Source organism: Cyrtonyx montezumae, unplaced genomic scaffold (assembly GCF_038088225.1).
Source record: "Cyrtonyx montezumae isolate F1298 unplaced genomic scaffold, pur_monq_1.0 scaffold_51, whole genome shotgun sequence".
NCBI lineage: Eukaryota > Metazoa > Chordata > Aves > Galliformes > Odontophoridae > Cyrtonyx > Cyrtonyx montezumae.
The window spans coordinates 584,520-652,607 of NW_027072058.1; the positions used below are offsets into that span (position 1 = coordinate 584,520).

The 68,088-nt window shown below is 47.6% G+C and overlaps 6 protein-coding genes across 7 annotated transcripts in view; 4 read left to right on the forward strand and 2 right to left on the reverse strand.

Moving 5' to 3' along the window:
* Window positions 1-5,380: 5,380 nt before the first annotated feature.
* Window positions 5,381-9,158, reverse strand: DDX49 (DEAD-box helicase 49). Its single transcript, XM_065748770.1, has 11 exons — window positions 9,044-9,158; window positions 8,835-8,958; window positions 8,680-8,765; window positions 8,392-8,513; window positions 8,099-8,286; window positions 7,823-7,963; window positions 7,226-7,301; window positions 7,030-7,106; window positions 6,440-6,537; window positions 6,001-6,075; window positions 5,381-5,487 (listed from the first exon to the last, which is right to left on the reverse strand). Exons 1-11 carry the CDS (start codon window positions 9,156-9,158, stop codon window positions 5,381-5,383), a joined length of 1,209 nt encoding a protein of 402 aa, XP_065604842.1.
* Window positions 9,159-9,392: 234 nt separating this feature from the next.
* Window positions 9,393-13,905, forward strand: COPE (COPI coat complex subunit epsilon). Its single transcript, XM_065748752.1, has 10 exons — window positions 9,393-9,515; window positions 9,728-9,790; window positions 9,921-10,021; window positions 10,198-10,350; window positions 10,818-10,871; window positions 11,157-11,238; window positions 12,048-12,203; window positions 12,457-12,525; window positions 12,964-13,038; window positions 13,560-13,905. The coding sequence occupies exons 1-10, from the start codon at window positions 9,393-9,395 to the stop codon at window positions 13,605-13,607; spliced, it is 924 nt and encodes a 307-aa protein (XP_065604824.1). The 3' UTR covers window positions 13,608-13,905.
* A 1,744-nt stretch (window positions 13,906-15,649) lies between these two features.
* On the forward strand, window positions 15,650-26,274 carry CERS1 (ceramide synthase 1). The gene is made up of 7 exons (XM_065748746.1): window positions 15,650-15,939; window positions 22,156-22,315; window positions 22,887-23,067; window positions 23,429-23,590; window positions 24,502-24,649; window positions 25,087-25,235; window positions 25,711-26,274. The coding sequence occupies exons 1-7, from the start codon at window positions 15,718-15,720 to the stop codon at window positions 25,751-25,753; spliced, it is 1,065 nt and encodes a 354-aa protein (XP_065604818.1). The 5' UTR covers window positions 15,650-15,717; the 3' UTR covers window positions 25,754-26,274.
* A 480-nt stretch (window positions 26,275-26,754) lies between these two features.
* Window positions 26,755-29,419, forward strand: GDF1 (growth differentiation factor 1). Its single transcript, XM_065748743.1, has 2 exons — window positions 26,755-27,853; window positions 28,397-29,419. Exons 1-2 carry the CDS (start codon window positions 27,568-27,570, stop codon window positions 29,227-29,229), a joined length of 1,119 nt encoding a protein of 372 aa, XP_065604815.1. The 5' UTR covers window positions 26,755-27,567; the 3' UTR covers window positions 29,230-29,419.
* Window positions 29,420-32,604: 3,185 nt separating this feature from the next.
* Window positions 32,605-49,416, reverse strand: UPF1 (UPF1 RNA helicase and ATPase). Of its 2 annotated transcripts, none has more exons than XM_065748722.1 (24): window positions 48,888-49,416; window positions 44,099-44,241; window positions 43,571-43,660; window positions 42,869-43,036; window positions 42,295-42,475; window positions 41,626-41,787; window positions 40,926-41,010; window positions 40,662-40,760; window positions 40,363-40,480; window positions 39,652-39,811; window positions 39,406-39,524; window positions 39,080-39,244; window positions 38,796-38,910; window positions 38,464-38,607; window positions 38,125-38,338; window positions 37,802-37,919; window positions 36,657-36,813; window positions 35,650-35,792; window positions 34,827-35,001; window positions 34,088-34,169; window positions 33,599-33,760; window positions 33,149-33,366; window positions 32,902-33,024; window positions 32,605-32,782 (listed from the first exon to the last, which is right to left on the reverse strand). In XM_065748722.1, the coding sequence occupies exons 1-23, from the start codon at window positions 49,110-49,112 to the stop codon at window positions 32,905-32,907; spliced, it is 3,363 nt and encodes a 1,120-aa protein (XP_065604794.1). In that variant the 5' UTR covers window positions 49,113-49,416; the 3' UTR covers window positions 32,605-32,782; window positions 32,902-32,904. The 2 variants fall into 2 exon arrangements, with proteins under 2 accessions (XP_065604794.1, XP_065604795.1); XM_065748723.1 differs by having other exon boundaries at window positions 40,363-40,471; window positions 48,888-49,415.
* Window positions 49,417-66,677: 17,261 nt separating this feature from the next.
* COMP (cartilage oligomeric matrix protein) overlaps window positions 66,678-68,088 on the forward strand; it is a 15,414-nt gene continuing 14,003 nt past the window's right edge. Inside the window, exon 1 of the mRNA XM_065748724.1 lies at window positions 66,678-67,457. Within this exon, the coding sequence (XP_065604796.1) occupies window positions 67,382-67,457 (76 nt within the window). The 5' untranslated portion in view covers window positions 66,678-67,381. The remainder of the gene's footprint in view (window positions 67,458-68,088) is intronic.

Sequence of the window (68,088 nt, forward strand, 5' to 3'; positions counted from 1 at the left end):
GAGATCTGTCCTGTGCCCAGCATTTGTTAGAAGTCTTTTATTGAGGCATTGCAGGGCAGCGTGATGGATGGATCTGGGAGGCACTTTCCTTTGCAGTCTTCCCTCTCCTGAACTAATGAAAACCCATTCATCACCAGCTATTTCCACAAATGCCCTAAATCTGCAGTTAGCAATGAGGCAGATCTACTGGAGATAATATAACAGCAGAGTACTAATTCCATCTTCCCCATCCTAATGAGCATTTAAAAAGGACTTCTGTAGTGTTTCAGAACAACAGGTCCCCAACACGTCCCCACCATGCCCTTTCTAGCCCTCACCCCTTCCCTGTTTATGCTTCTCTTGCTATGAAAGAAGAGGATCTTGTGTTACAAAAGCCATTGTTCAATTGCAAGACTGCAGTTTGCTTGCTTCTGTCTCACAATAACAGTCACTGTCAGGAACTAAGTAACAGTTGCTTCCTTGCTGGAGGAAAAATGCCACTGATTGCAGGTACCTTGAGAGACCTAATTCTTTTGGCAAATGAGGTTCTAAATTATTTATAGAAAACCTAGGCAGAACATTAATAAAGAGAGCATGGGAAAATGATTCGCACGGGAGATGAAGATGCAAACAAAAAGTCGTGCAGCCTTACTCCTGGCACGAGGTTCTGAGGGGCAGTAGCAATGAGTCTGATCTGCTCTGAATGTGGACCTGAGGCAAGGCACTTCTGGCCAGCTCAGCAAGAGGAAAGGAAGCTTTGCTATTACTGGATGTGCCAGTAATAGAGCCTCAGAAGGAGGATGTGTTTAATGCAAACTCCATCTGACAGATGCCACTCCAGGCCTCGCAGACAGTTGCATTCAATCCCTGAATGAGAACGTGCCACAGACGAGGAGTTTAGTTGGTATGGGCTGGCATAAAAGAGCTGCAGCAGGAAATGTGGAATTTCAATGAAGAAACTGCAGGGGCTGAGCACCCTGGAATGGAGAGGAAGCCAAAGCTGAGATGAAGTGTTGCAGGGATACAGGATCAGACCTGCCCTGCAAGTAGAGGGAGAATGCCAAGGATTGATGCAGTGACCTGGGAGGATCGTGCTAGCAGCACCACGCAGCTGGGGCCTGCCTGCCCCATGAAGAAGGCTCAGGCACAGGACAGCCCTGTTCCCTCACTGTCAAGATGTTTCTTAAACTAAATCTTTAATATCCAGCTGCCCAGCCAAGAGGCCCTGAGCTGTGTTTCTCTCTGAACGAGGGCCAGCAGCAAGCAAGCATGTACAGAGCACAGAAACTGCCATCTACTGGCTAACCTGTCAGGGCTCCCCCGGGAGAAGGGCTGTTTCTGGTAGGAAAGCTTAAGCAGCTTTTTTTTAGTCTTCCAAAACAGCTGAGCTTGTGCTCACAAAGAACATCCAAAGGTAAAGCAGCAGCTGACAGCATGAACCAGCGAGATGTCAGGAGAGCTTGGAGCACCCGTGTGAAAGTACAGCTGGAGTAAGTGCTCCTGGAGATGGTGCACCAAGTGCAGCCCCTACCAAGGCACGAGATGGCTCCTGCCTGCTGGAGAGCCAGCAGTGCTGAGCAGACCATCAGGCTGATGCTGCCTCTGGGTGGCATCTACCTTCGATCAGAAACACGGCAGGTTTCTGGCCAGAGGGAAGTGCTGCACCTGCAGCAGCAGAGCTGAAACGTAAGCTCCAGTGCAGCTCTGCTGTGTCAGCAGAGATAAATCTGAAGCCCAGCCCAAAGTGTCTAATTACAGCAGTCTTTCCTTTGCCACGGAAGTCCAGAGCTTTCCTGCGTGATGTAGTAGCTATACATGAAGGGATTGCCAGCTCCTGAAGGTGACTGCTGCAATGCTGTTTAAAGGAGATGGCATTTTCCATCTTCCTGCAGAACTTTTGAGAAGCACTCCTCAGATACCTCCTCCCCAGGAGAGGCAGATACTCCAGAACAGGCAAATACTTCCTGAAGCACACACAAAGCTAAAGACACATCAGCATAAAGGCCACACACAACTGCCAGAACAAGGTGGGAGCTGGATATGTACGTGCTAGCTGTGACCCTCAGTGCAGCAGCACTGAGCAGAAGCTTTACACCTGGATGAGACAGGAGGATGAGGCAGAGGAGCAGGACTGCCCACTGCCCACGCCTGGAGCAGCCCACAGCCCAGTGCCACGTTCAGCAGCCATACATGGTCTGGGTGAGAGAGAAGGCAGCATCTGAGATGCTGAATTGAGGAGAGTTTCCATAGCAACTCAGCCAGGGAAAGCCTCCCAGAGCTGGAGAGCTTGTACACTGCAGCTGGGCTGAGATACAGCCCTTCTCAGTCCGCTTCTCCCACAGCGCTTAACAGGGAAGTATGCAAGTGCCTGCTGGGGGACAGGCAAGGGGCTCTGACAGAGAAGGGAAGATTTACATCCAAGAAACAATCTAGCCTGTTAAGCAGGTTGCTGTACTCTTGGGGGAGGCTTATGATGATGAACAAAATATCCTTGGAGGGCAGCGATGACAGAGCATACAGGAATGTCACCCAGTGTCCTTTAGCTCTGGGCAGGTGTAAATGTCTAATCTGGGAATTTAAGGCTTCTTTCTGCATCCCAGTCAACATAGCAGTCTCTTTTTCTACTTGGGCCACTCCCAAGACTGACTAAAGCAAGAACATCTAGGCAGGATTACAGAGAGCTCTTACTGCCAGCACATCTTACCTTCACAGAAAAGGCTGCTCAAGAAAGACAAGAGATATATTAAAAGGAATTTTGAATAAAGCTTTAAGACAAGAGCCTTGATCAAGCCCCACATGTCACACTGTGCTGGAAGGAGATGAACAGAGAAACCCCCCAGCAGGCTGAAGTAAAGAGACTTCAGATAGGTTAAGAAGCCTCTGCAGGAGGAGGGGGGGAACGACTGACACTCAAAAGCAGTATCAGCACCCTCTCCAGGAAGGCAAGAGCAGCCTGTCCCAGAGAGGATGTCTCTTTAATCTGCAGCTAACAGGCTTGCTCCACAAATCAGCATGCACAAGGTTGTAGAAGCATTTAGTATTCAAAAAGCATCAGTCTGATACAAACCTATTTGCTGCTGCTACTGCAGCAGCTGCCAGAAGTGACAGCGAGCTGTGATACAAGGCAGACAATCGAGTGCTTTCTCCTTCCTGGAGGGTGCCCAAGGGGACAAAGTGAGTAATGCAGTTCAGGCATCTCCCAACTCGAGTACCACACCCATTTCATCCCACTCCTGCCACAGTGCACAGATGGACACGAGCCTCCCCAGTCCCTGCCAGTGCTGTGCTCCTGCATGGTGTGAATGCACCACAAGTGCACGGCTGTGGGAGTTTTGAAATACCAGATTCCTCTGCAAGGCCTCACTGTGCATAGAACACACTCAAGTCAGGCAAAAGCACCCTAGGGGGCTGCATGATCCCAGAAAAGGAGCTGGGAGCAGGTTGCACAAGGGGTCTGAGGACTTCAACAGCTACAAGAAGCTCAGTACTCATCTAGCCTATTGAAATAAGACTGATTTATCTCCAAACCATTTATCCATAAATGATACTGCTCCCCTCCTCTAAGCTCCCATAAAAACACTCAAATGCATTGAAGAAAGTCAACCATCCAGTCACTTCTTGCAGAACTATTTATTTGGGTGCTGACTAGAGAAATTAGTTTTGTAAGCAGGAGGATAGAAATAGCAGTTCTTCAGTCTCAAATTAGAGGAAGTTCTGAACATTAAACAAGGCACTGAAGTGAAACCTGAACAGAGTTTTGAACTAATCATCTGCAGAAACACGAGTCCCCACCAGCCCAGGTCACTGAGCAGACTGCAACTCTGCTATCCCCCTGGATAAGCTGGGCTGGAGCTGAGGCAGACAGTCAGAGGCAAACTTAAACATACAAAGCAGAATTATTCCAAGGTTGCCCCAGGACCATCCACACAATGCAGTCTCTCCATGTGTTCTAGGAATTTTCCTCTCAGGAAAACCTGCGCTATGGTACACACACACAGGCTGAGCTCATCTTATCACATTATTTTTAGACTTTGGCTCAGGGGAGAATCTGTTTATAACAACAACTGTGAGTGGCAAGCACCAGCCCTTGAAAGGGAAATTAGAATGACTGAATGAAGGGGAAGAGAGAGAGAGGATTTATATTTCCCTTTCCATCACCAAGAATTCTAGTCTGGACTTTCCTTTTCCAGAAGAAGGAAACACACTCTTGAAAAATACATTCTTCCAGGAGACTGATTGAGCCTGTCAGGAAAGGCCCAAGCCAGCAGCACTGCACAGAAAGGAAAAGTAATGGGGACAGTTTTATCAAGTGTTCCTTCTCCCCTCACCCACCTTCCCCATACTCTCCAACAGTGGTTTCAGGTCAAAGTGCCCACATAAAAACTCTTGGATCCCAGTATTCCCAAAGCAGCAGCAACTTCAGGGCAGTCTGAGCCAACCAGCAGAGCTCCCACACTCCCTCCATAAATGGGAGGCCAAATGTCACTGCTCTTCCTTAGCACGCAGTTTCTTCCGACGCTCCATTTTCTTCTGTATTTTCCTCTTCATCTGCAGTTGCTTTTTTTCCTGCAGTGTCTGCTGGACCTTCTCACGGAATTTATTGTTTTTCTTCTTGATCTTGGCCAGCTCTGCCTTCCTTTTTTCCTCCAGGTCTGGATCCTGCAACGACAAATGCCAGGACAGCAGTGATATGCACAGGGACAGTGCCAGTTCCTCACCTTTGCTAGATGCCCACTCTGCTTTCAAACCCATGGCTGAGGGGGCTGCTGAAGACACTTATTTCAACACACTCTTCAATATCAGTTGTCCTTTAAGATAAACTTCACTGCCCCAAAGAGAAGGGGAGAAGCACACGCATCACAGCAGTGAGGCAGGAACTGTCGTTTCTTTTCCATGTCATGAACACCATACCAGCTACTGATCAAAATAGTTTATATAGCAGCAACTCTCACCTTTCCTTCAAGGATCATTTGTTTCCGCTTGTTTATTTCTTTCTTCTCATCAAAATCCATGTACTCCAGTTCCTGACAAAGTAAAAATACAGCAGAGCAGTCAGTAGCCAAGCACTGAGTTGACACAGAGGAAAGCAGTCCTGCTCCAGTCAGCAGAATCTCAGCAGTGTGCACACATTTGGAGGCTTGCAGTCCTCCCCCCAGCGACCAGCCCCAGCACTGAGCAGCACAAAATGCTGCAGAAATGTGCACTAACAGAGCTAACTGAGGGACGACCACTCAAATGAAACCCCCACCACCATGGCAAATATTTAAGTGCTTCCACTACAAGGAGGAGCAAAATTCTGAGCTATGTGCTCAAAAGAAAACCTGCATATCCAGAACCTAATATTAGACAACAGCTAATCTCCTGGCTGCCTAAGGTTTCCTGTCCTCTGAAGAAAGGAGCTTCATGTTTGTGCACTTACTATTTCACACTCCCTCCTTGTGACATTCACGTGGGTAAGGATGTCAAGCACCGATTTCTCTTCCACAGAAAACTCCTGCAGCTTCAGTTCTAAATCAGGATGAGACATTTAAATATCACAGTTGGTTATGAAAGCCAGAGGCACTTTCTCAACTGGTAAATAACCTATGTAGTTCCACTGACTAGGAGCAGAAATGTTGTCATCAGTTATGACTGTTGTCACTTCTGTCGGCCCACAATAAAGGACCACATCCTCCCTTTTGCAATTCCCATAGTATGAGATGTTGCATTTATTGGGTCTGTTTCCTTTAAAAAAAAAAAAAGGATGAAGTCTATGCCTTTTTGTTCACCTCAGCATATACAGTAGTGAGGAAGTAAGGAAGAAGCTGTCTGCTTTAATAAAAGGCTACAAAATATGTTCCTCCATTAGAAACAGCAAGTACAAAACTGATGGAGGTTCAAATGCTCCCTGCAGGAAAGGGAAACCTTATGCTGCTGTTCTGAACCATACATCCTGGTTGATAAAATCCAGGCTGCAAGCACCACAGACACAAAAAACATGCAGGATTCCCCATTTTAGCAGTATTAATGCTCCCCACTTACTGATCTCCTCCTCAATAGCGTGTACAAGATGGATGTCATACTGTGTCACCATTGTAATGGAGATTCCATTTCGACCTGCGTGATGAAAACAGTGCCACATGAATCCTGACAAGCAGAGGGAAAGGAGGCCTAACCCATGCCAAATTCCATCCATCTCCACGAGTCAACCTAGCACGTTATGGTGACAGGATGCTCCAAAGGGTCTTTATTTGCTCTGAAAAAGCAGTTCAGCTGGTGCAGATTGGACACAAAATAAGCTATCCTTGCAATCTTAAGGCACAACGCTGAGCCAGCAGAGTGGACTTGGCACTGACTGAAAAGACTGTACTGCAGCTGCTGGGAAGGTTTCCCTCACTCAGTCAGGGCACAGCCCCAGCACTGAGATCCCAGTTCTGTCAGCTGCAGCACTTCTGCAAGCAGTGCAGTTTGACCTGCTCACCTGCACGGGCTGTCCGGCCAACGCGGTGAATGTAGATTTTTGGCAGGCCTGGAGTGTTGTGATTGATGACAACTTGTACAGTAGGAATGTCCAAACCTCTGCAATGCAGGGAGAGAGAACAGAAGCTGATAAACTTAATTTCAATACCTAAAATCTAAGCTCCTGATCTTTGCTTTCTTCAAGGACCCAACATTCTCATGAACAGAGTGTTTATTAATAAGCTTAAGCTATTCTAGGATAAATTTTCATCTCATGCAACTCTTAATAGTCACAAAAGGGAGTGACCTGCCACAAGTCACCTGATAATCTCCCCTGGACCGAGATAACAAACTAAGCTGTATAGAAATCATTCTCCTGCTAGAATGCACACACCTGAGGCAGCAAAACAAGCCAGGATCAAAACTACATCGTGTACAAATGGGCTCCAAAACACAGCTTAGAGATATTCTGTAATGGTAACAATCTAGTCCTACCTCTGAGGGCAGAATTTTAAGCTCTTTTGTTAAGCTGACCCTAATCTCTACAGTGATTCTGATACTTTATAAGTAGGGTTAAGGCCTTTGGCAACAGAGACTGCAGTTTGCTCTTACCTGGCAGCAACATCTGTGGCAATAAGAATCTTAAAGATGCTGGACTTAAACTTTGCTAAAGCTGCAAATCGTTGCCGCTGGAAAAGGAGAAGCCAGGATGAGGGACACTGTGATCCACAGGAGCTGACCCAGAGAGCTGTTTGGCTCAGGGGTACAGCTAGGAGCATCCACCTCCCACACTCATCCCATTACTCACCTGTTTCATCATGGAATGCAGAGCTACAGAAGGAAAACTGAACTTTCTAAGCATCATATTCAAGATTTGACATTCCCTTAAAAGAAAAAAAAAAAGAATACCTCAGGCAAACATAAAGCTGACTGATCAGGACAGGGCTAGGATACCTCTAGAAGCCCTCACAGTACAATTACCACAATGTGTTTAGTTCCTGAAGCATTATGACAGAGTTGGGAACAGGACACCCTGAGAGGGTGAATGGATTCCCACCCGCACTCAGGGGAACGCCATCAGCACCACATCTCAGTCCCCAGCAAGGTGAGTGACCTGAAGGAATGAACAGCACAGGAGAGCAGCCCTACTCCACCCTTTCCAGTACCCACCAGGAAAAGGAAATGTGGCTGCAGGGAAGTAAAAGCAGCTTGACCTTCCCGAGTGCTACATTTCTGAGTGGCCCTTCAGCCCCAGGTTGCTCAAAACAAAAAGGTGCTCTTCTACCACATTTCAGTACAGACTGAGAAAGCAAACACCAGCATAGCTTAACAGCAGTACAACAGGAACTTGGAATCTGAACTAGAAGCACAAAAACATCTCTACAGTAGGAAAAATTCCACTTACTTGCAGGTTTTGGTAAAGATAATAATAGACCAATCTTCATGCTCATCCTGGAAGGTCTGGATTAAATGGACAAGGTATGCATCCTTGACTGCTTCAGGTACAAGCAAGTAACGCTGGTCCAGTTCCTCTACTGTCCGCACCCTGTTGGGAAAGGACAGTAAAGCACTGAAATCCCACAGCTCTGGCAAGAGAAGATAGAACACAAGGGATCTAAGAGACAGTAAGGAGATAACAGAGAAGAAGATTCCAGGTGTGGCAGAGCAGAGGCACACGTACTCAGATGTGGCCTCCCAGAAGAAAGGTCTGTTCATGGCCAGGCTCTTCAGCTCATTCAGAGTATCAGTCAGTGTGGCACTGAACAGCAGTGTCTGCCTGCGTGCTGGAACAGCCTCCAGAATCACCTCCAGGTCGGCAGTGAAGTCAGCACAGCCCTGCTCCAACAGCCGGTCAGCTTCATCCAAAACCTAGGCACAGCCACAAGGAAATGAGATTGTCTCCATGCGTTCCTACAGAATTAAAAGCCTTAAAAAGTGGGGAAAATAGAACAAAAAGTGAAAAAGCTGCCCTACCAAAAACTTGATCTTTTTAAGGCTGAAAGTGTTGGAGCTGCGGAGGTGATCTGCCAGCCTGCCAGGCGTCGCAATGACAACGTGGGGTTTGCGGGAGAGCTCCAGGGCCTGTGCCACCATGTCTGCAGCGAGAATTTACCCCGTAAACACAGTGTGTGTGGCTGGAAAACACTGCTGTGACTTCCAGCCTCCGTGACAGAGGACACGGGCACCTCCAGCACGAAGAACGCATGCTGGCCGCTCTGCTCGTGCCCGGCCTGCCCACACTAATGTCTCAGCACCACTCACCCAGGCCGCCCACCACCACGCAGTCCTTCAGGCCCAGCGGCTTCCCCAGCACACGGAACTGCTCGGCGATCTGGTAGGCCAGCTCCCTGCGGGGAGGACAGGGCTAAGCGGGCACACCGCGCGTCAGGCGGGGGCCTCCCGGGGCTCCTCCATACCTGGTGGGTGTAAGCACCAGGCAGAAAATGCCGTAGGGATCCTCGGACAGCACCTGAAGCACCGGCAACACGAAAGCCGCCGTCTTTCCGCTACCCGTCTTAGCGCAGCCGAGACAATCACGGCCTGAGCGGGAGAGCGGGGGAAAACGGTGTGGAATACAATGGGGGAGGAAACGAGGAGGGACGGGAGATAAAGGGACCGCGCTCACCCTGAAGTATCGGCGGGATGCAGGCGGCCTGCACGGCGGTAGGGCGGCTCAGCCCCATCTGCCGCGCCTGCTCCGCCAACCACGTCGCCAGCCCCAGCTCCCGGAACGCGGCCATGCCTCCGCTGACTGCCACCGGTGCCGGTGACTTCCGCCCGCCTCCGCGCTCTCATTGGCTGCTCCCTGCTGGCCCCGCCCATCCCGCCTCGAGCACCCGCTGCTTTCCGGCGCTTTCGTGACGTCACGGCCACCTCGCGCGCCTATTGGCTGCGGCGGAGGTTTCCATGGAGACGGCGGCTCCCGGCGGCCCTCGGGGCTCAGCTGCTTCCGGGGACGTGTCTGCGGAGCGGCGATGGCGGCGGCGGCGGCGGCGGGAGCCGGGCATGGCGGCGAGGCGGACGAGCTCTTTGACGTGAAGAACAGCTTCTACATTGGGGCCTACCAGGCTGCCATCAACGAGGCGCAGCGGGTCAAGGTGCGGGCAGCTCGGAGCGGGGCCGGGCTGTGCCTCGGCCCGGAGGCGATCCGCCTTTCCGTGGCCGCCTCCTCCCGGCCTGGTTGCTTTGCCCGCCTCGATCCGGGCTGTTTTCGGTGGGGGAAACGTCCCACGCGCGGCCTGGCAGCCTCCTGTTGGGTTTTGGTGCCCGGGTTGCTTAGAAGAGTTCTTGTTTCTTGTCCTTCCTTCAGCCGTCTAACCCCGAGAAGGAAGTGGAGAGGGACGTTTTCTTGTTCAGAGCCTACATTGCCCAGGTGAGGCTGCAGGTGCTGGGTTTGCAGCAGCATCGTCTGCCTGCAGGGCTGGAGTTGGGCACGTTGTGAATCTGAGCATAATTTACACAACGAGTAGTAAGTTCTAAGTGTTCTTCCTTACCTTTAATAGAGAAAATATGGTGTTGTTCTGGATGAAATTAAAGCTAATGCAAGTCCTGAGCTCCAAGCAGTGCGGATGTTTGCAGAATATCTTGCAAATGAGAGTCAAAGGTAAGGCTGGTAGTAAGTTGCAAGTCAAACTTTTCTGACAGGGAGCATGTTTCTTCATGGGAGGTTTGTAGAAGCACGGTCTTATTACATCTGGCTGTGATTTTCCCACAAAAAGATAAGTTTCCTGATGGCAAGACCTTTTAAACGTTCCTACATTCTCACCCATGTTCTTGCAGGGATGCAATTGTTGCTGATTTGGACAAGAAAATGGCTAAAAGTGTTGATGTGGCCAACACTACTTTCTTGCTGATGGCTGCTTCAATCTATTTCCATGACAAAAACCCTGATGCAGCTCTACGCACTCTACATCAGGGGGAAAGTTTGGAATGGTAAGTGTAACTTGATCTGGTGTTGCTGAGGTCTCTGTTAGCAAAGTCTCTCTCATCTGGAGGGAGTTGTAATAGGAATGCCCAAGGTCTGGCTTGTCTCTGAAATGCCCTGCAACCATTGAGAAGCTGTTTAGAGGTTTGCCTTCGAAGTAGTAAGTGATTTGGTGCACAGCCTGCAATATAAAATCTATTGCTCCCTTGTGAAAATTAAGAATCTGATTTATTGATTGCGTGCATTCAGGATTGCTGAAGCAAGTACATGGCAGTGCACCAGGAGAGCAGCTGGGAGCATGCTTCCCTGCTTTGAGTCCCACTGAGAGCACTGCTGGCTTTGTTGGCTGCTCCTGTGGAGAGCCTTGGCCCTGGCACGGGTCGTGCCTCTCTGCTAAGCAGCAGGTTCCTGAGCAAAGCACAAGGAGTGGTAAGGCATGCCATCGTGACAGTTGCTTTGCTTTTGTTCATTGCAGCATGGCGATGATGATCCAGATTCTTCTAAAGCTGGACAGGCTTGATCTGGCTCGGTGAGTGAGTGTTTCTGTGTCATTTCATTTCTGAGTAGTGTGCCTAAAGTGGTTTGAATCTCTAGGCCTGGGTTTCTTCCCTTACAGAGGTAAAACAGGGAGCTCTTTCACAGCTTGTTTCAATAAAATATTGAGAGGTAATTATGCCTCATGGCCAGTTTGTTATGGCTGTTCTGCTGTAGAGGTGAAAGAGCTTGAAAGAGGAAACTAAACTGTTTTCATCTTAGAGAACAGGAAGAGAGGTCTTGTGCTCCTTTTATGCAAATCCCACTTTTGCATCTGCAGCAAAGAACTTAAGAAGATGCAGGAGCAAGATGAAGATGCGACCCTCACTCAGCTGGCTACTGCCTGGGTGAACCTGGCTATAGTGAGTATCCCTAGCATCTGCCCTCCCATTCGAGGGAGTCTGTTTCTGTACAGCTAGAAATTGACTGAGTTACCATATTCCATTAAACCTTTTGGTGCCTGCAACTGGTTGACAGGAAAAATTATTGCAATGAGGAGTTACAGATAATCAGCCAAAACCACATGTTGTCTGGTAGTCCAGATATCAAGTGTTTGAAACCAAAGTCTCCTAAAATTCAGCAGACTCTGAGGCATGCATGCAATAGCATGTTATGATATATTAAGATTTTTTCTTTAGTGTTCACTTTATCTTGTTATGAAATCTTTTGTACATAGTTGTGGCCTTACAAAAGCACGTGGCTGAATTTTCCTTCAGATCATATTTTCCTCTAGGGAAACTCACTCTCTAATCAGTGTAAGCTGCTGCATCTAGAGCCTTTATGAGGCTGGAACATTTTGAAAAGCCAGCTGTTTATACCTGGCTGTAATTACAAAATCTCATTTCATAACCTTTTATTACACTATTGTATTACGATGTTCTTCCAAACATTAAATTGGTGTTCTGAAGTGGTTCTTTTGAAATGTATTTTCTTTTTGAATGAAAACCTAGATCTTTTGATCACTTAAGGGGTTCTTAATATTTTTGTTTCTTTCATCTCTAGTCTTACAGTGATCTCCTGTGTTAGAGGAGATTATGTGAATGACAACAGCTCATTTCATTTGATAGCCCTTCATATTAACTTCATGGCTCAGTCCTTCTACCACAGGAAGAATATACAGCCTTCTTAGCAATACACAGTGAAACTGCACACTTGTGTCCTCCTTTTACAGGGAGGTGAGAAGTTACAGGATGCCTATTACATCTTCCAAGAGATGGCAGACAAATGCTCCTCCACTCTCCTCCTGCTAAATGGGCAGGCAGCCTGCTACATGGCTCAGGGCAAGTGGGATGATGCAGAAGGAGTACTTCAGGAGGCACTGGACAAGGTACTTTCTGGTTTTGCCAGGCAGATTAGCTTCAATCTGAGTTTCTCCTATGCACAGTGGGTGTAGCAGGAAGGAATTTCACCATTACACTTCATGAAAATGTCCCTAGCAGTGGTTGCTGGTAATTTCTACTTTACTTACTCCAATAAAGTGAGCTATGAGCTTGTCAGTTTTCTTGCACACCTGTGCCAGTTGTTTCACCTGGTTGTGGTTGGGGTAAGTCACATAGGCAGGTGATTGTTTTTGTTTCCAGGACAGTGGCCATCCTGAGACGTTGATCAACTTTGTTGTCCTGTCACAGCACTTGGGCAAACCACCCGAGGTGAGGCTTATTTTATTGTACTCAAGAAGCAGATCAGCCTGCTCTGCTCGGGGACAGATTGTGTGTTCCTACTGTGCATGGTAACTTGGGTTGTGTTCTCATTGGGATTGCTGTTAATAAGATAGTTTTGGGGCTTGGGGAGACATTGAGTGTTCAGTAAAGTCTGGATGTCCCACTGTCCAGGGGGATAGCCTAGGTGGAGAAGGAAATCTTCATGTTCTGGGTTTGGATATCTCTTTTTGTTGAATCTGTTATTGAAGGGCTATCTGTGGAGTGTGTACAGGTCTTACTGCTTTTAGATTGGGCTGCTAACATTCCAGGTCCTGAAAAAATCAGCTCTTTACTCATTGAGAACAAAGCCATGGAAATACTGTTTTAAACCCTTGGTTTTTCTTCATGTTATCTCAGTATTTAAATTGCCCTATTTCATCCCATCAGGTTACAAATCGTTACTTGTCACAGTTGAAGGATGCACATAAGAATCATCCATTCATAAAGGAGTATCAGGCAAAGGTACTTATTACCTCCTAATATGAAATTGGTTTATAATGACTTACACCACCAAGAGGAGGGGGGCAAGGGGATTACTTAGTAGCAGACATGACTGCTGTGCTAAGGGGGCAGGTCCATATTCTTTCTCTAGTGTCTCACCACTCAGTGGATTTTCTAGCCCCTGTGTGATGTGTTGGGAAATAACATCCAGGTGTTAACCAAAGGAACAGTGTGCCCAAAATCTGGTAACATCTGGGAAATGATGCTTTGAGGTGCATCTGACCCAGATTACAAACTTGTTTGTTAGCATGGGACACTGTGCTTCAATAGGGGAAACCTTCTGGATGAGAGAGAATTGGGATGGGCAGAGGAAGGTAATAGGGAAGGGGGAATGAAACAAATTGAGGAACAGAAAATTTGCTTTTTAGAATTGATTTTGCCTTAGTGACTTGCTGTAATAGTATTCTCTTCAGCTTGGGGGTAGTGCAGGCTTTTGGTAAAGATCAACACTGGTTCATTTTATTTTTATTTCTGATTTGAAGGAGAATGACTTTGACCGACTAGCCATGCAGTATGCCCCCAGTGCATGAGGAGCAGGACGAGCCAGAGGACCTGCTCTGTGGTACCTGGGAAGTGGGGGTGTTATCCAGAGCCCTTCTGGTAATGTGGAAAAGTGCCCTTTGCAAGTTGGCTGGCTTAACTCGATGTGGCAGGGCCTTGCAATCCAGGAAGCCATTGCTAAATCTGTACATAACATGTAGCTACCTGAACTTGGTAGCTGAAAAGCTTGTGTTGTGGCTTTTTGGGTTTTCAACTCTGTTTAAAATACAGTGCAAATCACGTTTGCAACACTGTACCTTAAACATTCCTAATAAAGCCTTCTCTGGATCTGTGTGCCCCTTAATTTACATTCTGAAATCCAAATGATTCTCTTCTGGGAAGTGAGGGTGGTACACCTATGGGAAGTGGAGGCTAACTTCAGTGCATGGGTGCATCCTGAGTTATGTTTAGGTTAACATCCTCTGGAAGAAGGATGCACAGCTGTAGGGGTCACTGCTGGTGAGAGGGAAAGCTTCCCCAGAATAGAAATAATCCAATTGTAATAGGCTCAGCCCTGATCTTAAGTTGATAAGTGCAACATCTCGTGTCCTGGAGCCAGGAGAGCATTACATCCTGCAGTACGTGTGGAAGTGTGTTTGTTCCGGGCCGTTTCTGAGAAGGTGTTGGTTGTTGCACCTGATGTGTAATGGAACATCACAGAGCACCGTGTGATTGTGCCATGGGCTCCTGAGTCACGTTTCAGGCTGCCCTTTGTGTCGGGTGTGGTGTCAGAGGCACAAAGAACAGATGTCACAAAGAACAGAGCCCTCAGCTGGGGCCTTCTGAACTCTAATATTTGATTTATCTTTTGGGGAGAGGGAGAAGAGGGGTTTGTACTACACTGTAAATGTGTCTAACTGGCATTTCCTTTGTGCCCACCTCGCACTGATTGCTCTGAAAGAGCTCATTGTCTCTCTCCTTGGCTTGTTTAGCAAGCAGCTATTTTCAATGAGGGGTTATTCATGGTCCAGTCTTGAATGAATGTTTCCTTTGTGGAGCTGTCTGAGGGGGATGTGAAAGGGGCTTGTGTGCTCAGGGCAGCCATTACCCACTTGATGGGCCATGATAAATTGACTTAAAAATGTAAACAATAAAAGCAAGTGGCATAGTAGGAGCCAGCACTGTCAACGTGAGAATGGGGGAACATGTTCAGAGCTCTGGGAGCAATGAGTTCGCGTTTTCTCATGGCTGTCCCAATTAAAGCTCCAAAGAACTTGGAGGCAAAACGACCCTCCCAGAACGGCTGTGGGCACAGCAATGGCTTTAGGTGGCTTAAAACTCGAAGCTCCGGTCCCACGGGTGGGTTTTCTATTTATGAGTGATTATTTTGCTGCCTGGAGCAGCAGGGATCCTCCTGCTGCACTTGGGGTCCTCGCTGAGGTGCATCACTGAGGGTCCTCAGCACAGGACCACCACCTCAGGCCTGCACTTCTTGCAAACCGAATGTTTGATGATCTGTGGATGACAATCGACCTTCTGCTTTTCATTTTGGACTCCCTGAAGGTGAGGTTTCTGTTCCGGGGGGTTCCTCCTCGTGCCCCTCCTCATCCCACAGCGTTTTGTCCCGTGGTCGAACTTCTGCACCTATTGTCACTGCAGCGGGGGTGCTGGCAACACCTGGGATGGAAGGGGGGGACAAAGCTTCGTGCTGCTTCAAGGCTTTTGTGGGACAGAGAGAGAGGTAAAACAACCACGGGGTAGGGATGTTGGACACGGAGAGCTCTGCTGGACGGTGCTGGGCTGGCTGGATGTGCACGGAAATCCTGCCGCGCCTGCATCCCGGCTCCCCGTGCAAGAAAGCAATCTCACGGCATTCCGCGTTGCAAATTCCAGCCTAGCTTCACCCGGGCCCCTAACGAGCCGCGCTAATTAGCAAGCACCGGACGAGCCGGGCCCGGGAAGCTCCGCCCCCTGCAGCGCGGGGCGAGCGGAGCCGGGTGGGGAGGGGGGGAGGGGGGGAGGGGGGGAGGGGGGGAGGGGGGGCGGCTCCAGGGCCCGGTAACGGCGGCGTGGGGAGGGGGGTGGGCCGACCTGCCCCGCGCGGAGCGTGCGCGGTGCCGCCGGGCACGGCGGGGCCATGGGCGAGCGGTGCTGAGCGCCATGCGGGGCCCCGAGCCCATGCCCGGCTACGGGCAGCTGCTGCGGCGCGGCTACGGCAGCCTGGCGGCGGCCGCGCGGGGCTGCGTGGACTGCGGCTGGGAACTGTCGCGGAGGACGTGGGTCGAGAACGCGCACCTGCGCTGGGGAGAGGTGCTGCTGTGCGGGCTCTGCGCGCTGGGCTGGACCGTGCTGCGCCGCACCGCCGCGCGCCGCGTCTTTCGGGTCAGTGCCGCGGACCGTGGGCTGCGGGAGGGGCGCGTCCTCCTTTCCCGGGGCTGCGGGGACGTTGCGTGGGGAGCTCGTTCCGCCGCCCCGGGGTTAAACCCCCGTGGGGTTCGTTGCGCGGGAGAGACGCTTTATCCGTGGGGTTGAATCCTCTTTTTGCGGAGGAGTTGGTGTCCATCCCCCCCACCCCCCCCCCCCACCCCGCGGCTGCGTCCCGAGCAGCGTGGGGAGCCTGGGTGGCTTGTCGCGTGGGGAAGGTCATCTTCCATCCCCTGGGGGTCTGTGCCGTGAGCGGGGGGGGCATTGCAGAGCATCCCCTCTGGGCTGAGGATCCCGTCCCGCTGACCCGGTGGGGTCGGGTGGGGGGGGCTGGGGAGTGTTTCTCAGCATCAGTTGTGTTTTGCGTGAAAAACGTCCTTCCCCGCTTTCCTTCTCTGTCTCGGCGGTGCGTGGGCCGCCGTGGGGCCGTGCTGCAGGGCTGGGCCGACCTTCAGCGCGGGGGGGATGCGGGGTGCTGGCATCCAACCTGCACAACCCCCGGCTGCGTTTGCTGACCGTCATCCCCTCTCTGTTAGCGCGATGCTTTGTAAGGAGCAGAACAAATAGGACTTCCCTGAGGGCGATGGGCAATCCGGATTGAATTTTTTCTTGCTGTGCAACAAACCCCGTGCTTCGTTTCTGATGGCTCAGCCCTAGCAGGAGCAATCTCATCCATTGCACCCTCCTGGAGAGGTGCTGCGTGCTCTGCAGTGCCGTTCCCGCAGCCTGGAGAGCAGTGGAGCAGCAGGATTAACGCAGGTCAGGTGGGAGTCCTCAGCTCTCACCTCCCCAGGAGATGGCACGTGGCATAAAGCAGCCCTGCATCTGCGTGGGACAAGCCGTGAGCCCTGGGCAGAGCACTGCCTTCACAAATGGTTTTATAGGCTGAAGAGAGCTACCTTGCATCCCCTCATTGGGTCGTCAGGACCTAGCTCTGCCTTTGCTTTTCAGAGCTGCTTTTGCTTATCCAGCAGAGCTTGGCCTTGTGCAGAGTTCCAGTCCGAGGCCCCTGGAGGGATCGGAGCTGCTGGTTAAGCAGGGTGTTGGTGATGATGGGCTGGCTCTCCGAGCGGGGCATTTTTCCCCTTCTTCCCTGCCCCTCTGCCTGCGTGGAGCTGCTGCTGGGCCACACGTGGTGCCTGGGAGCTCAGTGAGCAAGGCTGGAGGTAACGCTGGCTCTGCTCTCACAAATGGACGTGCTCCCTTTGTGCTCCGCTTTCCCCCTGTACAAAGCTCAGCTTCACAGAGCGAGCAGTAATCAGAGTGTGAAAAAAAAGCTCTCGGAGCCGTGCAGTGCCCTCGGAGGACACTTGGCAGCGTGCACCAACGCTGAGGTATTGTTCCCAGGGAGAAATGGGTCATGTTTGTAATTGCAGAGGAGCAAGGAGGGTTCATCAGAGCCAGTTCTTGTGGCTACGCCTGCGTGTGCTGCAGGGGTGAGCGGGTGTGTGATAGCATCAGTTCCTCCCAGCAGATAGGTGGAGGGGTGGCAGCAGTGAGAGGCAACTGTGTATTCACATTTAACTGAAGAACCTGAAGCAGTTCTCTATTCTGCCAGATTTGCTGTGGGAAAAGCTGGAGATGGTGGCTTTCCTCTCCAGATTGTACGAGATGGGTTTGTATTGCATGCCTCCTGTGCAGGCAGCAGAGCAGCGGGGCTTTCAGCAGGAGCCTTCCTCACTCGGGGAGAAGTCAGTGGGAAAGTAAAACCCTCTTGTTTAATTAACACTGGGAGGAAACTTCTCCCATGTTCAGGACTCTGCCTCCCTGTGTCTGCTCAGAGCATCCTTCCTCTTTTTGAATACCTCCACGTTTCCTGCAAGAACTCAAACGTGCTCATAAAAATGAATGCACTCTGCGTTTGGGGAATGCTGCTTATAAATAATAGATCTTGCTGCTTGCATTGCGATTCCTGTGTGTCTGTAGAGGAAGTGACTCTTACGTGAGACCTTGAAGCCCGAACCATACAGTGCATCTCACTTTGCTGTGGCCGTGACTCTGAAACGTGTGCCTTGAGGCCGTGTACCTCTTCCTGTGCTATTTGCATTGCCCTCCTTTTCTTGGTGGGAGTTCAGCGCTTCGGTTTCTCACCGCAGCAGCATTTAACCTTCATCACACACATCTCACCGTTGGTGGTGGAGGTCGTGCTGGTGGTGGGAGGGGTTTGGTCAGGATTTGAAAGCGTGTACTTCTCACCCGTTAAAACTGCCTGCTCTGTGCATTAGAAGTGGTTTTCCCATCATCCTTAGAGCAAAGATAATTTTTGCCCGTTGTCTCTGTTTCGAAGGATCCCTGCTAGGTGTGGAAGTGCAAATGGAAAGGAGTTGTTTCGGTGTAGGAAAGATCCCAAGTAGTGGAGCAGATGTGGATTATCAGATAGGGAAGGTTCCTGACTGGCATGTGGAGTGGCTGCAGGCAAGCTCTGAGAGTCTGATTAAAAAGCAGCAACCTGAGCATCCCTGTGTGAGCTGAACATCCTGCAGGGCAGCTGAGCCCAGAATAGCTGTTGCAAGCCCAGGCAGACACTTTGCAGCCCTGAATACCCTGAGCCATCCTTGCCCTGCTGCTGGAGCTCCCCGTGTCAGATCGTCCCCAGGCAGTGAGCATCTGCCTCTGGATCTGGTGGCTCTCAGGTACCCCTGGCTGTAATGGCTGCTTTTTCTCTGCAGTGGGTAAATGCTTTCTGGTTTTGGCCCAGACACTGGTCAGCTTGCTGCCTTAGTGGCATAATTTGTGGGACACTGCAAGGAAAAGTATTGGGCGTGTTAGGAAATGGCTCTGGAAAACTGAGTTTCTAGGTAAGAGCTGCTGTGTGCTCTCAGCACTGATGTGGAAGCTGGAAAGCAATGCTCCCTATTCTCCCTTTCAGTGGTTTATGTCACTTTTCTCCATTTTACAGTATTGTCAAGACTTGCTTTTTCCAAACCCCCGAACAGGGCGTGTGAATTGAGGGAAACGATCGCTGTCCCCAAACCCAGCACCCAGAGCAACCCCTGCTGCTGCCTCTTCCTCACCCACCTCCCCAGCTCACCCCACTGTGCTCTGCTCAGCATTTGAAGCACAGACCGTGGCAGCTCAGGGGGGGAAGCCACAACAATGGGCCTTTTCTTCACCCCGGGAGTGAAGCTGCAGGTCTCGGAGCGGGGGCTGCCCTCCCCGTGCTGCTGTGTCAGCACTCAGGCATGAGGAGGTTATTCAGCCCCCGCTGGACCCCGTTGGCAGCCGGGTTGGGTCTGCAGAGAGTGTCTGCTATTGCTTTTCTCTCCACGGGGGAAATTTGACTGCTTACAGAGGAGCTGAGGAAGAAGTAATGCCTGTTGGCTTGCTGCATTTGTCATTGTGCGTTCTATCACATTTATCTGGAAAGTGTTGTCCAGAACCCAACCCAGCTTCAAAGTGCCTTTGCTGAGAAACTGAGGCACTGAGGGGCTCGGTTCTTTCCCCTTTAAAGGTGGGTTGACAGCCCTTGGATTCACGGGCTTAAGGAGATGAGTCTTTGGATTTAGAGAACAGTGATGTTTTTGGGGGGCTGTGCCCATCACTGGTGGGTGGTGGGGCTCTGGTAGGACTCCTGTCCTGCTGTTGTAGCTGCCTGCAGATTTAAAGGGATGCTCTGCTTTGCTGTAGTGCTGCAGGAGGGACTTGAGTGTGTTTGTTTTTTTCTGTGGGTATATATTTTTCTGCCGCTTCACCGGTGCTGTGGGCAGCAGTGGTTTCCATTTGGTTTTTCTCTCCCTCCAGCTCCGAGCTGCTCTCACAGTGCTCTCACCCTCTGCTCCACTCTTTCCCAGCCCCCAGGTTGTGCCAGGCAGTGCGGGGGAGCCAGCACAGCCCTCCCACCCTGCTTCCCGTTCATTTTCCAAGTGAATCAGAAGATTCTTGTGAAGGTTTCTGTGGGAGTATCGAGGAGGGAGGAAGAGCCCAGTCGCCCTTTAAGAGCAGCCCCATTACATCACTTGCCAAGAGCTGTGGGCTCTTTCAGCTGGAGCCAGATCCACTGCTCCTGCAGCAGCACCCGTTGCCCTTAGCAACAGGCATCTCCGTGCTGTTGCCATGGGAACGACAGCTGGGTAGCGGGAGGGCATCTCCTGCCTTGCACATCTCCCACCTCACACATCACCTGCCCTGAGGACGGGCTTGTCAGGTTTGTAGCACTGTCACCATCTCTGCCAAGGGCCCAAGCATCCAGAAGCATCTGTCCCAGCAGGATGTGCCGTGATAGTCCTTGTCGTCAGCTCTGCCTGCCTGGAGGAGAAACCTGCACCCTTTTCAGGTGGGGAACTGAGGTGCAGCTGAATGCTTGGCCGCTCTGCTGCGACAGAGTTGTGGGGTTGAGCCTCAAATCCTAAATCCAACCCCTGATGAAGAGCAGGAGAGTGGCAAAGGTCGTCATGGCGAAGCACTGAGCTGTCCACGCAGCTGAGCTGCTTCTCTGCTCCACTTTGTGGACATACAAATAATTCATGCTTTCTGGGCTCGGGACTTTCTGTCTCTGCATTATTCATTCACCCTTCAAGCTTCCTTCTCTTTTTCCTGCTGTGTCTCCTGTTGGAAGAAGCTTTGGCAGCAGTGTGTTCTCAGCCGCAGTGAGGACAGCCATGCTCTGAATGTGAGGTGCACTGGGGAGAGCTGCCTGTCCGTGTCTGGAGGGGCTGTGGGCAGCTTGGCAGAGCGTGGTGGAGCTGCTGCTTCCAGGTCGGAATTTCCCAGCGCTGCTCAGAGCTCAGAACAAAGCACTTTCAGACTGAGAGTGGTGTCCTTTGAAAATCTGACACAGAGAGGGGCTAAAAGCCAGGGACAGCTGGGGCCTTAATATAGCCTTTGAGCATCAAGGAGCCAAGGGCAGGCTGCAGAAAGTGCTGACCTGGGGCAGGGTATGGTTACTTTGCAAGCATTTTGTTTTCATCTCTGGCTTTATCTCTTCCAGTGGAGCTCTCCCCCCGGGGCCTCGGGGTGTGTTATCTGTTTCAGGAGTGACGGTTCCTGCTGGACTGAGTGATGCTCCACTGCAGCTGGGTGGAGGCAGCCGGGGCTGGGAGGGCCCTGTCGGTCTCATGATTAGAAGCAGAGATGGTGTCTGGTGTTGCTCAGCTGCCACTGAGGGAAAACATCAGCGCTGAGAGCCATCGCTGAGCTCAGGGTGTTTGCTCATCCTGCAGAGCACACATGGTCTGAGGTGGAGCAGCTAACGCTGTCCTGTTTTACTCCCAGGGAGCTGAGCTGTTTAACACTGGAGCTTTGCTTGCACTGTGCTTTGTGAGCAGCCCCTGGGCTCTCACTCTCTGGTGCAACGCGTGAGAATCGAAAGAGCGGTGCGCTCCTCATCCTCAGCAACGTGGGGAATCTGATGTGACAGAGTTTCATTCTTAATAATGTGAGCGATCCACCGAGCTGCTCATCCTCCCCTTCATCACTTTGGCCATATCTGGGGAGGTATTGCCTCCTGCCTCTGAGCCCTGAGCAGCAGGAGGGGTGCTGCAAACCATGGGGGAGAAAATCCAGCAGTGCTCGGCTAGAGCTGCTGGGAACGTGGGTGAGCATGGGGTGAGAGAGCAGCAGGAGCAGTGCCCCAGCCCTTACACACTCACAACACGTGGAGTGGTCCCCCTCTGGTGCTGGCTGTGCTGGGGGTTCTGTGCCCCACTGGCTGGAAAGCAGCAGCAGCTGTGTTTAGGACTCTGCAAAGCCATCACTTCCTCACTTGAAAGGTTCTTTTCTGGGACCTGGCAGTGCTGCAAAGTCCATGGTATTGTTAGAGCTTCCTCTTCTGGATTTCCTTATGCAGATGGGGCTTGATTTTATTACATCTGTATTGATTCTGTTCTGCAAAAGCAAGCTGTGGGCAGCCCTGCTCCAGGGTGGTGGAGTGATGCCCAGACCCTGGGATGTGTGCTGTAGATTTCCTCCTTCTCTGCAAGGCTCTGCTTTTACAGCTTTCCATTGTGGCCAAGGCTGTGTGGATGAATCTCCAGCTTCGCATTTTTCCCTGCTTTAGGCTCTTTCTAATGCCTCCTAGCTCAAGCTCTAAGGAAGGCCAAAAGAATGAGGCCCACGTCCTTGGTTTTGCCCTGTCTGGCAGCACACAGCGTGCAGTGCTGGAGTCCCTTTGAGGTTCTGTGAGCTCTGCTGGGCTCCTCCTTGCCATGCAGTGACATTTCTCTCCTGTCCTTGCAGCCCTTCGGTGAGTGGTGCAAGTTGCAGCCGAAAGATGCTGCCAAGATGCCTGAGAGTGCCTGGAAGCTGCTTTTCTACACGATATCCTGGTCGTATGGCATCTACCTGCTCTTCTTCACTGACTACCCCTTCTTCTACGACCCACCATCTGTCTTTTATGGTACAGTCAGGATCCAGGGGGAAGTGGGTGTGGATTAAGATTTCCAGGTTCATAGGAAACCTGATTTGAACAAGGGAACTGGAGTCGGTGGGAGATAACATGGGGGCCTGGTCTGAGAACTTACATTTTCTGTGATGATTATAACTTTTCTGTGATGATTTTAGTACAGATTAGGCTGTCTTTATTATTTTGTTACAGAGACAGTGTCACCTAGTGGCTGTTGTGGACAGCAGGGTCCGGGACACCTTTGGCTATGGAAGGAAGAGGGGTTGAGGAGTTGGAGTAGGAGAGAAATAAATCAAGGCTTCTGCCTAATTCGTGGAGGGGCAGTGGGTCTGATGCCAGAGGCAGCGTCTGGGAGCCAGGATGCTTGGGTCTTCTTCCAGCATTTACCTCCTTTTCATCTGGGAAGTCCTGAGTGGGAGCTGAGCACAGCAAAGTGCTGACAGGCACTGGGGCAGCTCTGCCTGCTGCTGGCTCACCACTGCTTGCACTCCTGTCTCTCTGATGCTGATAAAGGCTCCGTGCTCCTGGCTCTGGGTTCACCCCGGGTGTCTTTGTCCCGTTTCAGACTGGAAGAAGGGCATGGATGTGCCCACGGACATCGCTGTCGCCTACCTGTTGCAGTGCAGCTTCTATGGGCACTCCATCTATGCCACTGCCTACATGGACACGTGGCGCAAGGACTCCGTGGTCATGCTGCTCCACCACGTGGTCGCTCTGACCCTCATAACCTTCTCCTATGCTTTCAGGTGAGGGCCCTGGCTGTCTCACCGTCCCCCTGTGCTGTACCTGTGCCAGCCTTGGGCAGCTGTGCAGCAGAGGGAGCAGCGTTTTTGTGCCCCCCGTGCATCCCCTGAGTGTATACCAGGGGGACTCATCCTGGGTCGGCACAGATCCTGCACTCCCGCAGCGATCCCAGTGCTCAGAAACCATTGCATAGTGTCAGACCCACCCTGCAGCATGCTGCCACACCGAGCCTTCCCAGGCCCTGTTCTGGATTATTCCCAGTGCCCTTCTGCTTACGGTGTGGTGGGCAGGGCGTGCTGTGTGCTAACGCAGCCCTGATGGTCCACGTCTCCCTCCCTCCCTCCCTGCTCCCCTTTCCTGTAGGTACCACAACGTGGGCATCCTCGTGCTCTTCCTGCACGACGTTAATGATGTGCAGCTGGAGTTCACTAAGCTCAATGTCTACTTCAAGCACCGGGGGGGTGTCTATCATCGGCTCAACGACGTCATCTCCAACATTGGCTGCCTCACCTTCAGTGTCAGCTGGTGAGTTTGTCTGCCTGCCCAGTCCTGATCCCACTTCCAGCTCTCCTTGCCAGCTTTTGCAGTCCCCCTGGTGCCCCGGGGCACGGCCTGCTGGGTGTGTGTGCATGGGAACGAGTTGTTTCTATAAACTATTTGGGAAGAGGTTCCTGCAGAGCCTGACCCCATGCTGGGCTTGGAATCCTTCTGTAGTCACTTTGCCGTCTGTCACCACAGAAGTGCCTGTGAAATTTCGCTTGCAGCATGACAAATGACCCCAGGGGAGGAGGAGCTGTTCCCATTTTCCCCACTCATTTGGTTTTAGCGTTAATAAACATTTTTTGTGGGTGTTTTTTTTGGTTGGTTGGTTTTGTTTGTTTGGGTTTTTTTTTTTTGGAAGAAGCAAACGGGATGTGGGCTCGTCCCAGACCCCAGCTTTGCTGCTCCTCTTGGGGAAAGGCAGGAGAGAAAGATGAGGAGCAGAGATAAGTAGCTCGCAGGTTGTCACTCCTGGTGCATCCCTTTGTCTCCTTCCTCCCTCTCTGCAGGCTGCTCTGAGAAGCAGAGGTGGCAACGGGAGCGATTGATGCGAGGGGGAGGAGAGCGAGGAAGGTTTACAGTGATAAACTATAGAACTAAGAAAACCTTCCAGCTGTACTCTGCTGCTGCCCCCCATCCAGCTGAGAAAATGTGCACTGTATAATTGCCTCTTCTCTGAGAAAGCCATTTCTCAGCTCTGTCTCTGGTGCTCAGCCAACAGTCATAGTGTACCCGCCTGTGCAGGGGGGGCTGTGTGAAGTCCTAGAACCCAAACCTTTAAGCCCAAATCAGATGCCAGCTGCAGGAGGAGTTGACAAGGGAGGTTGTGCTGGAGGAAGCTGCTCTGGGGACCCCTGGGGGCCATTAATCCCACCCTGCTCCCTCTGCCCTGGCAGGTTTTGGTTCCGTCTCTACTGGTTTCCCCTCAAGGTGCTCTACGCCACTTGCTACTCCAGCCTGCAGTCGGTTCCTAATATCCCCTTCTACTTCTTCTTCAATGCTCTGCTCCTTGTCCTCACTCTGATGAACATCTACTGGTTTCTGGTGAGTAGGGGAGGCTCAGCAGCCCCTACACTGCCTCTCCTGCCTCAGCTGCTGCGTGATGCCTGCTGCCCACCTGTGTGGGGCGGCTGTGGGGGCTGCAGGCATGGGGGAGCATGGGGGAAACCTGTGTCAGTGCCCAGAGGGCTTCTCTGTGCTGGAATTGAGAATGCTGTCTGTCACCCCAGGGATCCACAGAAGGGAGTGTGACTGGCTGTCATTGCCCGGGGGCTCCTTGGCACTGGAATGTGATACAGGCACAAATAGTGCAGCATCTGCTGGTGTTCTGGAGGGGGGGTGAAGCTCGATGCTGGGCAGGGCTGGGTGGCAGCAGAGTCCCTCATCTGGAGGTGGTGGAGTCAGTTAATGGGGATGAGCAGGGTGGGGTGGAGCAGCTCTGGGTCTGGGGGTCGTGGCTGACGGTGTCTCTCCATCCGCAGTACATCGTCCTGTTTGTGGCCAAGGTGCTGATGGGGCAGGTGCACGAGGTGAACGACGTGCGCGAGTATGACGTGGAGGACAGCAAGAAAACCACAGCAGCCAAGAAGAAAGAGAGTGGGCTCCAGCTGCCCAGTGCTCTGAAAGAAGGGTGAGTGGGCAGGGGTTGGGGTATGGACAGCACCTCTGGGCTGGGAGGAGGGAAGATGCAACAGAGCATCTTTCAAAACATCCACCGCTGGGCTGGAAAAGAGAAGCATGTCTTAATGCAGAGTATAAGAAGTAGCTGCAGGGGTCAGGAAGAACTTTCTCTCCATGATTGGAGCGTTGTGGTGCATCTGTCTGTCTTTGTCCCATGAATCCTCGCCTGTCCCTGCCCCTGCTCACCAGGCAGAACTGGCTCAGGGTGTGACACTGCTCCCTGAGCAGCTCCTGCTGTTCACATGGGGCACAAAGTCGGGTGAGACGCTGGACCCTGCAGGGCAGGTCTGACTGACAGGGGACCAGACTCACACAGCCTGCACGAGCCTGTTACAGCTGTCTGACCTCAGGGGTGATCTGTGAGAGTAAGGGATGGAGAGAGTGTGGAGGCCAAGGCTCATTGCCTGCTCTGCTCTTGTTCACAGGATGCACCTGAAGAATGGACTTGTGAAGGACAAACGGTTATAAGAACGTGGCTGCTGCAGCCTGGCTGGATCTGGGGACTGAGCCAGGACCCTGCACTCAACCCCAGCAGATGAAAGGCACAAGAAGAACTTAATCCCCAGCACCCCTTCATCCCCTGCCTGGAGCCGGGGAAGAGATGCCCCTGATGGAACAGGCCCTGCCAGGCCTTGCCTGTGACCAGACTTCACCTGACGCTGTGTGCTTTCTGTAGCCTGTGCGTGCTGGTTCAGTTGAGAGGCTGTGGCTTTGCTGGTCCAGGTAGGATTTGGAGCTGGCTTTAGGTCCCCTGGTGCTTCTTCTCTCGCTCCATCCCTCAGCTATTCTCAGTCCCTTTGTGATTTCTCCTGTCGTTTGCATTGGACCCTCCCTGCTGCTCTGCCTCAGCAGCGCTGAAGGGTCCTCTGTTGTAGTGTCAGGCCGGGGAGGGGAATGTCCTCTCCTCCTTTGGCACTGCTGTAATGAGGCAAGGGGAGCCCAAAGCCAGCTCTGCTCCAGCAGGCAGCAGAGAGGAGAAGCAGTGCACCTCTGGGGTCTCTGACTCACAGCTGTCTGTGCTTTCTGGAGGCTGTAGCATGCAGCACAGTTCCCATCTGCAAGTCTTCCTGAAAACCCAGCCCTAGAGCATTATTTGGGCCCAGGATGAGGGCCACGACATCTCATTTGCTTAAAAAGCCTATGTAAGAGGCATCTCCAGCTTCCTGCCCAGCAGTGTCTGCTTGCTCAAGAGAAGAGCAGTCAATCTCTGCTCCCTGTGCTGGTTTTCCAGGCAGCACCGACCTGTGCCTGGTGGGTCATACTTCTCTTTGCTGTGTAGTCCTCAAACTGGGGCTGTCCCAGCACGGAGCTCCCCCCTCCCTGAGTCTGTGGGCAGTGAAGGGGCACTGGGTGCATCAGTTCCAGGCATCAGAGGCTGACTTTTTTTTTTTTAATTTTATTTTATTTTTACTGGTTTTGTTGATACGACTCCGGGGCTGTCACACGAGCCTCAGGGAAAGCATGGTAAACTGAAAAGCAAAACGTGACTTTGGCTGGATGGAAACGGCCAGGTTGTGGCAGGATGCGTCGCCTTGTAATTTCCTGGTGGGGTTTCAGAGCACTGTGTCTCTGTGGCTTTTGAGCTGGATTTGCAGGATGGAAGAAATGAAGGAAACTGAATGTCAGAGTGTCGGTGTGCCGGGTGCTGGCACTGGTTGTGTTGCAGCATTTGGTGTGTGCGTGTGCTTGGGTGGCCCTGGGGGGTCCCTGAGTGGGAAGTGGGTGCTGATTGCTGTCTGCCCACCTGGGGCAGGATGGTGTGAGGCCGGAGCTGAAGGGCAGAGCTGGGAGCTGTGGAGTGCTGGAGGTTGACAGCCTTTGGAGAGAAGTGTCAAACGCTGTGATTGAAGAGCTGATGTGGGAGGAGGCGGTGAGAGAACGCCCTGAAGGAGCAGAATCTCCCCGATCTGGGTGGAGTGGCTGCCAGATCCACCCTTCTCCTGGGGCACAGAGCAGTGCTGGGAGCGCTGTGGGGGGAGGAGTGGCCCCGCACCACTGCCAGGAACTTCTTGTTGGACCTCAGAGGTATGGAGATGCAGAAAGGATGGGAGCTCTGAGCTGCTGTCCGGCCACAGCCACAAAGGGTTAACGTGCCCTGGGAGCCAGAGGGGACTGTTGACACCCTCTGCCCAATCCTGGGAATCCCTGTGTGCTAATTGAGCACTAACGAGATCAAAGGCTCCCATCAGGCAGTCATCACCCCCTGGCCCTCTCTTCAGTGCAGCTGGGAGTGGGTCCCATGCACAGTGCTGCTCTTTGTCTGTGGGAAGGAAAGTGGAGCGATGTGGACTCTCCCTGTGCGTGCCAGCTTCGGAGCCAGCCTTGCCTGGGCTCTCTTTACTGTGAGTTTGGGGATGGATTTGAGTTTGCAGGAAAGTTTGCTGTTAAAATCTCTGGGTCTGAGCACGAAGCCCAGCCCCAAAATCCCCATTCCGGTGCCATCTGTGCTCTGGCGGATCTTCCAGAAGAGAAAGACACCTCCTGTGACCAACAGAGACCCCGCGGACGGTTGTAGGGTGGAGGAGTTTAATGTCCCTGGGAACATCATCCGTGTCTTCGCTGACCAAGGTACAGAAATGCTGCTGTTTGGGTCCTGCCTTTGGAAAGCCCCTTTGTGGTCTGGGCTGGGAATGGATGGGGGAGGACAGGGCAGAGACCAGAGCTGGTTCCTGAGACCAGTCCTGGCTGCATATGGTCTGATCTGTGAGGATGTTGTAGGTAATGACGTTGGAGTTCAGGCTCCCAGCTTCAGGTGGAGGCAGATGTTCAGCTATCTGGCCGGATCCTTCTGGTCCTCCTGCCTCGGGCTGCTCACACAGCACAACTTGTCAGTTCCATCCGTTTGCTATCTGCCCTCCGTCCCCTATCAGTGCTCTGTCCTGCAGGAGGCACTGACAGTTTTCTGCAGGCTGTGCCGTGGGGCTGATGGCCCCATTGCACAGCACTGTCATCTCGATGCAGCAGCTGAGGGTGTGTTGGGCTGCCCGCCTCTGCTCTGCCCATCTTCCTCTCGCTGTGCAGCCAGGAGCTTGATATGAGTACTGGGAAACCGGTCCTGCTCGACGTAATGGGGTTCAAATGCCACCACCTCTATTTCTTCTTCTCCATCAGGCCACTTCATCCATAGCACACAGCCTCAGCCACTGCTGTGCCTGCAGAAGCATCTGTACTTTAACCTCTCCGTGCTGGAGGAGGGCGAGCTCCTGACGATGGCTCAGCTGGAGATCAAGTTCAGCCACAACTCGTACCACAGCCCCGGGCAGGGGCAGGGCTTCGAGCTGAGGCTGTACCGCAGCTGCCAGGTGCTGCTGCAGGGGATGCCCTCCCTGGGGCGAGGCCGTGAGCTGCTGCTGGAGCAGTCCTTCGCCCGCCTGCACCAATCTCTGCTCTTCAACCTGAGCGATGTGGCAAAGGAGTGGACAGCTCGCAGCAGGAACCTGGGCTTGATCCTGGAGATCGCAGTGAGTGGCGATGGAGCCTCGGCCGCACTGAGCGTGGGGCCGCAGAAGCTTTGTGCTGGCATCGACTCTTTCCTGGATACATCTCTCCTGGTGGTGACCCTCAGCCCGCAGCAGTGCGGGGCCTCCAGGAGGAGGAGGAGTGCTTACAACGTCCCCGTCACACCGAGCAACCTCTGCAAGCCCCGGCGCCTTTACATCAGCTTCAGTGATGTTGGCTGGGAGAACTGGATCATCGCCCCGCAGGGCTACATGGCCAACTACTGCCTGGGGGAGTGCCCCTTCCCCCTGACTGCTGAGCTCAACAGCACCAACCACGCCATCCTGCAGACCATGGTGCACTCACTGGACCCGGAGGGGACGCCCCAGCCCTGCTGTGTCCCCGTCAGGCTGTCCCCCATCTCCATCCTCTACTATGACAACAGTGACAACGTGGTGCTGAGGCACTACGAGGACATGGTGGTGGACGAGTGTGGCTGCAGATAGGGGAGTGGATGTGGGTATGCACACCATGATTGATGGAATAAATCCGAGTGTGATAAATCCCCTCTGTGCTGGTGCTTAGGGAGTTTCCCACTGGGACGGGGACGGTCGGCGCTCCCCTCTGTGCTGCCTGGGAGGAGGTTGGCACGAAGGGATGGTGGCAGAGATGTGGTTTAGTGACAGTGCTGTGCTGGGCCCTCCGAGCAGCGCTCTGCCTGAGCCTGCAGGCGGTCACGGGGTTATGATCAGGTCTGACCTGGCTGCCTGCTCACCATCTGCTGCGGGTGGCAGAGGCACCAGGCTGGGAATCCCGGCCCCGTCGCGGTCCTGGTGGAGCAGCTGCTGGTGCTGCTGTGTTCTCGGGGCAGAGCTCTGTGTTTTTCAGGTTTTTGCAGTGCAAAGTGAAACGATCCGTGTGGTGAGGCGATGCAGGTGGGTCCCGGCTGCTGGGAGGAGGCACAGCAGCTCTGGCCCCACTGCAGGAGGAGGTAAGGTGGTGCAAGGGGGGCTGCCCCACCACTGAATCCCTTCTGTGGGACAGCGGTGCTGCTGTGGCTGTATGGTGTACGTGGGGCTGTCTGTTGCGCTGCTTTTCTTCAGCCCCAGGTTCCCTCTGGAGGGTTTGTCTGCATCAGCTGTGCTCGTGGTGTTCAACGCAGGGACAAGTAAGGGACTCTGAATTGACTCGAGCTCTCCCTGAAACCCGAGCCTGGCAGCAGAGCACCGTTCTCACTTTTTGTACCCGTGTTGCATTGCCCCCAAGCTCTGCAGCAGGGCCTTCCTCCCCCAGGGAAGCACTAAGGGTTTAACCACTGCTGCAGCTGCAGCACAGCTCTGCTCCCCCCGACCCACGCTGAGCAGGGAGAGATCAGCCCACCTCCTCCTGCCCCCAGGCGGCTCCCCCCACGGAGCAGCGAAAGCAGTGCCCACCACCTGAAGGCTTTGAGTGGGACATAACAGAGCTGTATCTGTCCAAATTAAAGCACGGATTTAGACCTCACCCCTTTGCTGTCACTAATTGTGCTGGAGCAGCCTCAGGGAGCACACAGCTCCGTCCTGAGCCCACCCCCCAGAACTGCATCTGCTTCCCCAGCTCCGCTTCGCCCCCCCCCACACTTTTGTACGAGTCTGTGTTCAAAAGAAGTAATAAACTTTGAGTTTATACAATCGTTCCTGGTTTTAATGGGTGGTGGGTGGGCTCAGCACTGACACGTAAGGGGCCACGGTGAATGCAAGAGCTGTTTATTAATATTTTATCGATGACAAACAGGTTTAAAACAAACTGAGACAAAATCAAAAGAGTAACACCGTGCGAGCACTGATGTCTGGATTTATAAAACTCAGAATAACTGCTACAAAGGAAAAAAAAAAAACAGCACGAAGCAGAGGCAGGCATTCCCATCAGTGAAATAAAGGAGGGGGTTACATTACTCAATGGATTGCATTGCACAGAGGGTTACAGCTTCAACCTATCTGAAAAGTCTACGCAGCTACGCAGCCTACGAAGGAAAACGAAATTAAAAAAGCCCTTCGGCAATGTTAATAAATAAAACAGTCCATCTCACAGGGAAGGAAGGTGGCCTGTGTCTCCATTCTTCCACATTTCAGAAGTCTAAACGCTGGAGGCTTTTTATGAGAAAAGAATGGTTTTCATTCCTGGAAGAGTTTTGGGTTACTTTGCAGTTCTCGAACCACGTTCGCCGCAGCACTGAACGGAAATGCTGAACCTGTTCCATTGTGTGCACTACTCACGCTCTGTGGGTGCACCACACCAGGACTGCACTGGGGAGAGACACTCCTGAAAACCACAGCGAATACGGCCGATGGAAGCGGTCAACACTACAGAAAGGACAGTGATGAAAGGGTGTTCCCCCTTACAAAAAGTGGGTTTGACATCGCTGAAGTACATTCATCTGAGAGGTATTTAGAGTTGCCCCCCCCATAAAACAGACCGGAAACACGTGGAGCCCTTTGAGCTTCATGCTAACGTAACTCCAGCTCTGAATCGCTCTCCTGATCGCTGCCCGTGGGGAGGTGGAGGTGATGTGGGATCCGATAAAAATGGGTCATAGGAATCGTAACTCTCTGCGCCGTTTCTCAAAAGGTTTGACACAAAATGCTCCCAGTGCTCCCATACGACTCGTATTAAGGTATGGGCACAGCTCAGAAAGTGGCTGGCTTCTCTGCTGCGCTGCTCTCAGCTCTGACCTCCAGCTGTTTCTTCAGCGGATGGCACAGCTGGGTGCGCTACCTGCGGAAGCAGCTCCGGGTTTGTTCTGCACCTGAACCTGCTGGCTGTCTGCTTCCAGCCCCGAAGAAGCAGCCACACAAAAGCCTAACCCGTTACCTCTAGTCATACCCATCTGTCAGAGGCCACCTTCCCACAGCTGCCTGCTTTGTCCATTTTCCCAACCTGCTTCGTAGCGTTGTAGTCTTTACTTCAAAACCAATATAATCCCCAGTTTCCACTACTTCTTCCCCCCAGCTGGGGGAGCAGTAAAGCAGGCCTGTTAGCATCCTTTCCTCCAGGGCCGAAGGGCACAGGAACCCATCCCCTTTCAAGCGCAAAGTTCATCTTACAGAAAGGCTTGTTTTCACAGAGTAGAGTCCAGACAGTAGCCAATTAAAGCATACAGAAAACACTTGGAAACCCTCCTCCTGCTCGAGCGCGCAGGCTCCTTCCACTCTAACTGCTATCCGATGGAGGAAGAAGAGGCTGATTGCTGCAACTTTAAATCACACTGAAAGTTCTCGAGGTTGGTGCTCTAATTTAGTTTTGTTTTACACTTTTTGTAAGCTTCTCAGAACAAGGATCTCCCAGGTCCACCACTAAGAATTCAGAGACAAACTTCTAAAAATTCAGTGCTCCTTTGCAAGAATCTCTTTCAAACCACCTTGCCACGAAAGACCCATTCACAATGTGGGCGACACGGTGACACTAGGATTTCAGAGCCAGCGCTGGACAACAAAACCTCCATCTCAGAGTTGAGCATCAGCTACGTCCCGCTGCATTGCTGCTTGGCCTGCTGGCAACTTAGGACCTCTCTCTCAGATACTCTGCTTTTAAAATGTAAACAGTTACTGCTAAAATATAGTACCCCTTTAAAATGAGAACAACTCTGAGATGTGGGTTTTCCTCTCCCCATCTGCTCTGAAAAGTAATGCCCTGCTCGCAAAGAGAAGTATGGAATGAAGTGAAACCTGCTTAAGGCCCTTCTCTCGAGCTTCTTTGACTGGGGGAGCAGGGACACGGCTGACCACTCAGTGCAGGGTGAGTTGCCCTCCCCGTGAGGCGCCAGCCAGTCCATCGTCGCTCTCTCCTCTCCGGTCAGTCTCCTTGTCTCAGTGAGCTAGCAGTGGGCTCTCTCGCGCGCGCTCCTTTCTCTCTCTCTCTCTCCTTTCCGTTGGTTGGTTTCTTTCTCCTGTTGCTCTCACACAGTGGTGCTTCAGTTTTAGCAGTGGAAAACAGGTATCCATTTTATTTTATTTTTTTTATTACCCAGAATAAAATGCTGATGAACTAAGCTCCACACAAGCTTAGCTCTTCTTCCTCAACCTGAAAGCGAGAAAGCAAAACCAGAGTTAACAAGAGCTGCCCCACAGCTGTCAGAAGACAAACAGCTCCCACGAACAGGAGCAGGGAGTGGAAGCAGAGCGGGGACCTCAGTGCCTTACACTCTAATACTGTGACAGTCCCGTCACTCCGCCATGTTGATACGCGCGTTCCCCCTGGTAGGTTGAGTCCTGTGACAGTGCCACGTCGATCTGAGACTTAAACTCATCACCAAGGTAACTGTCCTGGAAACGAGAGCCCGTGTTAGGCAGCATCGAGCTGCCAGAGTCATCGAAGGAGTTTTAGTTTCTGCTTCCCTCGATGCTAAGGAACACACACACACGACACCCCGTGCATCACTCTGCTTACCTGGGATAATTCTGGTTGGGAGAGCCCAGGCTGACTCATCTGTGATGGCTGACTCATGGAGATATACCCCTGAGTCAGTGGACCCTGGGAGAAAGGCTGGGACACCACGTCCTGGCTCGCCTGGCTGTTGGGAAGGTTTGACTGACTAGTTCCAGGAATCCCAAAACGATTTTTCTGGCGCCCACCACGACCAGTCTTCCCTTTCGGCGCCCCACGTCCTGGAAAGGCATTCATGCAAACCAACAGTGAGAAGCTTTACAAGCACTGAGAATTAGCTGCTTCTATACAGACTTGATGACTCATACCAGGCAACACTTCGTATTGTACTCAGCGTAGCAGGTACAAAGAAATACAACAGCCTTATTATCACATCACATCTTACTCCCATCAGTGCTGATTATCCCACGTCACACCTGCCCAGCTCTGGCACTGCCCCACCTGGCCCTGTACCTGCAGCCGGGCCGTTGGCCTGCCCGAAGTATCCTGGTGGTGGCATCGGGGGCATCACGAGGTTGAAGGGGATAGGAATGTTCATAGCAGTGACGTGGCTGGGGCCCGCGCTGATCATCCCAATCTGGTCGTGGGTTTGGAAGTACATGTTGGATGGGCGCCCTGGGGAGGGGGAAGCCGCCATGATTTTAAGCATCCTGAATATTCTGAAATCCGTATTCCTGCTTTTAACACCTACAGCACCGACACACACAGCCCTCACTCTCCACCTACTCTGCAGACATGGACTTAGATCTGAGGTTTCTGCAGCATTAGGGACAGCAAAATCCCCCCTTAAGTGTTCAGACACTGTGAGCGTTTTCAGTTCTGAACCCCCACATTTTACTGTAGTGGCTCTTCAAGCATTTGAACACTTGCAGTCTGTGTGACACCACACCCCATGGGCAAACTGAAGGAAATCACTGAATGTTGTTAATGCAGTTTCTTTACCTTGACTGCTTCGGTCATACACAGATCCTGGAATAATGGCTTCCCGTGCATCATACATGGCAGTAGTCATGAAGCGGGCGCCCTGAAAGCATTGGAGGAGTTGGACAAAGCTTTAGCACTGAGCTCTGCACTTCTGAGTAAAAATTCAGCAAAACCACCCCGGATAAGGCCAAGGAGAACTCTTTCTAGTACATGAAAAACATCCAACTGCCATCTCAACCACACACTGACCATTAGGAAAAGCAACTTAGAGACATCCTACTTAACACTGAAATACTGGATGAATTTTCAACTCTATTCTGGTTCTGATAAGAGTCCTCCCTTGCTCTTTTCCTATCGCTGTCTTTGTGATGGCTACAAGGCTTCTTCCCATCCTCAAAACTACTTCTGTATTAAACAACAAGACAATTCTCAACAGAATTGTACATAAAAATCTTAAAGAACACACACAATGAGTTTGCTAATTGTACACAAAGTAATTACATCATATTTCATGCACTTCAGAAGTTACCCCTATGTAAAACTTTGCAGTGAATAAAGACAAAACACCAAAAAAGCTTTTTCTGTATCTGTTCCACTTAGAAACTGCAGCTTACTTTTGCCACAGTCCATTAACTAAGGAACAAAAGTGGAAAGGTACGGTGCGTGAGGGTACAATGAGCGTTTATTCCACCTGCTGGTAGTTACCAACCTCCACTTCATACCACAGACATCTGAGGAACAGGAAAGGCCAACTTACCGGGTTGATGGTGTTGACAAGTTTTCGGGGCTTGCTGAACTGCATGAGGCTCTCCCGGAGGTTATTCAGTGGTCCCTCCACCAGAACCTTCTGCTCCTTGTAGTAATTCAGCAGGTGATTCCAAAGTGGTTGTTTAGACAGAGCTTTTGGGTTCCCAACAATAATTACTCCATACCTACGGAAGAGCAAACAGCAAAACCAAGATCAGCTTTGAGTAAAAACAAGACAAGTTACACAGTACTGCTGGAAGAGCAGTCAATGAAGGCGCTGCAGAGTTTGACAGTAGGCACAGGAGACCCTGATGCGACTGTGTTGTTTAGAGAAGAGGATTTCTGTAGTCTGACAAAACACTTGGAAGTTTGTGATCCCTGAGAATCTGGCTGCAGCCATCCCCTTCTTTCTGCAGCCTTGTGGAATGTGTCACTTTGTTCAACCAAGCACATCACTGCTCTAAACCTTAGCAGATAGCAAGGGAAGCCAACCAGCACATCACTTGACTTCTCAGGAACTTTCCCTTCTTAACAATCATGCCCCTTTTAGTGAAAGAAAAATGGTAACTGGTTGCTGAGACAGAGGGAGTGAAGGGAAGACCACTTCTGTCCTGCAGACAAAGGGGAGAAGTGTGCTGGATTCTACAGTCTCCATAAAACTGTAATGCTGATGGATTTAAGACTACTCTTGTAAAGTTAAATGATTTCCACGCTCCCTTCAAGGCTCCCTTACACCACACAGAGGAACAGGCCTGCCACCCACAGAACACAGCCCTCTAAGACTAGAGGTCAGCTGGTCTCTAAGACAGAAAACGTGTCCAGTTCTACCTTACCTTGCTCTTGTAAGAGCCACGTTAAGACGTCTGGGGTCATTCAGAAATCCTATCCCTTGGTGTTCATTGGCCCTCACACAAGAGAGGATAATGAAGTCCTTCTCTCGTCCTTGGAAGGCGTCCACGCTTGCAATTTCTACTTCCTAACACAGAAAAAAACATGCACATCATGGAAGCACAGTGTGTAACGGTTGTACTACCAACAGGTATTACAAAACATACTGGCTGCACACTAACAGTTCCCATCATCTGGGAGAAGTGTTATTTTTGTCATGCCAGATGATCTGGTAATTCCACTGGCCACTGAACAGCTTCCCTAAGGGAGAACAGAGTCTCATTTTAAGGCAAATCACTTAATGTTTCGTGGTCCCACAGCTGGCATCTACAATACTGAAAGCATCCCCTCTCCAGGTACACTGCCAGAATGACTTCTGACTATTCCAAAACCTCACAAAATACACTGCTGCTCCCAGCTACTGAGAGGGACAGATCATTCCTGGCAGGAGCAGAAGTATTTCCATCAAGTTTTCCTTCAATGAAAACACTGCCCAAGTTCTCAATTATTGCAAAAGAGACTATATTAAACATCTACCCAGCCTGTCTGTAGCAACATGCTTTAGTGCTTGGTGGTTTGACTTCCTGCATGACTCCTGGCTTGAGATGCTCTCCCACAGCTGAAGCACTGATGACCTTTCCCTTTTGTGCCTCAATGAGTCCTCAGAGGACAGACTCACCAAAGCTCTCCTTTCAACAGAACCTCGCTGGGCTTTCTCCATTATCTGTCAAACCACTCTCCTGAAACTTACTGGCATTTGCTACTTCCTACATTACCTTCCTTTCATCCATTTTACCTAAGGTCAACTAAAATGCTCAGAAGTTACTAAAGAATAAACAGACTGAAGCCTAAAGAGTCAGGCTAAAACTGAAAACATTCAAGACTCACAATGTCTGCCTTTTCTATCTCCTCTGCACCCAAAGGTTCCTTTGTCTGTGCAATGACTCCATACCTGGTAAAGTTTTGTATGCAAGGAACCACTGAACTGCATGTACTGCACCAGATAGGATCGCTGGCCTTCATAAGGAGTAATAATGCCAATCTGATCAGGTTTGGCACCAGCTTTCAATAGCTTTGTAGTTATCTTCTCCACATTGGCAGCTTCCGTTCTAGAAAAAAAAAATCATTAATTAAAGTAAATTAAAGCTTTAGATCTCAACATTTCCAATGAATGGGTGTAGAAAACCCGAACCTGTGTGCTGTGTCAGCCTTCTGTCAGAAAGGTTACTTCTGATCATTTTTACACCACAAAGCTCTGTCACTCAAATTAGTTCAGCTTACGCTTTGCAAGAACATTCACTGTTACCACCCTCTTGGCTTTAGGCTACAAATAGATGCTCTCAGCCATAAGCTATCACCTCAAAAAGAGGTCTCAACAACACAAATTTATCCTGAAATCTACATCCACCTTTTCAGCACTGCACAACAAGACTTCCTGCAATAGCAGAATTCAGGACAGCCATCACTCTTCTGAAATGCAACTTCTGAGAGTTAAAACTGCCTGCAGTTCACGTGAAATCATGAAAAGTACTCCAGCCTGCTGTACAAACAGATCCTTCAGTTGCTTTATCTTGAAGTTTTAAATATAGAATGTTTTTTTTAATGCCAGTAGCCCTGCCAGCCAACAATCGTGCCCTTAGCTTGTGCACAGTCTGGCTTGCTGCATTCAGCACTCTTGCACACACTGTTCAAGAAGCAGACAGGTTAAAAATACCACAGCAGATATGTTTTGTGAGTTGGTCTGCTGCTTCCTTCCAGGCACATGAACAAACACACGTAAACCAAAGGAGCAACATGTTAGAAACTCACTCCTGGGAAAAGTTTGGATGTGCAGAAAAAAGGGATAGGAGAAAAAATCCTCCCATCTTTCCACTGCTCTCTTGTGCTCCCTTCTCCTCTTCCAACATCTACCAATTAGGACCTGCTTCAGGAGCTACCGGAATTCAGGCTTCGAAATGGGACTCAACCAGCACTTCAAAAGCAGTCTGCTCACTTCTGTTTTAAATCCATCCCAGGTACATGAGGCACTTAATTGCACCGTGCTCCTTACACTGTCAGTGTTTCCAGGTAAGTTTATATCTGAGTATTGATTTTTACCTGTTCAAGTAAGAGGTCCCTGAGCTGGCAATTTCTTCCTGTCCTTGTGTTACATAGAAAAACATGGGCTTATCTGGCTGTGGCCACTGGAAATCAAATCCTTTCTTCACACGGTCAGCTGAAGAGCACAGAAGTAAAAAAGTTAGTACTGCTTTACTCAAAAGACACTTTCACAGCAATGGCTCAAAGACTCAAAACCATCAGAGCAGTAGCAGTTCCCTTCCTAAGTGAATTGAAAAAAACAACTAATCTTGATTAAAGGACTTTTCCATCAGACCTTAATGAAGAGAATGGAATTAGCAGGAAAGACCATTCTTACTCACCTGCAGTGACACCGTTCTGGAGCGAACCCTCGTAGAAGATATTGGATGGGAAAGCACTAAGTGCGGGGTGCATGCGGTACTGCACTTGCAGGCGAATGGGGCGAATCCCCAGCACCACCAGCCTCTCAAAGAGGGACTGAGACAGGCCTGCCTTCGCAGCTTTCTTACACATCACAACAGGACCAAGCTGGCAGTGGTCACCTACAAGAATAAGCTGTGGGAAAGAAAATTCACCACTGATGACAATGCAGAAACCCAAGTCTGAATTTTTTTTGCCTCAACTGCTACCTCACCTATTCATAAATCATTCTTGCTTTAAGGAAATCCAGTGGCTCCTACCTGCTTTGCTCCCAGTACAACTGGCACCATGCACTCTGGCTCAGTGGCCTGCGTGCTTTCATCGATCAGAATGGAGCGGAACTGCATTTTTGCAAGTCTTGGATCACCAGCTCCCACACACGTGCAACAGATCACATCTGCATTCTGAGACAGAAACACAACTGATATCAATCAAGAAGGAGAGAGAACACTTCCACACAGAAGGTCACTGAACACCATCCCAGGAATCTCCCCAAAAGTTCAAATGTATTCTGATGTCCACAAACAAACTGCAACTAAGCTTCCAGGGGGAGAAGGCAGTAACAGAACTACTACATCTGATGGAAGCTCACCATGAGCAATTCACGCTCTGCTGTTCGCTTCAGCGCACGGTAGCGTTTCTCATCAGCAGATGACAGTTCTCCAGTTTCATCTTTAAGCTGTTGCAGCTTCTGAAGCTCTGGCATGCTGCAAAAAACAGAATTTTACATTATAACCTAATTAACAACTTCAGCTCACAGTGAAGCTCTTCACATATTGCCACAGAAACAAGCTGTTAAAACAACCGTGTCCATCACAACACCTGAGGTCTGGTTTTTTGGGGGTGTCTTCCTCCCTCCCCTCACCCTTTCCTTACCTATCCATGTTTCTGATCTGGTTATGCAGTGCCAAGAAGGATACAGGTGAGTCGATTGCCTCACGGCTTTTAGCACACAGCCGAACCACTTTCAGACCAGTCTGATGGATCTTCTCAGTCAGCTGATCTACAGCTATGTTACTTGGAGCACAGACTAACACAGGCCTTAGAAAAAAGAAAGGGCAAGTCTCAACGAACAGAATAGCATTTCTATAAAAGCTTTCCAGTTCAAGGATACAGACTGCTCAAGTGTTTAAACGTGAGCTGATTCTTTAGACCACGCTTTAGAGGTAACCTCATGCATTAAGATTTAGAGAAGTTCTTACCCATTGCCCTGTCTTGCCAGATGATAGACAATGGTGGCTGATGTCACTGTTTTTCCAGTTCCAGGGGGACCCTGGATAAGGCTCAGAGGACGCTGCAGGACGGTCTTCACAGCATAAACCTACGGAATTATTTTAATGCTATTCAGTATTCCATGCACAGGAAATTACAAAGCTGTTCGACCTTCATTCATAAATCCTTTATCATATTCTCTGCATGTAGAAAAAAAAAAAGGAAGATGAGGTTACCTGAGAATGGTTGAGATCAGGAAGTCCTTGTGCTGTAAAGCGCTTTGGCAACTGGCATTTAATAATTACATCTTCCACCTCATGGCCTAACAGTTTGTGATAGATGTACCCTGACACTGAAGTCTCATCCACAGCAAATGTTTTTAAAGCACTCTGCATTCTGAAATAAAAGGACAAAAGAAAAGAACAAAATCAAGGCTACCTCAGATCAAACTCCTATCTCACAAAACGCAGTGCAGACACAAGCCCATGGACCCCAAAGCTGATTCAGTTTCCTTGAAACTTCAGCTTGTCAAAGTGATTCGAAGTTCAGGAGAGCAAATAAAAAACAGAAAGCACTTCATAACAAACTGAACTGCAATACTTTTTCTTCTTAAACCCCAGATGCTACTAAGCTTGAGGTTAATTTTTCCCCTTGGGATTCACAAGTTACATAAATGTATTTCCAAACTCCCTGAACATGCTTTCAAAGTGAGAAACACTGACAGCTTGGAATTAATCTGAATGTTACCATCTCTAACAACAATTAGAGCTGTGGCTCTGGGAAGCAGGTGTCACGTTCATGAACTCGATGCATTCAGCACACTCCCTCTGATCAGTGGTATAATGAAACAATACATCATCTCTTGTTCAAAAATCCCACTGAAGTTGGAAGAAAAATACACACCTACTGAACTCATTATCTGCCAAGTTTAAGTGCTTTCTCAATACCTGTCAAATGAAGTAGACTTCCACACAAAATCCACTTGGAAGTTGTGAGTAACTTCCACAGGGGCTCCAACGCTGCTCCTCAGCTCGATGGCTATCTCATCACCATAATCTGTAGAACCTCGTTAAGTAGTAATCTATAGCAAAAATTTGAATTTTATTTTTCCCGATTTTGATTTATTAAGTAGATGCCCACTAATCACAACAGCTTCAAAATTAATTTCGTAGGCAATTTAGGGGTTCCTCAGAGATCATTCAGCCTTTCATTAAGCCGCCCTAAAGGCTCACTAAGTAAAGGATACTATCAGGAACTTTGATAACATGGCCAATTCCCTTCCACAAAGGGGCCAGGTCTCCTTTATACCTCAAGCAGATCTCATCTCCTTGCATAAGACGCATATCTACAAAGGAAAGAGAAAATGATCTCAACATTTACAATCACCACCCCACAATGCAGAAAACCTACAGGATCTTATACCCCAGACCAGATCATTACAGTTCTTTAAATACTGATGTTATTCACCAAGTACATTATCAGACAGCACATGAAATTGAGCTGTCATTACCTGAATCAGTCTTTGGCAAAGTGAAATAAGCAATCCTTTTCTTGTTCAAGCCCAGGTCCCATCTGACTGTGATGTTATCTTGAGTCTAACAATAAGGAAAGAGCATGTATTATAATCTTAAAAGAGCTGTTTACCAACTACCACAATCCTCACGGTCCTATGCTTCAAAACAGTGAAGAAATGCAAAGCTTGCTGTTCCACTGTCACAAAACATCTGTATTTATTTTTATGGGCTGAGTTCACACCACTTGTAGAAGTTAATTCTGTTTCAAAGACAATGTATTTAGTTAATGAGAAATATGTTGTAATCACCACCTGTGTTTGTTCTGTAATACATTGGGGATACTTAAGTTTACAAAAATGTAAGATACAAGTTTAACTGGAAACTGACCAGTACAAAGGAAACAATGTTATGAGGAAAAGAAGGTAACAGAAGGGGGCTGAGAAGCATCTCTAACGAAGAACATGACTACAGGAAAGAAACTCCGAATTCAGAAGAGATGGAAGACCTTAAGTGCTGTTTCAGGTTTTCCCCTGTGATCACACATCATTACTACTGTTAATTTTACTGCCACATCTTTACTACAGTCACATTACATTTGTTTCATGAGCCTTCCTTCTACCCTACTAAGTGACAAGATGCTTGATACCAGAGAACTGATCAGAATTCTCCCCAGACAGGCATTTTTAAGCAGATTACCTGAGACTCCTTAAGCTTCTTGTCATAGTCTGCCTCAAGCTTGACTAGAGGACCAAATATATTTTGGTACTGATAAGCATCTTCATATCTAAGCAGGACATGTTGTGGCTCCTCATCAACACCAGGTTTTTCTAAGTCCTCAAGGGTTGCAGATGGATTTTCCTAGAATTTAAACACACACAAGTCTTGTTTCAAAGTTTTAAGCACAAACAAGTGACAAACTGCTAAAACTATAACTGAGATATTATGTTGTGCTCACCTACATTCAGTCAAGTTTGTTCTGCATTAACAGATGTACAGAAAAAGCTCTCAAAAGGCAGGAATGACTACCAAGTGTCAACCAACACTTTCTTATGTAGCTGGTCATTATTTAAACCAACCCAAAACAAGCAAAAGATTTAATGCAGGGAAAGAAAGTTGGTTTTGCAGTCTGACAGCTGAACTTCTGCAGAACCAAAGAACAAAGATGAAGCTTTCCTACTTCAACAGGTGATCTCTTGAAATCTCTAGTTAATGCACAGTTGTGTTGCTTGTCAAAAGGGAAAGGTTTCAACCTCATGGTTATGTTCCTTACCATACACAGTTGCTAACACAGCCTTGTCCCTCCTTTGTAACATACAAAACTAGCATTAAGTAAAACATAATGGGTATTTGAAAAGGGGTAAATACCTTCCAAAGTTCTTCCAGTTTGTTAATCTGCTGAGCTGTAATCTGGCGTGCTCTCAGCTGTTCCTGCTCAGATGGAATCTTCACCAGCCACGAAAGGAAACAGCGATCTTGGATAAGAGGCTGCCACTGTGAACTGTCCCAGTTAATATCCTTTAAACTGCTCTGACTTGCACATGGCTGCCTGCACAACCAAAACATTGAGAATAATTATTAAATTTAAAAGTTGTAAGGAAGTCTATCAAAGTATAAGAACACATTTAACGTATTCTTCAAACACTTCAAGCATCTTGGTTAAAAGAAGAAAGCCAACACTAGTAGCCTGCTGAGCCAAATCATCAGCTCCTTTGTTTGGTATTTCAACACTGGAAAGGTCAAGGCATTCAAACTGGAATCTCTCCTATATTTCTAAAATTGAAAAAAAAACCTCAGCATCTAAAATACTAAATATGACACGGGAAAAAAAGGAGGCTAGAGTGTAATACATTTAGGTACAAAGTGAAAGTCAAGGGTTGCCATTTAGAAACCTGGTTGTGCAATACTTAACACAAACACCGTAGTACAGGCATTCTCTCACCTGCACAGCAAAACAACCACAGAGTCTGCCTTAGCTGGAATAAAGCCAAGGAGAAACACATTACGACATCCGCAGTTGTAGCACTCCAAGACAGTCTCTCCTAGAGGTCCATCTTTATGGAGGGTCACCTCTTTGCACTTCGCTCTCACAAGATGATTTACAATGTGGCTGAAACCAGAGAGGGTGTATATTTATAAGCAGTTAATATGAAAACCAGATTTAGTTCTAACTATGTAACACAGCAACTCAGTCATTATTAAGAGAGAAACAAAAAACTATTCATACTTTGGCAGACATTAGTTAAGACTTCGCTCTTTTCATCCAGGCCAAGATGACTGCTAACAGTTTGTGTTTTTTCAACACATTCATGTTTTAAAACAAATGTGAAAGAAGGGGCAGTGACTAAGAAATTGTTCTTGCTATCTGGAAGCAGCTTCCTGAAGCCCCACAGATCACAGCATCAGTTACAGTGTTCTGCAGGAACACGGGGAAGCAGCAGTGAGCTCGTGCCACAAAAGGAATTCAAGTTTCACTGAGATGGAGTTGTTAGCTCATAACAGGAAAAGCTAGAGGAGGTTGGAGGTCCACGATCAAGTCACGAGACTTCAACATGGAAAATGTAAGCCACACCCATTATGTCATTTCAAAACAAACACTCTAAAGCAAGTCTGCCCATCTAATTTCCATCATTTAATCATTTACCTGCCAGATGTATTTCCACGCCCATTACAGAACCACTTTTTGCTGGTGTTGCAGTAAACCACACAGGCAGGGTCATGGATACCACAGTAACTGGAATTAAAATGAGATGAGGAAGTAATTGGGAAATTACTTACAGGAAAATGCAATACAAGATTTAAACTATCCAGAAGCGTGCAAAACAAGGGGAAGTGAAAATTAGGAATCATGGGAGTTGCTGGAAGTATCTAGCATGAGTTAAACTTCTGGTTTGAGGCAAGTTTTGTTTTTTTTTTTTTAAACTATTTCCATCATTACCATTCCTAGGACAGCTTAACTTTGTAGTCCTTAGAAGGGAGGCCCAAGATCTCTGCAAAGCAGCACTGTCAGAGCACACAGGAGCTCAGCAGAGGGCACTACCTGCCTGCCAGCACACAGCTGCCTCCAAGGAAGCTGCACTCAAACTCCAAAAATCCTTTTAGCATTCACATCCCACTCAGAATGCCCCCACCCTCAGGAAACAAGAAGCCTGATGCCAAGATTAGGTCTCACCTGCAAGCATGCACAGGAAGATCCTTTGTATAGTAAGTATCCTCTTCATCTTCTTCAAAATTCAACTCTGCCAGAAGCTGGCTGGTTTTAGCTACATTATCATCCACTGCTCCATTCTGCAGAATGCCATCAGGACCATTAACCTAAAATACAAGGTCAGTGCTTAGGTTATACTATCAAAATATGCTCAGAACAAAGCCAAGAATAGTAATCCCTGCTTCAATACGTAAAAACTTGTCTGTAATTCAGGAAAAACTCAGAAGAACAGAAAGCCATTAAGAGTTTGAAATACATACTACATAAATAAAAAATAATCATATATCAAAACATCACAAAACTGCTACTTGCCTCATTAGCTCCTACTTCACAGGAATATTGAAGTGTCAATTCAAAAATGGGAAAAATAAATCATAAAAGGTAATTAAATTTCTGTGGATTATATTCTTCCTCTATCCACCAAACCAATCCTCCACCCCAGACACTCCAGAAACATGAATTCACAACACGAGGACAACAGAGAGCAGGTGACCAAGACACCAATTCCAATATATATGTAACTAAAAACCAAAGTAGATGAAGAAATAACAGAAGGTGGCTCTCAGCAGATTGCCCAGCTCTCCAGGCAGCATCACTTGCTCAAGATGCACCACTTGCATTACATGCAAATGCATACCTGTGGTATACACCAGGTGGCACAATTACTATTATATTACTCAAAAATTGTTTTAGCCACCATATGATTTCCTTTGAAACAAAGAGACCTCATGAAGGTATCCAGAAATCTCACAAAGCTCTGTTCAAGCACTAACACAGACCAAGTTGGCAGAGAGTTGCCTTTCAGAGACTGCAGCTCAGGCAGCACACACAGGTGTTCCCTTTCCACCTGCCAGAACCACAAAATTCTGCATCAGCACATTTTAATATCAAGTCTTAGTCATGTCAAAAATAACTCCCCACTGGGAATACTTAGCACAGTGTTTTTACCACCAAGAAGGAGCACCAACAGGTGTGAATGTCACAAACCAGATTTTACTATGACTAAAGTAGCCACTGTCCCCTGGGACTCTCTGGCTTCCAGTTTGGTTCTGCCACAGCTACCACATCTCTGCAGACTGAGTCATGGGGGGGAACAGCACAAGTCTCCTGTCCTGCACCAGCAGTGCTCAGCCTGCAGTGATGTCAGGGCAATGTCACCCATCTGTCACCAGCAGGACCCAGCAGCCCAGGCTGTGCCTCAGCAGGCACACAGGAAGGAAGTGGCCCAACTATTGTTCTAACCCTGCTGCCATGTTAGCCTGTGTGTGTGCTGTTAAAATCTGGCACCACCAGCTGTTGTGTAAGACTTGGGGGGGGGGGGCTTCTCTATTTTAAATGTGTTGACTGAAACTTCTGGCACAGCAAGTTTAGCAGCCACGCCAACCAACCTGCACGGCTCCACGAGCTGCCATCCCCTCCCTGCCTCCTGCTCAGGGGAACCGAGCTGCACTACAGTGCAGCAGATGACCCAATTTACGTGGCAGACTCCAGTGACCGTGCCGTGAGCCCCAGCTGGCTGACAGCAGCAGGACGCTCCCGCTCCTCACCATGCTCCTGGCTGACATTCCCACCCACACAGCCCCATCAACAGGAGACACAGCCATGCAGCAGTTGTACTTCAAAGCAGTACATGTCAGGCTGCAGCAAGAGAAACAATGACAGCTAAGCAGGGATTCTGCCAGGATCTTCTAACAAGACAGCACTCAGCTGTGGCACTGCACCCCAGCACTGTGCAGCACACGCAGGACACCCAGGCACGCCGCCCCAGCTCAGGTGATTTTTTCCCATGTTTTAGAAAAACACACACCTTGGGATTTGCATAGCTAACTATTTGTTGTTTGTAGAGTCTGCACTAAAGCCACGTAACATCTGTGGCACCTTACAGTCTGTTGTGTTTATTTGATCTCCCTTTCAAAACAAGGGAAGGTGCATTACTGAAAGCATTCAGCCCCACAGCAGCAGAGACCAAGCTGTTTCTCAACAGGGACCTGAGCAACCAGGAGCAGCTGTTTGCTAACACCACAGCTGATGGGACTGCAGGAAACCCCGATCCCACACAGCCCAGCTCACCATTCCCACACTCAGGGCACACCAGCACCAGGCGTGGGAGCACATGCTGCCTCCTCCCATCAGAACAGAGCCCTGGCCTGAAGCGCTGCAGAAATGATCAGAATTTATCTCAATGCAAACCAAATATGCAAATTAGTTAGTCTCATTATCAGAAAATTGTATTCCCATGGCCTCACTCCTGCACTACTTAACCTCTGCCTGCCTTTTGTCAGTCAGGCACTAATCTATGCTAACAGCATCCTCTTAAACTATTAGTTATGGACACGCTGAGAAACAAAGCTTTCAGAGCATGGCTCAATCACCCACACTTTCTGAAGAAACTCTGCGCTCTGCACTGCCCAACTTTTTTTTTTTTCCAAACAACAGGGCACTAAAAAGGTATCAGAAAACAGAAGAGTAAGAATGAAACACCTCCAATGTCGATCAGTACATTTACTCAACAAGCTTTGTTCACAATCACTGTAAAACTTTAAGCTAGGAAAAAATGTATGCAACCTGCAGGGCTTAAGTTTAGATACGCTCCTGAAAAAAGGCACAACAAGCTTACGTCAGTTATTCAAGGAAGTCAAATTTTCCCCAGAATCTTTAAACAGTCTATTCCTGATCTCAGTACTGCTGAGAACATCAAAAGGCACAGGTCCAAACAGAGCTGGGTTTCGCTGTGCCCTGGTGCCACACTCAGGTCCTCGTGAAACCTCCTCCCCCTGAGCCCAAATCTCTACAGCAGCGGGACAACAGCACAACTCTGCACTGAAATAAAACCACTCTGCCACAAAAACATCTCTGCTTCCTGCCCACCAGGACGGATGCTTACAGACACACCATACCTGGATGTGCGCTGCAGATTTTCCTTTTTCCTCTCCTACTTCAAAGGCTTTTCAAACATGTTTAGACACAAAAGAGAGAAACGAATCCTCTGGCCTTGCCTGTTACACTCTGAGACTCATTCTGGGGCAGTTTTTCCTTCCTCTTCTGCCCAGATGCTCTGTACTGAGAGTTCTGGGATGATCACAACCATATGAGCTTTAAAAAAATAAGATTTTATTCCAAACCTCTTTTTAATCAATGAACACACACGCTACCTACACACAAACAGACTGCTTAATAACTTCGACAAACGGGAAGAAGGTTTGCTTCACCCAACAGAACTCAAGACTACAAATAAAAGCAATGAGACAAACAGCCCACGGGAGCTCATCCCCAATTCCACGGTGTAAACACTGCCTAGAGCAAGTCCCAGCACAGCACCTTGCCTGGGCCCCAGCTGATGCAGGATAGTGCCACCTGCATCACACACCTGAGGCTGCCAGCCCTAGGCACGCTCACCTGCTCTGAGTTTCCTCATTTCCACATCATTTACAGATCCCAACGGATCAGCCTCTGAAAATAAAACTGAAAAATCGAATCCCCTCTGACTGCTTTTGGTTCAGGATGAAGAGCTTTTACCTACAGCATTTTCAGCCCCTCCAAACTCACTTCCTGGAGTGCGGAGACAATTTACAAACATTCAATTGTTAACACTGGGACCCCATGAGAATTTGTAACAACATAACTAACAAAATAACGTATCAAAAGGGCAATCCAGCGTTTAAAAGCACAAAGCAACCTCTCAGGTGTGGCTTCTGACCTTTTTTTCTTTATTTTTTTTCCCTGCTATAGACATTCAAGCAGCAGCACAAGGACAGGCAGCACTGCCATTTATAACACTTCTTGGTTCTGACTACACAGCCCCAGTTCCCTCTTTTCTTTCACTTCTGTCAACTGTTATATCAGAAATACAGCCCCCATCGAGCAGTACTAAATCTGTTTTTCAGCCACGAGGACCTGTGCATGCCAACCTCAGGCACTATCCACGGTCACTCTCGGTCACTCCCGTGCAACTCCAAACAAAGCTGCCCGGCAACCCCGCCACACTAAAGGTGGCAAAGAAGTGAAAATAAAAAGGACCTCTTCCAAAGGAACGGTGGTTTCCGTCCAAAGGAAACTCAGTGAAGCGACGCTTAGTTCTCAGAGCACTCAACTTCTTGTAACCAAGCAGAATCACAGAATCATAGGGGTTGGAAGGGACCTCTAGAGATCATCGAGTCCAACCCCCCTGTCAAAGCAGGCTCCCTACACCAGGTCACACAGGTAGGCATCCAGGTGGGTCTTGAATATCTCCAGAGAAGGAGACCCCACAACCCCCCTGGGCAGCCTGATCAGGTCCCTGTTCAGTCTTCTTAAGGCTGAACAGACCCAGTTCACTCTGCCTTTCTTCATAGGGGAGATCCTCCAGGCCCTTCACCATTTTTGTGGCCCTGCGCTGGACTCTTTCCAAGAGATCCCTGTCTTTCTTGTACCGAGGAGCCCAGAACTGGACACAGTACTCCAGACGGGGCCTCCCCCGGGCAGAGCAGAGGGGGAACTCGTCGGCGCGTTAGTTTCCCATAAGAAAACAAACCGCAATCCTCCTCCCTCGGCAGCGCTGCTCGCACCGTATCGCGACTATCACGACACCACCCCGATATCGTGACTACGACGACGGCCCCCGATCGCGCGGCCTCACGCCGCCGCCTCCTCCCGCCGCCCGCCCCGGGCTTCCCCTCGCGGCCCCACGCCCGCCCGCCCCCGCCCGCCCCTTCCGCGCTCCCCCCGGTGGCGGCACCGCCTCACCCCGCCTCCCCCCCGCGCCCCGCGGCCTCACCTGGGCCTCGATGGGGCCTACAGGGCCTTGGCCCGCTCCCGGAGCGCCTTGGGCCTGCCCGGGCCCCACCTGCCCGGGCCCGGGCGGTGTTTGGGTCTGGCTGGGGAGAGTGAAGTCGGTGAACTCGAACTCGGAGCCCTGCGTGTCGGCGCCGAGCAGCTCGGCCTCCTCCGTGTCCAGGAAGGTGAGGGTCTGCGAACTCGGGCCGTACGCTTCCACGCTCATGGCGGCGGCGGCGGCGGAGAAGCGGCGCTTCCGCGCGCCCCCCCCACCTCGGCCGGGCCGCGCCTCACGGAGCCTGGGCGCCGCGCTACGCCAGCGGCGGGATCCGCCGCGCGCACCAGGCCGCACCCCCGATAACCGACCGCTAACGAACGCCCCGCTGCCCCGCTCGGGCGGCCCCGAACGCGGCCGAGCCGACGGCGGAAGGAGGCGGCGCCGGAGAAAGGAACCGAGAGCCCTGAGGCGCCGCGAGAGGAACCGTCCGGCGGGCGCCGTGCACCAGGCCAGCAGCGGTGACGCGGAGCGCACGGCGGACGCAGCACGCCCCGTGCGCGTGGGCGGGTGACGCAGCACGCACACACCTGGGAGGGCACGGCGGGAGGGGCGGGGCTACGCGCGGATGGCGCGAAGGAGCGCGCGGCAGTGCACATGCGCACAGCGCGGCGCGAACCACCTGAAGAGCGTTAGCGGGGGAGGAGGGGGGGGAAGAGGGGGCGCTGCCAGTTCGCGCCTAAAGGAGAGGTTTTTCTCCCGCTCAAAGCGGACGCTCTCGCGAGAGGGGTGGAGCCTTCTCGCTGACTGACTGCTGCGGCAGCCAATGAGCCCTCGAGCTGAGGAGGGAGGGCGGGCCGTGGCGGCGGGCGGTGGGGGTGCGTGCTGTGTGTGTGGTGCTGTGTGCAGTGCGGAGGGGATCCCCGAGGAGGGTGCGTGTGGAGCCCTTCACACCGTGGCTGCTGCTCCTGTGGGCTGCCCACCTCATGTCCTCCGTGATAAATGAGCTTAGTGTCAGCGTGCTCCTATTGGCACCCACAGATATCGGTGTCTGTTGTCTTTTTAATGACTTTAATTTTGTTCTTGCTTCCGGTGTAGGGCAGAGCTCGGAGTAGAAGCAACGTGTGCCAGATTTGCAGCTTTTAAGCTGAAAACGTTTAAATGAAGATTGGAATTCAGACAGCGATACAGGAGGGGGAGAGAAGATGCAGAGAAAAGTCCGGGGTCACCGTGTCTGCCTTCATGCTTTAAGCTTCAATGAAGGAACAGACTTACCAGTAGTTCCTCATAGATGTACCTTAATACATTAATCTAGGCTAATTAAGCAAGAAAAGGCAGAATGGAAATTTAATTGTGAAGTTACAGCTGTCACAGCTACAGTTTAACGTGGTGACATCGAGGTAAGTCAGTGTGTGCCCATGGGTAATTTCATGCATTACACTGAGACTTCTGATTCCCGAAGTTGAATCATAGCTACGATAAATGCACACGTAGTCTGACTGGAGAGCATCCACAGATGAATTGAATCAATACTTTCTTAAAACCAGCTGGAAATTATCTGTGTTGTAATTCAGGGATAAACACAACTGAGAAAATAGAAAGCCATACTTGAAATGAGACCAATTCTGAAGACTGTATTTATAAAACCAGGGGGGTTGTTTTGCATGGACACATACTACGAGCAAACAGGCCATTCTTGCAATGGTTGTTCAGTTTACAGTTTTGGAAGTCCATCCAAGCTTTGTTGTGCTACTATATATATTTTTTTTTTCACTTCCCCCTACGTAGTACAGAGTATAAGAATGATTTTAATCATAGGCTATTTGGAAAAGTCACCAAAGACTGTAGGCCGTGTACTCCATGTACACAGCCCCGTTGTGTGCTGCTGTCTGAGGTGCTGAAGCCAGAGGACCACCAAGGGGTCCTGGAGATCCTAGATGATATTTCGTTTGTGTGGGCATTGTCTTGTGAAAGTTTTGCCTTTAAATCTGGGCTAATGCAAAGAGGTAACACTCAGAAAACAAGAATACATTATCTGAGAATGATGATACTTCACCATCTTTGTGCATGATTAGATGCTAGAATTCACAGGACTTAGCTGTAAGAAGTTGTCCAAGAGAACTAATGTGGGTGAATTCAGTTTTTTAGGAAGATTCTGCTTTCTAAAAAGTTTAAGGTGATTATGTTGAAAAAGCGATAATAAAATTTCCTGATGATTGTAAGTATAAAATGGAAGCATACAGCAGTTTAGCTGTTGGTAAAAGTAATGCATTTGTGACTCAAAATAGTTGGCTGTGCCAGAAGATTCTCCTTGAAATTAATTTCCATTCCAACACACGCTATCAGTGGGATCTGATAGCATCCTCCATTCAGAACTGCACGAGAGATGTCTGAAATCAAGCTGCTACGAAAAGGAACAAACTGATTGGTCTCTGCAAACTCCAAGCCATGGAGATAGTGTTTGGAAGTGTCATGATGACGTGAGGAGTTGAAAGCCAATCAAATGGAGTGTGAGGAATCTGTGAAACTGCTATTTCAGATGGCAGAGCTGGCTAAAAGAGCTGTGTATTTTTATCCTGGGATAAAGCAATTCAGATTAGGGGAAAATAAACGTGAAGTTGAAATCAGATTTTCTTGATGCAGTGCTGAAGGAATGCTTGCACATAACACATCTGATGATGATGGCTCTATAATAAGTACCGTGGTTATGCAATGTGTTAACATTATAAAATGAGAAATACAATCCATTAATTTATTATGCATGTGCAATCACTGTATCTTCACCTGCTCCATTACTTCTGCACATCTGCATTTTCACATCTCTTTATTCCTTCATTTTTTGTTTAATGTTCAGGTGACTTGTACTGTTTTAAAAGTTCTTAATTTTCTGTCTGTTTCTGCCTCTTGCTTTCCTCTTCTAAATCTTCGAATGAAAATCCTGTGCAGTTTTACCTACCTTGAGAAATAGGAAATGAAAGAACAAAAAATATCTATTGGTTAGCTTTTATTTTCACATATACATATATATATATATTTTTGTAAGTCAATTCCTCTGTCAGAGTATGCTGAGAAAATTCCAATAGCAAAGAATACTGAAAGATAAAATCTTTTTTTTTTTTTTAAGTGCACCAGAAATGCAGCACCAAAGCACTGATCCTCGAAGGCTGAATTCGCTGTTCCATTGCAGATGCTACAGTTCTGCTCAGCTACCACAAGAGGGATGTAGAAGGAAAGCTAAAATAGCACAGGGAAGAAAAAAATGAAAATCAGAGGAGCAGCTTCATGCAGGTTCTTAGCAACATACATTTTGCTTTTGTTTAGAAAGTTCTGTGATCGTAACATTTCTATAGTTTCCTCTGTCCCTAATAATCTTTAAAAGCTTTGTAGACCTTAGAAAATGTGTTAATAAGCATTAATAGCTAAAATGGATCTTTTCCCAGAACTCCATAATCTTTCCTCACTGTTTTCCTGCTGGAATGTCTGTAGCAGTGTTGGGACAGGGTGTGGTTGTGCTGGCTGTGTTTTTGTTCCATCTCTAGCTGTTGGACCAACAAATACTGCAGCATTTAGTGGGCATATGGGCAATAAGGTTATGGAACTATTTTTGTTTATTTCTATTTAATTTTCACAAATGAATGGGTGATGATGCACACATCCTAGGATCAGAGCTCATATAAATGCCTTCATGAAACAAGAGGACCATAAAAACCTTTTAAGTAAATGTTGAAGGATTTATTGGACTATTGTGGAATTAGAAAGCACAGTCCTAGCACGCACGAGATTGAAAGTAATGCACATGTGTATTTAAGGATCTGCATCCTATTAATGCCTGATGTCAGTAAAGCTTTACTTCAGCCATTATGAGACAGAGGCATAACTAGTTGGGCATGTGGCTTCATCCGAACAGTAATAGTGGAAGAAAGGGCTGTTCTGAACAAGATGGATTATTTTTTCTTAATTATGTTTATTATGATTTTATGAACTTTAGTCCTTAATGCTTAAATTTGTATAACAAGTATTTTAACATCACATTAAAAGATCTCTGTCAAGTGATACTAGATGGAGCAGTCTTTTTTAAAAAGCCCTTTAATCCACAGAATGCTTTCATAAGCTGAAAGCACGTCAGAGAAGTATTATTGTGTAAATGTAGAAATTTCTGTAAGGTGCCAGAAATCTAAGTGTGCCAGTAAATGCAACCCAGCTTTGATTTCAAGAGTACAAATAACGTGGTATTGAAAAGGGCTATCACTCATTGCCAGTGAAATCTGAATACTTTTATCCTTCAGCAAACTGTGTAACGTTTCTGTTTGGACTGATTTGTTTGCAGGTTCAGCTGCACTGTGGCTACAGAAAATATTCCTGAAGCAAACTGGATAAGTAGATCAAATGAGGGAACAGGAGAAGATCTTGACATTTCTTCAGTGATCTTGAATGAAGAAGATACTTAGATATTAAGGTGATGAGTGACATAAAAGGATAATAGCAGTATATTAAAGCCAGTAAATGAATCTAGCTATAAACTCTGTGCTACAAACCAGTTTTCCTTCCCTGCCTAAGCTAATTGGATAGTAAAAAGCTAATAAACCATGAAAATGTAATTTGATGTTGAAGTACTACTTAAAAATCCTTCAGCTCAGTAGAAAATTGGAAATCCTTCTCCCCAAAATGTATTAAAATCTCTTTTACCTCTTGTTCCTTGTAAATAGCTGAAGTGTGCGGTCATCCTAAACAATGCCACGTTGACACTGAATCTGAGTTCAGTGAATGTATGTAGGGGAGACATCTTTTTAAGAACAGAGCTTCTGGGTGGGTTGGTTTTTTTGGGGGTTTTTTTTGCAGTTTTTCCTTGCAGAAGTACGAGGTGAAATGAGCTACTTCTCTTTAACTGGCCACAGATGTCAGATTGCTAGCAAAAAGGCATGGTTTTTAAAACCCAAGGAAAATAGCTGGAAATAGTAGATATATTCCTGAAGATATTTGAGAGTTGCTTATTAAGTTTGCCTCTTGTAGGAGTTCTGGAAGAAGCAGACTCATTAAAAATATTCTGTTTCTAAAGGGGCATCATCGTTTCTTGAAGTGAGATTTCATCAAACCAGATGTTGTTGTATCTCAGCATAAAAACAAATTTTGAATCTCTTGATTAACTACAAAGACTGTACATGTTTCTTTGTTTTAATTCCTGGCAGTTATCCTGGGCAGATGGAGAGGCACTGAGGTTATTTTGGTATAATGTAAAATCCAGTACTTCACAATGAGTTTTGATGTGCTTGAATCTTGTGTACTGGTGTGTTTTAGTGGAGAAAATAGAAGAGTGGTGACTTTTCAGGTTATCCCCAGTGTCTCGTTTAAGTTTACAAGTACTGTAGTTTCTAGCAGTGTGATTTCTGATGTGGTAACAGCTTGCTTTCTTCTCAAAGCATTACTGCTTTACAGACCTTTTTCTTTTTTTTTAACTTTTGTCAAAGGTATCTTTCATGGAGTTAAATCTGAGGCTGTTTTTTGTAAAGAGTATATTAAGAGAACAAATAATTTGAAAAAGCGTGGGTTTGGTTTTTTTGGTTTTCTTTTTGGGGTTTTTTGGGTGTTTTTTTTTTGAGTCTTAACTTGTCTTTTTCTTCTGCAGTTCTTTAAGCGAATAACTTACTTGCATTCTCTACATGTAAAGTAAATCCTTCCAAGCTAAACCTTCTTCCTGCTGTGGGAAAAGTCTGTTAATTTGGCATTTGTCTTAAAAATGAAATAACGTAAGTAATCCAATAATTAGGTGTGTTGCCCTTTGGGCTTTGTTGCGGGAGGGAGTGTGTCTAAACTTCTCTGATGGTTATACGTGTAAGAACATGTGTTTAGCCACATAATGTGGCTACATGATTTAATATGAGTGGTTCAGATTCCTGTTGGCCTAAACACCTGCATCTGAAATAGTCCTTGTCATGAAATAACAGCCATTTAGTTTTCTGCTCTCCAGCTCCCAAGGATTAACACATTTTCATGGACATCTCAGTTCTTTTTGATGTGAAATGTGGACTTTGACAGCAGGACCTTATCTTTCCATCGCAAATATCAAAGGTTCAGGAAACAGCAAGTACAAAACTTTCATCCTGTTGTAGCAGCTATAGGTAGGATAAGTAATACAAACAGCTGCTGCTCCTTTCTTGCTTGCCTGAAAAAGAAAAAAATACCTAGAATTGAGAGAGACCAAATATATTAGGTGTTGCAGAAGTTTTCCCATAATGCCCTTCCATTAGAAGCCTTGTATTTCTGATGTTTTGGGGTGAGTACAGGGCATAAAGAGGTTGGGTGCTGAACCAGACTGGTTTCAGGATGGAGAAGCTTACTTGAAGTGGAAAGAATGTTTTCCTTGCAGCATCTTGTGGATTTGAGGAGGAACCAAGCCAGCACTGAACACAGGTCATGAATGGTTGCAGTGTAGCTGTGCAATGCCTTCCCAGAACTCATGAGTTCCTTGGAAATGTACCCAGGCCGCTGGTGGAATACTGTCAAGCAGTATATGAAAAGATGAAGAGGCTGCTGGGGTCCCAGGTTTTAACAGTACTCCAGAGAGTGAATGATTTCATTTATTATACTATCTGCTTCCTAAATGCAGTGGGCTTAAGTGGATTTGCCCCTGTTTGCTAGAAAAAGAGTCTCCAAGTATCAGATTGATGATGTGGTGTGTTTCCTATAGCTCCTTTGCCTGCCCATACTGCTTTTGCCTTTTTCACTGCAGTTTTGTAGCCTGCTCCTCAGTTGCTAAGCCAGGGAAGAGGAAGAGCCATTTTCCCACCCCAGCTTGGTGCTGGTTGTTGGGACTTCCTCACACTGGCTGATTTAAGACTCACTGGCATGCTTTGGGAGCATCCGCACCCTGATGGCAACACCTCAGGACCTTCTCTGGACCTAATCCAACCTGCCCTCTAGTAGGCTTCCAGCAATGCTTCCAAATGGCTAACCTTTGATTTTGGCTTCGCTCTGCCTCCTGTGTGAAGGGCAGCCAGTGTGACAACGAAGGAATGGAAAGGTTCTGGAAGTGCTATGAAAAAAAGCTAGGAGGAGTCCTCCCACCCCGCTCCCTCCGGTATCGTGCAGACCAGCAGTTATCAAGTGGTGCCATCTGAGATTCATGATGAAGAAGCTAAAATGCAAGTGCAATTTGCTTGAATTCCTGGACCCTGAGCAAGGTTCATGGCAACCCTTTGAACCCATCACAGAGTCTGGAAACTGTGAACTGGGTCTGTTTTTACTAAAAATGAATTACCAGACTTAATTTATGATCAAACAGAAGTTTTCAAACTGTTTTTCAGTTTTGGTCCAGAAATCCATGAGTCTTATGTCATATGGAAAAAACCCAAGGCACAGAAACACTGTATGCACTTGTTAGCAAATGTTATTAAGAAAAATGAAATCCTATGCCTTTATTTCAGCTATAGTATGAAGACTGAGCAAAGGTGCTCTGGGAAGCTTGCTGGCAAGTAAGTGGAATTCCAATCTCAGACAAGATACTGACATATTAGGCCACTTTCTTGGCTGCAGGTTATTATATGACTTTACTGGAAGAAATTATTGCAAAAAGGATCTGAAGGTCTGCAAAGCAGTAATTCTAAGTAGCACTTTGGTAATGATGTCATTTGAACAAAAAGTAATATTAAACATTGGGCAGTGAACTTCTTTGGATCAGGAGCAACACAAGGCCACTAGCCAAAATGCAGAAGAATTTGTGCAGCAGGAGAAGTCGCATGGTATAATAAAAGCTTTGTGGAAAGTCCAAAGCGTGTAAGGTTAAGGTCAAGTACAAAAAGACCATATTGGAGTGACCCTGAGGAGTGGCAGAATAAATAACACAGTATTTTCTATGACTGTGAAGGCTTAGAAGGAGATGGAGTGGAGGAAGCTATTACAATTCTAGTCTTGTATTGTCTACTTAAGATCAGTTTATGAGTTTTTGATTAAGAAGCCAGATCTTGGGCTAGCTGGAGTACTGGAAGAATGTGAACAATCACTGTGATCTCACACTGATCTCAAACTATTTGTTCTTTTGGAACTTAAACCCAGTTCTACCCTGCATCCTCCTCCTCTCTACTGAGGAAGCAGAAAGGCTGAGGTGAAACAAGAGATATTATTCATGATGGACATGAGAAAACATCAGATATATCATATAAAAGTGTTATTGTGGGTTTTTTCTTTATGGAATGACCCATTATGGATCTGTGGCCTGAAGTGAAGGATCAAGCTAAGGTATGGAGATTAACCCTTTGCTGTTATGTTTGTATAGTTTTAACTCCATTCATCTGTGAATAGCTGGAGGCCTGCTCAGCTTCTTAGGAGGCTCCACATGCCTCACTCCTCTTTTCCCTCTTTGTATCACTCATTCTGTGTTCCAATAGAGGCCACCACAAGCCTCATCTGAAAAAAAAAAGAAAGGGAGGGGGCACCTGCAGGACTACACGGCTCCAGTTTTATAGCAAGGTTTAGAAGTGCAACTTGGATCTCCTTGGAACAATTTCTCTTCTCGCTGTGTTAGGAGTAACTCCCAGATGTGACCTGAAGCCAGCAAATGATCTCAGGCAGTGAGATCAGATTTTGCTGAGTATTCAGGGTTAGACATGTTCGTTGCTCTCTTTCCAGAAGATCTCCTCTCCAAACCGTGCATTGACATTTGATTTCCTTGGGAGCATTGGCCTTCACAGTGGCCTTTACAGCATTTGTGTATAGAAACCCACGGTTACAGCGTTGTGTCCTGCCTTGCCAGTTGAAAGTTGCTTTTGTGATCGCTATTTATTCACCTGAGGCATGGGGTTCCTGGAATTGTGTGCACTTTCCTGGAAGAAGTCTTGAACAGTGTAATGGTTTGTGCAGAAAGCATTCAAAGACTGAAGCAATGTCAAGGAGAGACGAGGCAGCTGGAGTGTAGGGAGAGCTCTCAGATTCCACTCTCATGATAGGTATTTCTCTGGCCGTCAGGAACTCAACGTTGCTTACACCCAAAGCGTTTTGGCTTGAATGAAGGTTAATGGAAGAAACTGGGTGCTGTGCTGGCCAAAAGCAATTGGCCATTATTGAGGGAAGCATTGCAAAAATACAGCGGATCAAACTTCTAGTTTCCATGTTTCCATTGTTTAATTCCATGTGGAATTAAAATTAGAGAAACTTTGTGACTATTGTAATTAGATGCTATCTGCGTCCGTGCAGCCTTTGGATGGAGGAAGCTTAAATGAAGCAGTTTAAACGAAGCAAGGACTTAACTCTGAATCTTTATCCAGATCTCGATACTGAAAAATATTGTGCAAAAGATTGATTTTGCTTTTGTGGCTGTTTTTCAGATTTGGGTGGGGTCAGCAAAGGGAATTGCCAGAAATCTCCAGAGCCAGTTCATTCCTGTGAGATTTCTGGTCTGATATTTTCTTGAAGACTCAGGAGGTTTGGATTATTCTCCAGGCTCCATCTTTCTGGAGAGCTTCCCACTGCTTTTTAAGCCTGTGTACACGAATGCCATTTTTCCATTTCTCTAGGGGTGAAAATAAACCATAGTCTGAATGATGTTGAATTTTCCTCTGAGTTTATAAATGATGTACAAAGGAGCACAACTTTCAAATGAAGCCAGTAATCTTTAATGTCTCAAAGCTTATGAAGGTAGAATGGGCACGTGGAAAGAGATCTGTGGTGAGATGGGCTGACACTGTAGCACAGCAGGGAAAGCACGTGTTTACCAGCTGATTGCCTCCACAGTCAGTGACAATGATGAAACAAGGGGTTTCACAGACTTTCCACTTCAAGGCTAATAGGCTTCTTGAACTGATCCTCTTGACTTGCACCTGCTGATAACTTCCTGAACAAGGTAACACAGGCATTCCCTTTGGCACTGAGAAAGCTGCAACTTGGATCACATTCTTAAGTCATACCTGTGTGCTTCCAGGCGTGAGCGGGGCGATACTTCTACATGACAACAGCTGAGTATTTAACACTGTTATCCAACCAAATGTGAATGAGGGCTCAGCTGCCTGGATCTGTGCTATTATTTGTGTTTGAAAATTCATCTTCGTATTGTATGAGACCTCTCTTTTGAGGGAGACAAAGTGATCCTGCTTCTGAGGACGATACCTGTCCTCCCCCACCCCCGGAGCGTGGGCTTTGTGAACATCTCTGTCTATTCACACATATGACAGCTGTAATTATCGTTGACAGAAAGCCTCAGGCAGGTGCTGGAAGCCGGGACCGCAGTGTGGGGAATGTTCTGCCTTGTGATGCAATGGGCTCTGCCTAGAAGACTCCAGGTTTGTCATCCTCTGCTTATCCTTGAGGAGCTGGCATTCTTTTGTGGTCAAGATTTTGGGTACGGGTAATGAGGCATAAAAGGCAGCTTCCAGAGAGAAGAATCATTCGTATTTGTTCAAAATCTAACAGAGGCACTTAATCAGTTGAAGTGAGGTATAAGCAAAAAAGATTGAGAAACAACGTTCTGCTTTACCACCACAAGAGGAAAAGGTTTACTTTTCTTTTTCATTATTGAGGCTCTGCTATAATGATAACCACATACTCTTTCTTGATATTAAAGATTCTCATTTTTCCATACGGATAAAGAGGCCGCTTTAGAGTACAGCCTTGACAATCTGCTGCTTCTTGTTATCTCTCTATTCTTCGTGTCCTTCACACGTCTCACGTTCACCTTGATTCCTTGGCAATGGAGGAAAGCACTTACACCTGAAGACTTTTTGCTGCAATTTATAATGGCTGTTTTTTCCACACTGCTCTTGTGTAAGAAAAGGGCAGATTTCTGCATGCAAGTATTAAGCTCCTCATAATAAAACTGAACTTGAATGTGTAGCCGCCTCCTGAGACAAGGAGTGTTACGTTTAGTGATCAACTTCTTTCTCCCCTTTCTCTGAACCAGCCAATATTTTGAAGAATTAAGCTTGGAGGAAGCAGTGCTCAAGCTTCTGAGCTGATGCTTTCAGCATCTCCATCGTCAGTGAAGATGAATGGGTGATTCGATTAATCCTGTGTGGCTACTCTTTCTTCCTCTGCAATATAACTTAATTTTCACAGCTGAAAAAGCTGATATTTCTTGCAAGAGCGGATTGACTGCAGATTATATTTTTACAGGGTACCATAACAGTGGTCTTTTAAGCACCAGTGTCCCAAAAAGACCTGATTGCTTGGTACTGCTTCTGCTTATTTCCAGCTGTTAAATCACGCTGGATATCATCCCTCTGGTTTTTGGTGTTATTTGTGTGTGTGGAGGGAGGTTTGTTCTTGGGGTTTTTTTTTAAATGTAAATAGTAGAGCTAATTGCAATGGAGAGGTTATATGAAAGTAAGCAAATGAGAAGCAAAAATGCCCCCTGTTGCAGTCAGTGAAAGTGGAAGTGTCAAGAGAGCTATCATTAATCTTGAATCAACACTTAGTAAAAAGCTACAACTTTTTACTGCCTGTATCCAGAAGGCTTGAGTGGGTTTGCTTAATATAACTTCTGGCATGGACGTTTTTTTGATGTTCCCTTGAGATGTCCACAGAAAGGACAGCTTTGTGGTGTGCAGTCAGTGGGTCCAGCGTGTTGGAAAAGGTAACTTACCACTTCATACTTCTGAGGTAGAATAAACTGTGAAGTTCACATTTTCGCTGTGGATCTTTGGGATGAGACCACAGAAAGCACAGCTCTGTCTCCTGTGAACGGATGCTAACCATTCCTTGGCTCTCTCTCTGAAAAGCGTGGTTTTCTCTGGAGTCCCAAGCCAAATGTTTCTCTTTTTTTTTCCTGCTGTTCTGCACTCTGTTATATATTTGGCAGTGCTCACTGTCCCAAAGGTGTCTATGTTCTGGTGGTATTAGGTATGAATAAGCTGTCAAGTTCTTTGGGATCTTCCTTGCTGAAAGGCACGATGGAAACTTGATCTTTTTCTGAAGCTACATGGCAGAGGGAGAACGGCGTGTGCCAACCTGTGGCTAGGAGGCAGTGATCTGAGGACAGCAAATTCTCCATCTATGTAATTCTTGTGCTTATGATACAGAAATAGTATTATTCGTACAGAGTATGTGCATTTATGTGTAGCTACTGAACTAATCACGTGTAGACAGCTCTAGCAAGATATCAAGGTAGAGTTCCAGGGCCCCTCATGTTGAGTATTCTGCCTCTGAAGGAGTCAATGCCAGAGCTTTCTTCTGAGTTAGTAAGTTTTGGTAGGTGATCAAAAGCAAGTCATTGCTCCCTAGGACAGGTCCCCGGGCTATTAAAAAGTGTACGTGCTGTCTGCCCACCTACATGTGTGATCTCAGAGCCCTGAGCACTTCCAGTCCCCTCAGTAATGAGACAATTCCTGTTTACACTATAGCTGAAGACCCCTGGATTACACAATAGGAAGATTTGAGCAGGGACATGGATTATATACATCATTTAGGGGAAAGGAAAAACCAGCCTGCTTACAAGAGCTTTTGTTTTTAAGGTTTGCCATCCCTGAGAGGTTTTGGAAGTGACTTAGTGCATACTGAGCGAGTGAAAGCAATCAGGAAAACTGTGTTATTGTCATTATGACTCTGGGAGGTGTCTTTTAGTAGCAAAAACCAAAAAGGGAGACCAGGGCCAAAACAGTTTTACTGCAAGAGCTGCATACTCCAAGCATTAATGATACTCCCAACAATAATTTCCAGCAAGACATGATGGCTTAACCATCGCATCAGTTTGCATCTCCCTTGGTCAAAACAGCCTTCAGTCTTCTCCTTTTTTTTTTTCTTTTTTTTTTTTTCCAGTACAATTGAGCTAATTATTCCCAGTTGCCTCAATGAGTCTGAGCTCCCACTGGCTCTTGGAGCAATAGTAGCTCATTGTTGCAAATGAGCTTAATCCAGTGTTAGAAGTCTTTATTGTCTATAATAGAAAATGGCATGAATAGTAAAGGAAAAAATGTGAGATGTTTCCTGTAAGGTTTTAACAACCCTCCTGGGTGCCTGATTACAACATATGCTGGGGAAGTTTTGAGCAGGGTGGCGGTGAGGAGAAGGAGCTCTGGCAGCATTTTATACCCTCATCTGTAAGCCTCGTTACAGCGAGCTGCTTGAGAAGGGAAAGATGGGACACAGCTCTTCTCAATCTGGACGTGCCACTGCTTTTCAGTCCGTTGCCCTTCTGATTTGTTGGAGTTTGTCTCCAGCAGGCTTAAATGAGAAGCAGAATGGAGCCAAATGAGGGCCAGTATGAAATTTGTGGGCTTACAAAAGCACTTTGCTTGGCCTCCTGCCCTCGGTTTTGTAAAGGGTGTTTTAGTTCCAGGTGTTTCGTTCTTTTCAGACAGCACTGTGCTGACAGCATGTCTGACGTATTTTGGAAGGGGATTATCAGTGTGAGGCACAGGAGTGGAGAATATCTGATGGTGCTACGATCTGTCTACGGATGACAACGTTCTGGATCATATTTTCAATTAAGATCTGTGCTCATTGATTTTGTATTCAAGATCTTGTATTTCAGCCTTTCTTCACATAGACCTCAGACCTTCAGTATAGATTTTTCACCAGCCCTGTCACTGGCCTTGTCCCCTTTTGTTCCTGATGAGTCCTCAGATGGAGCTACTAGTACCCAAGTACTGCAGCAGTCTCTCTCAGAAGAGTATCGTGGCAATGAAGACTGAAGCATTTGTTGTCCTGGCTATTTAAGAGCAAACATAGTGGAAAACCCCGAATCAGACCATGCTGGTTCTGTCACTGGTGTTGGTTGAGGACTAAGAGTTAAAACAAAGAGTTTGACTGTGTTCTCAGCTCGTCTGCCTCATATGTGGGAGCCCTCCCTCCGATGCGGGAAGTCATCTCTGCAGCTTCATTTCATAAACCATTTTGCAGCTATTTTTTTACCCTGATGTTTTCTCACATTCTAAAGCTCTAAGCAATTGTTCAGGGAAAAACTGATGTCCCCTTAGAAGTCAGATTTTCATATGCAGAAAGGATAAAAGTAATCAAATTCCTAATAGTGTTGCAGAAATAAGCAGGAAAGTTGACCCTTCTGAACTCCAATTTTACTTCAAGGATGGCCTCACTTTCTGTACTGTAATGCAGTAACTTCCTCTCAGGAGAATTCCCTGTCACAGTGTGCTAATTGATTTGATGCTGCAGTTGTGGCCAGTGTTATGTCATCCTGCTTATAGCCACAGTGGATTGTGTAACATTTTTTTAGCTCATATAAATGACTTTACTCAAATTCCATTAGTAGAGTAGAAAACAAGAATTAATGATAAAGTTAACGTAGTGCACAATGGAGCCAAGGCCATTTATTATATTTTTGCAGGTTTGGTTCTCTGTCATTGCAGTTTGCTATTGATTAATTGAAAGAAACGTTAAAAGTACTTATAAAAGGTCTTCAGTGACCTTCAGTATCCTGCAGATTTAAAGTCAAGAGACATAAACCAGATTTTAGCAAGCTGTAACTCTTCAAACAAGTAACAGAGCACGACCTTGAATGGATTATTGCATCTTGCAATGAACGAGGGATGTGGAGAGGAGGCGAGGCTGTTATTGTGTATTGACTGATGGAGTTTTCATACAGTATTTGCTTCAGTGTAGATGTTGATGTCAGATGATGAATCTGCCTTCCCTAAAGCACTGGTGTTGTTATTTACATCACTTAGTTCCTACCTAAACTTTGTCACCTTGGGGCCACAAACAGTTCTAAGCATAAATCATTTAGGAATCCTGTTTGTTGAGATTGTGCTTTAGCAACAGATGAAATGAGTATTTGTACATAATCAAGCTGTGAAATCATGTTTTGCAGATTTCTGAAGATGGAAGTTTGTTTTGGCTGGGAACACTCGGCAGAAAGGTAGGACAAGGCTAATGATTCTGCTCACTGCTGGGCATCAAACATCCCTGTCCAGTCCTTTCCACAGTGTCTGTCTTTAGAACTTGCAAATGTTCATCTGTAGCATTCAGAAGAAGCAGATGCTGAAAAGTTCGAATGTATTGGGCTTATTACTGATCTATGCATGAATGAAATAGAAATGAGCATTGAAAGAACTTGTCAGGTTGGTTCAGCTTCATTTGTAATCTCATAGTCCACCAGAACAGAGAATGTATCTTCCGTGGCATTGTTAGGTTATTCACGGTGGCATTTCATAAAAATTATGATTATTTTGAAATCCTTACTGGTTATCTTCTGGAATAATTTTGTTTCTTGTGGCCATAAATGTATAAGAACCACTGTAAAACACTTAGCATACTATTTTGGAGAGTGGAGGTGTTTTTCACTTATTTTTAGAACTTGACCTTAAGGCTGAAAAATAACTTTTTCCTTCTGACTTTTGTTCTTTGCTTGGCAAACATAAGTTAAAAACACAGAGATGGAAAATATTTAAACTTTAAACTAGCATGAGCTTTTCTTTTTGTTGTTTGTTTGTGTGCTAGTTTCATTTGTGATGTCAACTCCAGCCAGGGAAAAAGGTATAACTAACCTGGCACTGCAGAGTGCAAAAATACTGTTATGCCAAAGCCAAAAATAAAAACTATCTACTGCTCAATTTTATTAATTTGTTTTTATCAGCAATACTTAAAAAATGTTATTGAAAAATCTGGAAGGTGTTTCCCCATCAGATAATAACAAGAAGTTCAAGTATATCATTTACCCCTTAATTTGCCCTTTTTAAACAGGGTACCCAGAATTAATCACATCATGACTGAACACTTTTTGATCTTCCACTGTGTGTTTAAGCTGCGTTAGAGCAATGATTTATGGGATTTCTAACACTTAGATCTGAATTTAGAAAGATGAAGAATGAGTCCAAGGAAAACAAGGGTAGGAATGACCTCATTTTGTGGAGACACCATGTCTTGGTCAACTTCAGAAAGCTGTGAAGAAACTAGCTGCATCTTTCTCTGTGCAGTTATTTTACCACTGTCAGAGAAAAGATCCCAGAATCTGCTGCAGAATAAAGTGGCTTTGGTTTCTAGAACATAAAGATACACTGGTTGCTGCCTTCATATGCAGAAGACATCATTTATAATTAGAGAAATGTAAATATAATATGCCTTGGTTCATTTAATTTAGAGTAAGTTATCAATAAGCACTGTTTTGTCACCATACTGTCCCACGCTAATTATTGCTGGGGGAAATGGATGTCATTTCTCAGCAAGGAATATTCCTGACATCACTGAGTTTGAGAACTTGCAGCTTCTAAGTACATACAGTTTTTGTCTTGTGCTGTAAACACATCAGCAAAGTCACAGAGAAGTAACATGCTTCGTGTGCTCGGTTTACTCTCCAATCTCCACTAATAAATTAATTATTGGTGACTTTGGGAAGGGAAAACAGATGGTGATGAGCTCACAGATTGCCCATGTCACTGAACTTCTCTTTTGCTTCCCTATGAAGAGATCCAGCATCAGCTGCTGGTAGCTCTTCATGTTTTAAATCCTTTGCCTTGTAGCTTGTCCATACAAGATATTTGGAAGAGTGAGCTTCTCTTTTTACCATTTGTCTTTCACAGTCACTTGAAGAGTTTGACAGCTTTCTTCTTCTTTAGCCAGTTATTTGAATTTCTTCAGTCCACAGTAAAAACAAAGAAAACAATCGACTTCTCTGCATTATGGTTTTGATGAGTTAGTTGGAATGCTAAATGAAAGGCATAATTTAAAAATTCGTGAATTTTACTTGAAACGTGATCACCAGTTCATAGTATTGCAGCAAGGTTTGTGATTCTGAGCAGCTGAAAGGATTGGAAAAAAGCTGAGCTCTGTGCAGAAGAATCATGACTCCTCTTGACAGTGTCCCACAGCTCTTCCTGGGTGCCCATGCTGCTCCCTTGCTGGCTGGGGGTCGCATTGTTTTACAAGCCAACTTCACATGGTCTCAAAAGTGGTTGTTTCTAGGCAGCCCACTGCCTCTTCTGAAAAATTGGTTTCCTTTTTTTGGCCTCTGAAAGCTTAGAAACATAGAAGTATCCAGTTATCTAGGTAATGGGCTTTCAAGCAACGTTTTTATTAGGTGTCTGAGTTTAAGTTTTTTTTTGTGTGCAGGTTTGTTTGGTTCTGTGTCATGAAACCATCAAGTAATACTTCACTTGGATAGCAGAAAATGTATTCATATTTTATTTGCCTTGCATTGAATGGTTCCTTTTTTCTTTCTGCTTACCACAAGAAGCAAACCTACATGGTTGGTTTTACCTTTGGGTTCACAACAGAAAGTCACTTGCTGTGCACAACATGAGGTGGCATGCTCCAGACAAGCAGAATCATACAAACACCACCTAGGGAACATAGGCAAACTAACTGAATGTTTAGTATAAATTTACTTGGTGTGAGAAAATGTAAAATCTGTTTGCTGCAGCATTCCTGTAATATAAAACTAACCCTTGTTTGCATGCTGCATTGAACGTGCATGCTCATTACTGCCTGCAGGACTGCACACAGTTACCTTCAAGTATTGTGTACAGCCGCAGGGATGGAAAGTTCTTCCTGCATATGGGAGGTCTGAGGCCAGAAGGAGGACAAAAACCTTCTGTAAATATCCAAATTTTCTGCTTCTATAACACTTTAAAGACTGAACTACTGTTCTGTGGGGCTTTCCTGTCTGTGGTGCCCCCAGGGATTTTGGATGATACATACTAATAGATTTCATAATCAAACAGTGAGAACGTGTGATCAAGAATTTCACTGCTCTACAGACCAACCTTTTACAGGTTGTGGGTTAACTTGCAGTTTCCTTCATGTAGGAGCTTTAAGATTTTTGGGGGGTGAATTTTCTCTGGCTGCTCTGGATGGATTTCTCAATCTGCTCTGTGTCTTCTGATGGAAAGTGCTGGGTTCAGACTGACTGAGGGAAAGTGCTGGACTGAGACTCATTCTGTCACAGACAAGAAGCAGCACAGTCTCCCTTCCCTTCACTCTGTCACCTCTGCACTGCATCTTTCCTTTAGACAAGCCTGGGTGGGGGGAAACGAGAACATCAGCCTCTAAGGACTGGTCCAATTTCAGGATCCCTTCCTGAAAATGGTGTGCCAACCCCTCTTTGGAATTGGAAGACGACTCAATAATTCTACCCCAAATGCGAGAGGTAAAACTGCCTCGGGGTGTTCTGAGAGCCCTTTCTGAAAGTCCACTGGGGTCCAGATGTCTCATAGCTTTTGTGATCTTGTGAGTAGTTTCAGAAGGAAAATCTGTGAGGGGTAGGGATATGAATCATCTGTCTATCCTGTGTCCATGAAGAAGAAATAAAAACCCCGATCCAAAAAAAATCCATTTAATTCTGGAATTTTCTGACCTATTTTGGTGCAAGCTGATCTAAAAAAAAAAAAATTAAACTACTCTCCTGATGAGTTTCTCATATTGTTTACTTTTGTAACGTTCTCTGTGGACTAGCAGCCAGAAATGACGTCCACCCGTCGTCCAGCATCAGAGAATAAGAACTTCAGAGGAAGGAATGCAACTTCATAAATAGGAAACCACAGATACTAATGGGGAGCAGAGGCAAACCTGCAGGTTAAAAAGTAGTTGCAAGAGAAGCCCATACATCCACGCTGCGTGGAGATTCAAAGATGATTTCAGCTCTAGCCTTTGTTTTTTTCCTCTGCCTCTCTTGTCCTTTTTCATCATGTCAGCAGAGAAGAGCAGGTAAGAAGTTCTGATTTTCTCTATATTTTCTGGACCCCTGTGCTTTCTAGACTGCTCTGAGTATTCTGTTTTGCAGCAGGGAAGGAGGAAGAAGATAACATTTCAGCTACATCTGCTGAAGCCTGAAAGCAGTGTTCAGGGATTCGGTAGTCTCGTATGAGACCCAAAGCTGAACTCTCTAAATGTTCAGTCTTAGACTTTTCCCCCACTTTCCCACTGATTAGTGATGTATTTTTAAGAAAAAGACAGTTATTTGTGGGCAAATGGAAATGTTGTGTTCTATAATGACCCACAAGAGACGATTTATATTAATCAGCATTTTGCATGGGATTAAGAAAATAGCTCCTGCAGGATGTCCTGTAGCAGGAGCCTTGGATATTCTCTCTGCTTGTGCACCCAGAGCCTAGAGTAGCTCTAACTTCTAGGAACTTAGCTTTCTTAGTTCAACTTAGTCCATTACAGAAGTTCCACTTCTCTGAACAGCCTGCTAGGGGACGTTCAGCCTCAAGGACTGTGTACCAAGGGATCCAAATATGTGCCTGTGGAAAGAGGATGAGCCCATAGAGAAAGATGCATAGTAAAAGAGATGTCTGCAAGTGCACAGATTCAGTCTGGGAATCGCTCCTGAGTG

Excerpts from the sequence above, each read along its gene's own strand:
- DDX49 (XM_065748770.1), bottom strand. The coding sequence starts at position 9,158 with ATGGCCGCGTTCCGGGAGCTGGGGCTGGCGACGTGGTTGGCGGAGCAG. Across the intron at positions 8,514-8,679 it reads CGTGGTGGTGGGCGGCCTGG|ACATGGTGGCACAGGCCCTG; the intron begins GTGAGTGGTGCT and ends TTCTCGCTGCAG. Across the intron at positions 7,964-8,098 it reads TTCTGGGAGGCCACATCTGA|GGTGCGGACAGTAGAGGAAC; the intron begins GTACGTGTGCCT and ends CTTTCCCAACAG.
- COPE (XM_065748752.1), top strand. The coding sequence starts at position 9,393 with ATGGCGGCGGCGGCGGCGGCGGGAGCCGGGCATGGCGGCGAGGCGGAC. Across the intron at positions 10,351-10,817 it reads CAGGGGGAAAGTTTGGAATG|CATGGCGATGATGATCCAGA; the intron begins GTAAGTGTAACT and ends TGTTCATTGCAG. Across the intron at positions 12,204-12,456 it reads TTCAGGAGGCACTGGACAAG|GACAGTGGCCATCCTGAGAC; the intron begins GTACTTTCTGGT and ends TTTTGTTTCCAG.
- CERS1 (XM_065748746.1), top strand. The coding sequence starts at position 15,718 with ATGCGGGGCCCCGAGCCCATGCCCGGCTACGGGCAGCTGCTGCGGCGC. Across the intron at positions 23,068-23,428 it reads ACCTTCTCCTATGCTTTCAG|GTACCACAACGTGGGCATCC; the intron begins GTGAGGGCCCTG and ends CCTTTCCTGTAG. Across the intron at positions 25,236-25,710 it reads CCCAGTGCTCTGAAAGAAGG|GATGCACCTGAAGAATGGAC; the intron begins GTGAGTGGGCAG and ends TCTTGTTCACAG.
- GDF1 (XM_065748743.1), top strand. The coding sequence starts at position 27,568 with ATGTGGACTCTCCCTGTGCGTGCCAGCTTCGGAGCCAGCCTTGCCTGG. Across the intron at positions 27,854-28,396 it reads CCGTGTCTTCGCTGACCAAG|GCCACTTCATCCATAGCACA; the intron begins GTACAGAAATGC and ends CTTCTCCATCAG.
- UPF1 (XM_065748722.1), bottom strand. The coding sequence starts at position 49,112 with ATGAGCGTGGAAGCGTACGGCCCGAGTTCGCAGACCCTCACCTTCCTG. Across the intron at positions 37,920-38,124 it reads CCAGAACGGTGTCACTGCAG|CTGACCGTGTGAAGAAAGGA; the intron begins GTGAGTAAGAAT and ends TGTGCTCTTCAG. Across the intron at positions 35,002-35,649 it reads GTGGCTCTTACAAGAGCAAG|GTATGGAGTAATTATTGTTG; the intron begins GTAAGGTAGAAC and ends GCTCTTCCGTAG.